General features: G+C 39.4%; 1 protein-coding gene across 1 annotated transcript; it reads right to left on the bottom strand.

Moving 5' to 3' along the window:
* Positions 1-17,999: 17,999 nt before the first annotated feature.
* Positions 18,000-71,276, bottom strand: LOC102236548 (B cell CLL/lymphoma 11A). Its single transcript, XM_014469741.2, has 3 exons — positions 70,924-71,276; positions 67,246-67,767; positions 18,000-24,145 (listed from the first exon to the last, which is right to left on the bottom strand). The coding sequence occupies exons 1-3, from the start codon at positions 70,976-70,978 to the stop codon at positions 21,909-21,911; spliced, it is 2,814 nt and encodes a 937-aa protein (XP_014325227.1). The 5' UTR covers positions 70,979-71,276; the 3' UTR covers positions 18,000-21,908.
* Positions 71,277-72,089: the final 813 nt, after the last annotated feature.

Genomic DNA, 72,089 nt, shown 5'->3' with positions numbered 1-72,089 from the left:
GCGGTAGAGGGTGAGTCAGGGTCACAATGTTGTGTGTCTGATGCGCAAGTGTGTATCTGAGTCCATTTGAAATAGTGCAGGACAAACTCGTGTTTTAAGCGTGCATCCCCGGAGGCAGATAACTCTGAGGCTTTAAGAAGGCAAATCAGGTCAGCTGTTTGACCAGAGGACAGGCAGAAGGCTGGTGTCTGATACACACACACACACACACACACACACACACACACACACACTCACATGCCTACTTACAGCCCAACGGCTTCCTGATACACTTCCTTATTTCCTTTTTTTAAGATCTACCAGGCCTTTGAAAAGGACATCATTATGCAGCAGTATCCATCTCCTCTGATGACAGGAACATGTAAAATACATGCCAATTGTCTTGGCCTAATGTATTGCTGTGGAAGCAGAGCAGACCAACTTAATAACCACATGGCTGTGGAATTTCAAATATTAATGCAATTTCCCTCCTTTAAATCTTCTGCACATTGTAGATCAAGCTTACCTGGTGTAAGAAGAACAAAACACTTATTTAGAAAGTGCTGATCCAAAGTACAGCCATAAAATACTTCAATTTGCATCTAAACTTTAAAAAAATAAAAACTTAACCAATAACTTTTTTTACCAAAATGTAGAAAAGGTAGCTAATTAATGTTTTGAAAAATGCAACAAAGGATATCTGATGCCTGGTTTTGATTGTAGAATAATACTCTAGGTTTATAGTTTCTCCTAGTAAAAAAAATAAATAAATAAAAATGATATGTTTCAAGTATTTTTCTACTCAGGCTTAAGTGGATTTTGCTGTTGAATTATATTCTGGTGGTGTCTACTACATATCTGGTCACATATTTAATGTTGTTTATTAGACATCACCAGGTGTTGTAAATTGTGAGAATTTTGCTTTTGGCTTTTCATATGTTCATCAGTAGCTTCTGTAGTATATTAGGAATCTGAAACCTTTTTATGCCTATTATAAAATAAATAACCATAAGGTCTTTAAGCTCCTTATGTTATCAATTCTTTTTGTGTCAAATTTGCACTGCTTTGGTGTGGATTTGTGGAAAGAGTGTCTCCATCTACTCATTTCTTGCTGTGGCGTTTACGTCAAAAAATAGTTACATGCATACCACCTTTTTATAAAACCAATGAGCAACTGTAAATATTGCATGTTTGTGACTTTATGCATCAGACTAATATATTGTGTTCACAGTCTGTCATGAAACGGTGTGGTGAAGGTGGTGACCCAGGTTGAAGTGAGAAATGGTAGATTTAATAATGAAATGATGCACACAAACAGTCCAAATCCCTGGCAGCACTGCTGAGCAACACGGGTAGCAACAGAGAGCCTGAATGGACTAACCCGACACACGGCAGAACAGAAGTCAAATGAGAGGAGGACCCGACAAAGACACACAGGTGACACTAAATACACAGGAGGTAATCAGGGAACGAGAAACACCTGGGAACTAATCAAAGGGCGACAGGACAACACGGAGACACAGATACACAGGAAACTCAAAATAAACACACAGAAAAACACAGATCACGACACAGTCCTTCTATTGCTCTTCATCTTCATGTTCATTTTTTCTCTTACTTCTTCCCATTTTTCACAATTTTTTGTCATTCTTTAGTGTTTCATTTTTCTTTTCTAGATTGATTCAAAGCCCTTCCTTTTTACCTTCATAAGTTCCTCACACCGCTTTCCCTCACTTGTTCCCCCTGCACCTCATCACACTTTTTAAGACATCACGTTCTCCTCTCTGTCCTCCCTCCTGCCCTCTTTCTCTTACTTCCTTTCCCTTTTCCTGCTCTTCTTGCTTTGTACAACCTTCTGCCATTTTTCTTTTTCTCCTCATTTCCTCCCCTTTGCAAGAGAATCAATTTCTGCCCTGGGCATGGTCCACGCCCCCTTTTAATATCACACACACACACTTACACGCAAACACACACTTTTTCTGAAGGCAAATACGAATATAAATCACACAAACACACACAAAGTCAAATACGCTACTAGCACACACACACACACAGATTGTCCCGTTGGTGTGGTCAGGCGACTCTGGATGACCTTTTCACCGATTCCCGTTATTAGAGAAACTGACATTCAAACCTCCCCAGCCCTCAGGACATTAAGACCAAACCTGAAATCCCCTCCACCTACCCACCAAATACACGCACACACATTTACACACCCGTTTGTGGTCTCAACATCTTACAGCTCATTCCCCCATCCGGTTTTTGGCGGCTGGATTGATTAACACTGCTAGGCATTGGTTCGTTGAATTTTGACATCAGTAAACTGATCGGCACATATTGCAAGTAGATCCCAATGTAAAAAAAGAGACTGGATTTTACACCATCTTAAGTCTCTTTTTTCTTTAATCAACACTTTAATCAGTCAGAGAATAAATTTCCTCTTCATGAGAATGCTATAAACAACAGTGTCTTCAGTCAGAAGCTTCTGCAGAGCTGCTGTGAGACAGATGGCTACAAGACCCTTCCTACCCACAGCCATCAACATCTACAATAACTCTTTGAAGGAAGTTGTGTGAGTTAATTCCCTTTGGGATTAACAATATTTTCCACTGAAATTGTAAAGAATGGAAGGATAGAAAAAAAAATAAAAAATCTGAAGTCTGAAAATTAAATGTGTTCTATAATCACTAAAATCCAAAGATTTGGTGATTATTAATGGAAGTTAGTGATAGAGTTGAAAGATTGAAATTAAGACCTACATTGTTGATACATTTGTAGACAAACGTTAATGGATTCGAAAGTTTATTCTAAGGGGATGGAAGGAAAGTTCAGTTGTCTGTTTGGCCAACCTATATAGATCTGAAAATAAGTTATGACCATTTGGCCAGAGGCATTTTGGGAAGTGTAGTACAATATTTCAGGTTTGTTACAGGACTGTCCAAGCAAGGACTATTTGTAAATACTTTGTGCTGCATCGTACCCTGAGCATCCTTTGTCCTCAACACTAACTGTGGTATTCGTGGTAATTCAGCTTATAATAAAGTGGCTTTCATGATAATTTGGGTGTTGCATAAAAAAGATATTTTATTTCATTACATACTGGCATTCTATAGTTCAGTTAGATCCGATGTCATGCATTCAAAATGTGAATGTAATTTTAGTCGTTAGAGATATATAGCAAAATGTTTTGAGACTTGACTTGGTCTTGGGCCAGAAAACATGAGTTGGCACTTGGATTTAACCTTCTTGAGACTTGAGAATTGACTGATTTTACCATTAAAAGTCTGGAGACTTCCACTGGATTGCCCATCAAAGATTCAGGAATTGATCTGGACCTGCCCCTTTAAAATTTGTAATTTGTCTTGGAATTTCCTTGTAAGGCTTGACGCTTAAGGAGTCAAGATTTCACTTGGAAAAAAAGTACTTGATAACATTTATGTTCACAAAGCAAATGAAGAAGACTGCGTGACAGAAACATTTACAATTTCCTCAGCTTTTGATAACGTTTGAGGTCACTTAAAAAGAAAAAGAAGTTATTCTTCCTTTTCTATTTCTGATAGAATATAAATACGTCATAATTTATCCAGCAAAGTTCTGCCTGTGAATTTGATGTCTATTTGACTTGGCAACTTCTCCACTAAATAGTTTTCATTCAGTCAAAATAGGGAACAACATTTAGGAATAATTGTGTTTTTTCAGAAAAAATTATGTTTTTATACAATTTCCCAGCAAGGAGGAATTTGTGGACTTTCAGTGTCAACATGTTTGATGTGTATTTGCTTGATGATTTTGAGGAAGGCATTTGACAAAATGTTATGTTTACTGCTTTTTCATAATTTACCACTGTGAGATGTTTTTATGGCATGAAGCACTTTGAATTGCCTTGTTGCTGAAATGTGCTACACAAATAAACTTGACTAAACACGCAGCCATGATCTCCGCTTTCTGATTTTGAATTAACACAGTAGAAAAGTTGAGTTCAGCTCATTTGAGGTTTCACACTTCCCGATTTAAATATCCACAATCTGCTCAGATTGTCATCAGTCTGCCAATGCGTTGCTAACTGTGTTTTAACCAGCTCAGCGCATGACTGACTGGAAGAGATGAAAGCAGAGAAAACGTTCACATATTTTCTGTGAATATGTGTCAGTGTGCACATGTCGGAGTTTGCTTTGGTAATCCTAAGAGGTTCCAGCATATGGGCCCCAAGCACCAAAATGGACTAGAGCTAAAATCATCAATCATCTAAAAATGTATGGTAGGTGCTAACTAAAGAAGTCTATACACGCTCTCAAAACAGTCATCCAATAGCAATAACGTGCAAAAGCTCTTGACTGACAGTTTGTTGATGAGGCGAACTGAGACATTTAGAAGTTTTTTTTTATTTTTTATTTTTTCAAGCCAACGGTGTGTGAAGAATGTTCATGTGCTTGTGTGTTTGCTTTGGTCAATAGTGATCAAGCAGCCCTCCAGTTTCACTCAACACGTCGCTCATCCCTGGGTGTGGTTTATAACAGCTATCTGTCTGTGTGATCTTATGAAAGTACAAAGGTGCAAAGGGACAAGCAGAACAGGTCGGACATATGACCAGTGCTTAGGGGCACTGTTGTGTTTGAGTGCCTTTGTGATAGCATCTGGGAACAGAAACAGAAAAGTGGCACAATGCCAGGTGGTTGTATGGGTATGGGTGCAGGTGTGTGTGTGTGTGTGTGTGTGTGTGTGTGTGTGTGTGTGTGTGTGTGTGTGTGTGTGTGTGTGTGTGTGTGTGTGTGTGTGTGTGTGTGTGTGTGTGTGTGTGTGTGTGTGAGCACTTGGATATGAAACTGCCAGAAGGAAGGGGACAGGTAGCATACTGCACATGGACGTCTTTTATTTCTTTGATGCTCTCTTTTGTTAAAATAAAGTAATGATTTCCAAACATCCTTTCTGACGAGAGGATGTTTGAGAGAACATGAGAAACAAGGCGTAATTTCTAACTTTGTTCCTAGACCATTTTTTCAAGATTCTGGAAATGCTTTTTACTTTCAGAAGCCATCCTTTCATCTATCAATTGTCTTTCACTCATCTGTGATTGGTTAATGAAGGTAACAGGTCCTCTGTGATCTGTCTCAGTTAACGAACTGATTCTCTGGGGGTCTCAAAGTATTGCCAGAAAAGGAGGGAATTTCTCCTGGCAGTGGGATAAGACCAGAAAACTCCAAACTTGAAAGTTAGCCCAGGAGGTATCCTGATCAGATGCCACCTTAACTGGCTCCATTTGATACAGAGAAGCAGCAGCTGTATTCTGTACTTAGCCCAGATAATGAAGCCCTTAAACCAGAGTTTAAGGGTTAGCCTTGTAGGAATTGACTTATAACAGGGATGTTTTTATTTCAGCAATGTTCCATACCTCATGGTTATAACTGGGAATTCTGATCAAAAATTTAAGACCAGTTGAAAAATGACAAGAATTTACATTTTGCACCGTTGGAAGAAATGGGAGTGAGATACATTTTTTTAATGAAATCTGAGTAAACATTTTATTGTAGAAACCATTAAACGTATTAAATATATTTGAGTAAAGCTATTTTTACATGCATTCCAAGTATGTTTTCTCTCCAATAACATCGCAACACCTTCAGGGCGTCTAAAATTAAATCCTAAAGAAAAGATATCACAACTGGTTCATCATACTGGTGAACTCCTAGCTGGTCAATCAGCTGTTTTTGACAGAGATATAACTGTGACTCATGTATGTGGAACCATGCATCTGAAGAAACTTCCCCAGCTTTGGGAAGAGAGGTACGCAGCGCCATGATACCTACTAAACGGTGCTGAAATCTCATCGACTCCCTCTAGCTGCTCAGTCAGCTTTAATAGTTATAATTTAGGCCATCCATATGGTTAACACTGGGAGTACCAGGGTTTTGACCTCTCCCCTGAAGTCCCGAAAGAGGGTCAAAAGGGTCAAAAGACCTGAGTCCAAACTGACGATTCTGATGGCTCAAATTAGCATCCCTTTTTCAATTGTAAACGTGGCCATTGACCGTCAGGCCAGAAAGGAGGAGTGGAAAATCATGCAAAACTGCTTATAGCTAAAATAACCAAATATAGCTAAAATCCTTCAGGTCAGTCGACCCGTCTCTGGGCTCCAAAGGTAGAAATGTTAACATAGGACCCTTCTCTGGTACTCAATTAAGAAATAATTTTAGACATGCATTTTACTCCTTAACATTTTATTTTTGACTTTTCTATGTTGACTTGAAGACATTGTCCTCCTGATAAATTATAGAAATATCTTTTGTGATTGTGAGTCCAGTGGAGAGCGAAAGAGTTTATTGTTCAATGGGTTTTCATAGCGACTGCATGACTGACTGACTTATTTAAATTCTTACTAATATAATCTGTCATGCCTTATTAATGGTACCCACTTTTCTTGTCCGTGTTAAGAAAAGGTATTTTTTGTATTCTTACATGTTGCCAAACTAAATTAAAGAGGCTATTGTCACTCACTTTGGAGGCTATAAACTGCACATGTAGGTCTTTAGCAACAATTTGACAGCTTGTGTCTGCAAAACACTGATCAAAACTCAAGCAGCTACTGTATTTAGTTTGATGCCAAGGCTTTTTAAGTCAAAACACTCAGAATAGATCACAACTTAGAACCTCTAAATGTTTTAATGAGATTGACCTTCTTTACACAGTGGATCCTCTTCTTCTATCCATTCTTCTTTCTTTTTTTTTTCTTACAGGTGACCCAGATAAGGAAAAAAGCCACCTCATCAGGTTCACCCTCCACCTGTAAGTCAAAAATAGAGCATGTTGAGAGGACAAATAATCATGCTGCTACAAGGCGAAGGAAGGGAAATAAGAATATACTGAAACTAACTTTAGTAAGTCTGTGGATTCAGAGTTTCAGAAGCTAGATTGACCTCATTTTTCAGAGCAGCATGTGCTGTAGAAAGGCCAAAAAATACTTCTGATGACAATTTGACAGAATTACTGACTATTTATGATGCCAAGAAAGACAGCAGTGAGATAAAAGGCAGAGCTTTTATATACGTAATCTACAGTCCTGCCGGTGGTCAGCAGCTACAGTGACAGCAACATTTTATTCCACACTTGGAAATTAATATTTTATTGCAGTTGCACAATCCTTCTCTTATATAACCATAGAACCATTCACCCTTCGCTTGGATGCATTTGTTCAATAAAAAAAGAAAAGCTCATGTTAAAAAAATGTATCCTCACTTTTATTATTGTGTACAAACTCTTTAAGAGTGTCAGGACTGATCATCTTTAGTTCATAAATCAAAACTATACTGATAGATCAGACCTGAACTGAATGTTTCTTCATCGAACTGAATTGAATTTTTATCTTTATTCTTTTATGACAACAAAAGTCATCAATTTTTAATGTATTTTGGCATCATCACTAACCTATAATTCAAAAGCATACAATTACAGACCGGTCCAGTTTTCTGCAACCTGTAACTCTTAATCAGTTTGCTCAGAAATAAGAGTTGAACTAAGTTGTGTTTTTTAATATAAAAACATTTGAATTAAATTTTTGAAGCACATAAAGAGAATGTCATTATGTAGCAAATTACATGTTTTTGCCTTTTATTTTAGATCTGTATGAAAGGTTTTATTCACAAAAATGCACTCTGTTATACTGTAAACATTTTCAACCTAAAACCTAGAAAATATTATTAAAATGTAGTTGTTTTTAACTATAAAACATTTTTTGAGACCTGAAAAACTATGTTTTCTATGCAACTTTAATTTTGTGTGACTGAAGTTCTGTGAAACCTTTTGCGTAGTACAAGTTGCTGGTTCATAGACTAGTCAACCCTGGACTGAAATATTCAGTGTTGATCACAGATGTTTGTTTTTTTACTTGTGAAAACAAAAAAAAAAATTTGTCTATAATTATTTTCTGTTTAATGGGCAGAAGTTATCTCACAGGCAACATTCTGTTGTTGTGTGAATACATTATGCACCTCATTGTTTTTTATAGTTCCTTTAATAATTTTAACATCACTGTAGTTGAGCAGTTAACTAAAACTAAAACACCCTGATTTGCCTGAAGTTGGACTTTGCTTTAAGTGTTTTGTCAAACAACGTCATGAAGCATTAAAAACCTGGAAGCGAGCTCAATCTTCCAGGTGATTTCCTGCAGGCAGGGTGAGGCTGGTTTCACTGCATGGTTTACCAACGGATTCCCCCTGCAGCTGTTGTTCAACAGTGAAAAGCATCAAACCAATATTAGTTCATTCTGTCTGCTCAACCACGTGTGTGTACGTGCGCGGGCATGTGTACAGTATGTGTGCATTAGAAACGTGTATTTATAAAATGTTCACATCACATGGCATTCAGAAGATATGGAGCCCTATGTGAGGCGGCTAGCCAGTGAGAAGTAGTGTTGTCTGTCCTCAAACTAGACACAACACCTAAGAAACACCCCCTCAGCCAAGCTGTGCACACAAAAACATTTAGTCTTCCCTCTGCAGGCTGCAACAAAGGTGCTTGGTCATGTGAAACCCAAGGCTCCAACCCACAAGTTGAACTCTGACCTTTCACACACACTCACATATGAAAGGACTGGGAGGAAAGGGGGTGGAAAAGATAAAAAGACAGGATGAGAGCATGTGTGTATCTGTTGTAACAAGATTATAGGCGTGCAGGAGGGTCACTAATACAGATAATATGCACACTAGCTCCAGACATAATAACCAAACACACATCTTCTTGTCCACACGTGTGTGTGAGGATATTCTTTTCCCACGCATATTGAGTTCATGTAGTGTCCCATCTTTTTTTTTCGCTCTTTTCTAGTCACACACATTTTCAAAAGGTGACCCAACCCCCTCATCTGTGTAGCTGCAATTAACCTCCCCAGCCTTTGGATGCATGCATGTGTTGGAGACTTAGTGTCCTGAACTCGGTTACAAAAGACGGCCAGGAGTCTCTGGGGCATATCTTCACACATACACATACTTTAGCTGCTGTGCCCTGATAATCCATGTGTCTTCTGGACTCCTGGACATCCTTTTATCCAGCTCAGGCCGCAGGGATTTTCCATGAGCTCGGCCAGCCAGTGGAGGCAGGGATCAGAGGGAGGCCCCTTCCTGACCCTGGAGAATGCGAGCCTGGTGTTGCGCTTCCAGCCATCAGCCATCACTGCATTCTGTGAGGTCAGAACAGAGTCAGAGAGGATGATGTGAGGGCAGAACAGCAGCTTATGCAGTCAATGAGAGAGTTTTATTCCATTCAGGCACTGTTTGAAAGGCCAGCATGGTTTGGTTCTTATTGGCTTTTCTATATGACTAACAACAACAAAAATCAAACAGACCAGATCAAAGTGCCTGGCTTTAAGAAATTAAATCAATTTAAAATGGGCGAATGAATGTGTTTTCCATGTGATTATGCTATTTTATAGCACAATCAAGTAACTACGTTACCTTCGGTAATGCTGTGTAGATAACATATGACTTAAAAGAAATGTAATGTATCTTAGCACCTTGAAATTGGGCTTCTATCTCTTTAAGAAAGTCATGTTTTTCTGAAACTCCATCTTCTGTACAACATGACAACATGACTCCTCTATTAACCCTTTAATAGCATTTTTACCAGCATTGCACTAAGAAGTAGCTCATATAATATATAATAGCTCAGCAGATGTGCAGCTCCACCAGGTGTTTGCTAATCGCTGCTGGCTAGTCTTAAGGAGCTCATTGAAAAAGTCACAGGGAAGGACTGTTCTGTGAGTTCAGAAGTTCAGAAGCTTGCAAACTTCAACTTCAAGGAGGAGAAACTTCGTCCTGGAAGGAGGAGCTAGGTCCAACCAGTTGTTTTGCACAGCTGAATCAAAGCAAAGTACAGTTTTGATGAGGAAATAACATAATAATATGATGTAAAGCCCAAAATAGTGGATTTTATATCATTTTGCTCCTTTAAATGAATGCATGAACATAAATTTTTTTGTCTTTTTTCAGAACATTCAATTGAACATGTAAAAGAAATGTTATTTACTGACATATTGAAAAGATAATAGGGTGTAATATTATAACACCATTTAATGTCAAGTGCTTTTGTTTTGAATGTCGTTCTTGTGAGGAGATAGTTAATACTTAATTTCTTTGTACTAATTGACTACTTCCTAATTATCTAACACTTTTTTCTTCTTTGTCTGTTGCCAGTTGTACTTTGTAAAGATGTCTGCAAATATATCATAAATTACAAAACAAAGACAGACAATCAATGTTGTCAAAGAATGGCAACAATGTGAAAATTCTGAATAAACATAACATGAGTTTCCATCATACTGACACCAAACAGCAATAACATGGCAGAGATAAGATAAATTTATTTTGAATTAAAGTGACACTTCATACACAGTGATGTGGAAAAAGTGTTTCTGACTTCCGTTTTTTTGGGGCATATTTGGCAATCACTTTTCACACACTTGTTTAAAAACAGCATTTTGTGTTTACTTGTATTGTCTGACTAATATTTAAATTGGTTTGATGTCCTAAAACCCTGAAATGTGACAAACATGCAAAGAAGCAAGGACATCAGGAAGAGAACAAACACGTTTTAGCAGCACTGCACAGGTCTGTGCAGATGAGAGACATCTGTGTGGTCATTAATATTAGGTTATAGCAAACATGAACAGGCTGTTATGGACAGTCCTCAAATGTCCCTGACTAATAAATCAGAAACACTCTTTAACAAGTGGGTTTACGTATCTCTCTTAAAGCTGCTGTTTTCACGGTTTTAAATACAAACAGACTAACTTAGAGAATTCCCACTTCTTTTAAAGGTGGATACTGTCAAGAAACATCACCTAATATCCATACCAACCCTATGCAACAGTACTGACAACCTGACCGAGACATTTGTCTACATTTGTAAGTCAAATAAAAAAAAACCATTAAACATGCTTCTATTTATCCACACTTACCAGCTAACTTTAACCTCTGATTATGAACTAAAGCTCATAATTTGTGAGTCTTTAAAGCACGAGTCCTGGTTGAGTTGGAGGTCTTCCTTTTACGACTTAAATGCAACTCTAGACTATGTTCCAGATTTGAATTCAAATCTGCTTTAAGCATCACTGTTGTCTGAATGTTGCTACAAGTTAAGCAAAAATGAAAAGGTTTGTTAAAAACTATCAATTCTTTATGCATCAGCTGCAAAGTTTTATGCATTTTAAGAGGTTTTGTTGGCAAAATATCATCAAAACAAGATGTCATGGCACAAATTGGTGTAGGTACTTAAAGAACCGGGTTAAAATGTACGGACAAGGAACATGCCCATTTGACACATGTTGCTTCACTCCCTCTCCAGCCCTCCCCCACCTCTCCTTTAGTTCTCCTTTCATTCATTCATTCCTCTTTGACAATGTATTTGAACTTCAGACTGGGTTCAGAGGTGCAGGGAATGAATGAAAGACTGAAAAGAGAGGAAAGGAAGGGAGGGCTCTTTCTTTGCTTCATCTAAGCCTACTCTCTGACCCTGTGACCTTTATAGGAGCAGACACAACCTCTCTCTTTTAACCCATCTCCTCCCCTCCTCCAGCTTCTTCAACTGCACAGCAAAGGCAGTCTTTCAAGTACATCTGGGTGAGCCAACGCCAAAACACAGACGCTAATCAGCCCACCTGCCTGGCCCACTGTGTTTGATTTGTCTTTCTATACACCTAGCATTCCAGCGTGGCTTATCAATAGACTTTAACCTCTTTTTCCTTGGGTTAGCTTTTGTGTGTAAGCATGTGTGCGCTTGTGTTGAATGTGAGTTGGATAAGTGCGTCTCTCATGACTAATTCAAGTAGAGCTTTGTTCTAAAAAACATATCTGTAAGAATGGGAATTGAGCAACTGCAGGCAGCAAACATTATTTTGAAAATGAAAATTTAAGACACTTTCTAAATTAAGTTGCATGTGAAGCATACTTGGAGTATTAGGGCCATACTAAGAAAAATAAGAATAAAAAAAACAATAAAATTACAAGTCATATAAGAATAAAGTCCTAATATGAGAATAAATTTAGAATATTTTGAGAACAAAATCATGATATTACAAGAATAAAGTTGTAATATTATGACTATTCTCATATCGTTTTTGACTTTATTTTTATAACACTATGAATCTATACTAATTCTATGCTTTATTCATGTAATTTTATTAGATTTATTTCTTTAGTGTGGTCCTAATACTCCGTCATAAATATTAGAAGCGCAGTGACTGTATTAGCAGAAGAAAAGGCAACAAACTAAACTAATGTTCATTTATTTTCCATTTGTCCTTTGGTTTGTCTAAACACGTCTTATGACTACCTCATAACTTAAACAGAGCATTAAACTCATCCGCCTGACCTCTCACCTCCTCAAGATTTATTCACTATGTTTCTTATGGGGTTGAGCGCATTTACAAGCACATAAAACACAAAGAACCACTTGTTACATCAATGCTTTCTTCAAAACAAATCCCGCAGTGTGTCTTAGCATGCCATTATTTGGTCATAGAGATGCAATCACAAGCTTAAGTTGTTCTCCGTGCTTGTGGCCTCGTTCTCTTTGTCACTGTGTTTGTGACAAACTGCAAGGGAATCAGGAAACTTTCTGTCATGGGTTTGCACTCTGCAGAACACTGAAATATTGTTGTTTTTTAAATTTTGGCCAGTGAAATTGATATGCCTAATATAATTGCTTTATTTATAAGTGTTTTCTCTGTTTGGACAAGGCTGAAAAGGAACATATTAACAATGTTTTAACTCTGATCACTTTTGAAGTGATCAGAACGCAGCAGCACGTACAACGACACCACAGTATGAAAAGCATTGAGAATTTCCCCATTTTTCTCACATCACAACCCTGAGCTTGATTTTTATGTTGTAGGGATTTTTTGTTACAAACTAACATAAAGTAGTGTACCGTTCAAAAAAACAATGATGCGTGACTTTTATAAGTTTTTATCTTGCAAATAAATAAGCAAAAGGTGTGGCTTGCATCAAAATTCAGCCCCTTTGAATGGCCATCCTGACATATTCTTTTTAGAGAAAACTTTGCAATGCTGTCAAAGTGCCAAAAAACTGGTTCAGTGTCTTTGTACCATTCAAGAAATTTAAACTTTAGAGTCTGAGATGAAGATCTTGAGTTGTTTGTCATTTTCTGATGTTTGCACAAGTCAGACTTTCATGGTGAATTTGTTGGAAATGATCTAGAGTTGTCTAAAACAGTTTCCATTTATGCGGTCTGTATAATGATGAACTGCCTTTTCTCTAAGGATCTTGCTGATGTCTTTCCATCCTGGCAATCTGTGGACAATCAATGTAGAAATGCTGCTTTTGTGGCACTAAAGCTGATGATCTTCTTTTTACCACGACTCTAGACAGTGTATGTTAGTGCAGTCATTACCTTCAGGCTCATAGAGCTACAATATCTCAACTTATTACCAAACATTAACATTTAACTTTGTGACAGAAAGCAAGGAAAATATATGAAACACAAGATTTCATTACAGCTACATCACATAACATTTAAAGCACTCAATATAATACTTCTTGACCTCATTAACCCCAAAGCATATAGTGAAGAGAAAAAATGAGATAAATGAGAAAAGAAGTTATCCTCCTCTGTCTTGTCTATGGTGAACTTCATATACAATGTAATCATGTTAAACATCCTCCATTTATTCCATTTGATCTAATAGGTTTACCAGCATGAAATAATAATAGGATGAAAAATAACTTTCCTCTCATATAAAAAGCGTCTGTAGTTTTTTGAGAAGTATCTTAACAAGATGTCCAACACACCGGCCTTATGAGCGCTATTGGCAAAAGCGGTCATTATTCCTCTGCTTCTTTTGATTGCGGTTCTTTTTACAAAGTCAACTGACCTTGTGGTCGTTGTACGTGCTGCTGCATTCAATCGTTGTCCATTACAGTAAAAGGCTTTTATTCTGCTGCACCTTCTTACAGACCTGTGTGGTCAGCATGGATAAAGCCATGCCATATGTATAGAAGCAGATTCAGGCTTGTATGGGAGGCACAGCCTGGCCTTGACAAAATGTACTTCTGTGATAGAGCACAGTATGTACAGGGAAACAAAGTTTGCTCCGTCTCAGGACAGACAAAACACACATATATTCCCTTTATCTGGATATTACTGGAACTGTGCTGTACCAAGGACACACTGTGACAAAAGCAATGTGAAAGCATGATTTTGAAAGTCTTTAGAGAATATCTTATTGTTCAACTCACTGGGGCTGAAGACAAATCCATGGTAGTTTATGGAGCACTGCAGGTCATGGTCATATAGATTTTATAGCAGCCACAAATGCTTAATGTTTTTAACATAAACTAGCTCAGAGGAATCTCTGTAAAACAGAGAAAGTGTTTTGTGGATGTTTTGTGGGTTTACAACTCAATGAATTTATCACAGAACAACGGGAGAGGCAGAGAGAGAAATATAGTGGGGATTGGGGTTTTTTTCCAAGGTGTTGACAGTTAGTTGTTTACCACCAAGAAAGGCTTATAGTGACAGTTTTTGGTTTGTTTTTTCCTAGTCACATCGAAACAGCAAACTCCAGCATTTGTCCACTCAAAAAGTTTTAACTAAGCAGCTTGGATTTTTTTTTTATTCCACCTTTTCCATTTATCATAGGATAGAAAAATGTGGGTTCTTGACAGGTGGGATCCTCTTTGAAAATACCTGATTTAAATGAGCTGGTCATTAACAGAATCCTGTCCTGCAGAACATGAGTGCAGGCTAAGAAAGTATATTACCTTGCAAAAGTATTTAAATGATGCCTCTTTACTGTCACAGTCTTCAATGTATTTAATATTAAAGGAAGGAAGATGACAAAGGGTTTTCCACATGTATTGTACAATTGAAAATCTGAAAAGTGTGGCATAATTTTGCTTGCCAATTTGCATCTGCTTTTCAAATGTGCTAAATTTGGACACAAAAATATGGACACAATCTGAATCAGGTTTAATAAATCGCATTATGGGTGGTAAGTAATTGCATTTGAACTTTCTGATGATCAGCATATGTTTTGCAAATTTCTGAAGGGAGGTGTGTTAAATATATTATGTCTGCTATTCTCCTCATTTTGCTGACACAATCCTGTTTGCATGTTTGTGGATCAAGTTTGCACCTGTTTTTGTACCTGAAAACCTTTTATGGATCAGGCCCACAGGTTTTAATGAATCTTTACTACAGATGAATTTCACTTTTCAACTTCCAATTAATTTAAATTATATATCTTTTCATGTCAAGATTCATTTTTTACTATAATTGCTGTGGACATTTAAAAAGGTTTTGATTAATGCTTATGTGACCTGTGTAAAATATGAAGTTGATTTGTCATGGTAGAGAACTGAGAGTAAACTGATCAGAAAATAGGACTGGACAAGTGGAAAGTAATCGGCCTAGTTAAAGACCAGATCTGATTAATTGGGGCTATACATTTCCAGTAACCCCTAAAACATCTCATAGATGAAATATGAAGAGATTTTCACAAATTGAGCTGAGATACTGACAAAAAAAGTTATTTCAACCAAAGGATATAGTAGTTTAGGGGCGATTGTAAGTACTTTTTTTTGTTTATCCAAAAATAATTAACTTTTTTTTTTTTAGAGAAAACAGAAGGAAAGAACAGAAACTAATATGAAAATTTCCTTTGGAAGAACTGAATATGTAACAGGGTGTCTTGATCCTTCACATGACTATGTGTGTTCAAACGAGCTGGACACTGACCAATCAGAACTGTCTGTCCTTCAGTCACAAAGCTGACTGATCCTGGAAGCTGTATGAGGCTTTGTGACTGTGGCTCAACAGAAGGACATAATGGTATTTACTCAGGTACATTCTGTGAAAGTACACGCCTGTATGAGCTCACACACTGCATACACCCTACACCCCACATAGGGGACAGTTACTATCAGCTACAGATAATGCACTATACTTTGAGGAGGGACACACACTTGGTATGCATGTGTTCTGAGATAATGTGTACACTCACACACACAGTTGCACTGAAAACAGCTGGTCTGTGTTCACTTTCAGATAGGATGTTGCATGCAGACACATGGGTGTCAGGAGTTCTCTAACCCCTCTGGGTAAGGTTGTGACATCGCACACACTCACCCCCAACCCCCCACACACACATAGGAAGCTATAAAGTTCATTGAGGACAAGGCCAAAGGCTAACTTAAGGGTGGAGGAGGAGTTTTCTGGGTCCAGAGCACATTGTGAGCTTTCATCAAAGACACAGTGTTTATGTGCACAGATCACCACTGATACCCATGACACACACCCGCAAAATGTTTAGAGGTAGTGAGGTGTCTCTTTCATCCCTCTCACACTTTGTGCTTCAGTGGAATATGAAGACATGTTCCAGGATCATCTTTCTATTCACCTGATGCTGTAAAATCTTAACAGATTTTGTAGAAATGTTAAAAAAAAACTTCTTTGAATGAGTGTCACAGTTTAAAGATGTCATACACTCTTATCAGACATGACCTCATGACCTCCTGCCTAATTATTTTTTGACCCCTTTTTTCCTCCCAAAACAACCTTGGCTGATGGATCCTGTTCTCCACAAAACCCCTGAAGCTGTGCTGTTATCTAGATGCTCATAGTTGATCATTCAAGTTACGAGATTTATTGGTCAAGCACATCACACAAATGCTGTCAACTTGATTAAATGGAAAACAAGGCGACATGGAGGTCAAATTTAAACCAATTCAGAACCATTATCACTATTTGACAGAGTTCATTACTCAGTTGAATTAGATGCACCTGGTCTACAACATTGATAGGTGGTATGAAACATCCACAGGGCTGACAGGATCCAGTGCTTCCTGAAACTTAACACTGCCTCCACCAGCTTCTCACAGTGCATCCTGGGGCTATATGTTCCTAAGTTCCCCAGGAAGGAGACCCACATGCGACTGGCCATCCATGTGATGCAAAGGAAAACATGCCTCATCGTCAGACCAAGCTACTTTCTCCCATTAGTGGTTCAGTGTCTATCCTTGTACTTCTGACCTTTGTCAATCACTTTGTGTTACACTTCACTCTATGAAAAGTGCTTTATAGGTACAATTTGACTGATTCATTGCTTTGTGTTCCAGTCCCATTATTGGCACTTTCAATGGTTTAACGGGGTTAATCTTGACTGGTCTGTGGCAATGCATCTCCAATTGCAACAAACTATAACCCAAAATGTATTCTGACACCTTTCTACCAGAACCAACTGGTAGAAAGGAAATGTGAACTACCTAGGTCAGTGCTTCTCAATTCCAGTCCTCAGGCCCCCCTGCTCTGCATGTTTTAGATGTGCCTCTATTCCAGAACAGCTGATTCAAATGATTGCATGACCATCAAGTGCTGCAGAAACCTGTTGATCACCCATAGATTCAATCCAGGTGTGTAGCAGAAGGGAAACACCTAAAACATGCAGGGCAGGGGGGCCTGAGGACTGGAATTGAGAAACACTGACCTAGGTGAACCTTTGTTAGCCTCATAAAGCCTCAGCAGGCTTTATATGAAGGAAAGAATACCCATGCTGTTCTTTCCTTTCTTCTTCATTTGATACCATGCAAAGCAGATGCTCCATCTGCACTGATGAAGATTCACTCATCTCACCATGCCAAATACCCCAATAAGAGGGCAGTGTGATCTATATTTTATTCATTAGCTAATGATTACCATTGTGAGGAGCTGAAAAACTCTGTAGCACATTGAACTTTCATCCCACTATGGTCAGACAATCAACAAATAGTAATAAGAAGAATTTTTATTTACATAGCCATTCTTTTAGCAATGAGGCAGCTCAAAAAACTACAAGCTGACAACAAAAAGTAACTCAGTCTTTGTGAAGTGGTACTGTAAATTTGGAAAATGTGAAAATGTTTTATATTTTCACACTGAAAGCTGTAGAGAATGTGTTTTAAGAGATCAGTTTGTATATATATATAAAAAAAAGAAACAGCCTTACTAAAAAATGTTAATGAAAACAAGGGATCCCATTACACTTTCATCTTTTTTTATTAATCATTTTTCAATAAAGGGACAAAATGGGCGTGTGAACAGGATTATGCAGACATCTGCCAGAAAACACAGACAGTGGTATTCCCAATACAACTGAACAGAGATCCCAAACAGGTACAACAGAAATCATAGAGCTTGTTTTGTCCAATGACCACTGGCCACCATTAGAAAAGAAAACATAATAAAATTATAGTATAACCAAAACAAAAGAATAAAATAAAAACAAACCAAAAATATATGACTCCATTCCATGTCTCTGTTCAGAACAGAGCATATAGGTAATAATAAATAGTAGCTCCCATTGTAAAAGATAAAGTTCATGTTCAAGTTACAACAAACAGCTCTCAGAACAGGAATAGAAAAGGCTGATAACAAAATATTCCGCATTGCCATTTACAAAAAAAGTCTCAACTCAAGCAGGCTTCTCCACATCCCCCTGGTCATTTTTAAATATGCTTTGCATATGAAAGTATATTCACCCAATCTAAATATAAAGCACCATTTAGTATTTGGCAATGGAAAAGAAAATGCAAAAACATTTTATTTCTTTTTAAATGTATTTATTCTAACTTTTTTTTTTAAGTAATCCATGTACTGCATATTAATTTTTTTTATCTTTAGATTTTTTTTCCTCCTCTCTTCTTGATGTTGGAATGTTGTCAGGTGGGAGAGGTGAGGGAGACAAAAGCACACAACAGAACAGGTCAACGTCAGCTTTCAGTACTGCATACAGGAATGGCAGCAGAGGGAGGAGAAAGAAGTGCGAATTAAAAAAAACAAAAACAAAGAAGATATGTACAAACACCTCTATGGACAGCAGGAACCAAAGCAGCAGCCATCTGATGGCCTGCGACGCCACACATTTTAGCTGCTTTTTTATGGGATGTTCTTTTTTTTATCGTTTTATTTTATTTCTTTAGACATACAAATAATTCGCACTATATTATCCTGCCAAATTAAAAAAATATACCGTGGCAGCTTGGGTTTTTTTCCACTACCAAAACAGGTATGGCAAATACCTTTAGAGAGAACAAGCAACAGTTAAAAATACGAGCCTCAATATAAATACTATAGTGCCTACTCTAAGTGAACATTGAATTCAAATACAATTCTAGAAATACAGAAAAAGTAGACCATAAATGTGTTTAAGTATAGGAACTGACATGACTGTGCATTTTCCTATATTTTAAGTTCTTTATTATATATTCATATATAATCTTAATCCTTTCCCCAATGCAAATTGTATTTCAACCTGAAGAGCCGTAAAGAACCAAGGCAAAAAAAAAAAAAAAAGCAAAATGAAACAAAAAAATCAGCAAAAAATCGTTTTGTTTTTTTTCTAACGTTTCTGAAATGTTTCACCTCATATATACTGTGACGGGAGTATTGGATGCCATTGAGATGCAGTAACAAAACGTAAAACATTTCCCACTAAAACATAGCATAGCTCTGTTTGTGAAAAAATGTTCTATTTATGCCCGTGTTTAAAGGAGAAGTTCTACAAAAACAGAGTCTGATGGTGTGAGCAACAAGATCGGAGTGTCTGTTTTCCAGGCAGCAACTTGCTCAGATGATGATAAATCACAACTTATTTTTAAAAAAAAGTGGTTGTTAATAAAGCCAGGAGAAGTGCATTTAGTTTGCTACTATGTGGGAGCAGTGGTTAGTTGGGAGGAGAGTGTGCTCTTGGGTTTCCAGGGTTAACAAACGGTCAAGGCGGGGATACAGAGGTCAGGGGTGATGAAGCTGCTTGCAAAAAGATTTTGTGCGCCTTTTTTTTTACTGCTCGCAACAAAGGGATCCTCATCATCTGACAGCATTACAAAGATTTTCCCCTTCAGCGTAAACTTGTAAACTGGGAAAACTAAAAACAGTGCACTTCATGTCAAACAAATCCAGCTTGTAGACTCAGTCCATGTACCATCTCTGCATGGATGTGGGACAATGCACACGTAGTGCTTTACATCGAACAGCATGAATGAAACTGAATAAACAAAAGCCTCTTTTGGGTTTAAAATCAATAGAAAGCGAACCAAAATGAAATATAACGCGCCCTGTGTTAACCTACAGTGACTCGCAAAAGTGTACACACCAATGTTAAAACAGCAGGTTTTTGTGATTACCGCCATTGTGAAATACAATTTTTCAAATATTTTTCCATCTTTAATGCAGAAATCTGCAAATATTGACAAGTCAGGATGTAGGACAACTTTTAGGCTCCAACCAAAGAGTGAATGTTGAAATTTAATCAAATTATGCTTCATTGAAGTATTAGTTCAGGGATGTATGTGTCCAGATTTAACTTTTTCCTTATTCTAGAAGATTTGTTTTTTGTTTTTTTTTAGTTGAATTGTGGAGGAATAATTTCATTTTGAGTGTGGAAAACATGTTAAATTGATTTGTAATATTATTTTTTAAATCACAAAAACCTGACATTTCCGCAAAGCTGTGGACAGTTTTAAGAGCCACTGTATGCATATTGGTTAGCATTAAAAGATTTTTCAAAAGCCCTAAAACACAGATATATGTTTTTGCAAGTGTCTCTTTCTCTGCTGATGGCCGTGTTTGGAGTTGTAAAGTGAAAAACATTGCCTTGTATACCATAAAGCATACGTTGTTTCCAGTTCTGTTTTGCTTTCTTTCTGTCTAGCTTGTATTTTTTTTCACTGCTCTTAAGTAAAGTTAGCTTAAATTTGAGCTCACATATTACTTTATGCATTGTTCCACACACTGACATGCTGAAGCAGCATTGTAGGTTTGTGCTAACGCAGACATGTGACACTCTGCGCCTCATCCCTCAAGTTCAGGATTGTACATTTCATCATAGATTACCTTTCTCTCAAAAGCTCCACCATACCAAAGACAAATCTACAAGTAATTCAGATATACACAATACTGCTTGTACCATGCTTGTCATAAAATTTCCAATTATAGATAGCCTATTAAACATGTTAAAGGTAGCTAAATGATGATTTTGATCTTTCATCATGAGTTGTCCATTTGAGTCTTCAGGTGCTTGATGCAAGGACCTTTTTCTGCGTGGTCTAACTCTTTCAGCTTCGTCTGTGTGACCCCAAACTTAAACCAGATAAAATTATGGCCAATGCAGTTTTGAAATATCAAAGGCACTCTTCCTTAATCCTCCAAATGATAGTACAAATTGAGTTCTTAACACACTTTTTTGTCTTTTTGAAAGAAATTTGAGGCCTGTCATCACTTTCAGTTTAGTAGTCAAGCCAAATAACATGATTTTCTTTTCTTCTTTTAAACCCTGTGTGAACATGGCATCTTTTAGAAAGATCAGGATAAGTGCATTTCCAGGGTAGTAAAAAGAGGGTCAAGTAAAAAGACTGTTCACTTTCCATGTTACAAAACAAAGCTGTACATGATATGTGTTACAGAATGTACGCAGCATGGATGTATCTTTCTTCTCTTTTTTTCTTTTTAAATAATAAAAAGAAAATAACTGAATGAGAGAAAAACAGCAACACATTTACTCAACAACTAACCAACCAGGGACAAATTCTTTTCTTTTTTTCTTTTCTTTTTTGATTAGCAAAAAACATACTATGCATGCTGACTAATTCTTAAAAATGGGGGAAAAAAAGAAAACTCAATAAAAGGAAATAGTACACAACATGTAAATTATTGCACAAGAGAAAGGCTCGAAGTTTTGCGTCAATGCAAGAGTATTGCCCCGATACAGATCATGCATTCGATGGGTAATGGAAACAAGGTGTGCTGGTGCAGAGCACATGGTCTTAGGCTTCCACCAGGTTGGTGAAAGGGGAGGTTTGGGATTGGGGCAAATCTACAAGGGGGCTAGGAATAAACACTTGACTGTTGGCGACCCAGTTGCAAAGGAAAAGGTCTTATTGTTCTGCCTTCTACTCTGACTTTATTTCGGTACTCAAGGGACGGTCACTGTGCCATTTTTTCATGTGTTTCTCCAAGGTGCTGTAAACACTGAAGGGCATTTGACAAATTTCACACTTGTACACATCTTTGCCCACCTGACCATGGGTCTTCATGTGGCGAGTAAGTTTGGAGCTCTGGGCACACGCGTAATTGCACAGCTCACACTTGTAGGGTCTCTCTCCTGTGTGGCTGCGCCGGTGTACTGTCAGGTTACTGCAGTTCTTGAAAACCTTTCCACAGTACTCACAAGTGTCACTCCTGCGTCCATCCTTGGAACTGGGTCTCCCAGGACCCCCAAGGTGGGGCGTACTGCCCCCGCTGCCTGTCCCACTGCGACCTGACATTCCCCCATCCAGTTCTCCTGGAGGGGTCGAGAAACGCAGGCTGCCATTCTCTGAAGAGTGCTCAGATGATGATGCAAAAGGCGATTGTCTGGAATCCCCAAAGTTGAGAAAGGGGTCCTTGAGTTGTCGAGAGGCAGCATAGCCAGCCAACCATTGGGAGTAGACGTTTTCTGTATTAGGGATTGTGGGGGTAGGCAGGTCAAATTCTTTCTCCAGTTTAATACGTTTTGAGAAGGGACTAAGTGGACTGGGGCTACCCAGAAGCAGTTTCTTTGAGAGGCCAATTGAAGAAGATTCATTAGGAGACACTCCTCGTCCATTTACTGCAGAAACAGTGCCTTCCTCTACGCGTTCTGTTTCCAAGATAGAGTCTCCATCGCACATGTCCCGACTGTGGTGATGGTCTCTGCTGAGATGGTGGTGCAGGTGGTTCTCCTGGGCCATGGCGTTGCGTTTGTGTGCGTTGAGGGCTTCACTGAAATGCTGCATGCTGGCGGCCAGACCCATTCCCTGCATGACCTCTGGCAGTGAGCGAGGGATAGACGTCTCATCAGCCACTCCGCCCAGTCGATTTCCAATACTGCTGCTGTTTTCATGCTGCCGTGCTGCTTCCAGGCTCAGTCCAAAGTGATAGCTGTTGTTTCGCTTGGGTGGTCTCTCCCCATTCTGTACTTCCTCCTCTTCCCCCTCCTCTTCCTCCTCCTCTTCTTCTTCCTCCTCCTCCTCTTCTTCTTCTTCCTCCTCTTCTTCCTCTTCTTCCTCCTCCCCATTTTCTCGTAACATGCGATTATTTTCACTTTTCAGCTTGGCCACCACTGATTTAAGTGCATTGCTTGCACTACCTATATGCTCACTAGTGCCAGGCTCTGGGGATGAGGCTATTGATAGACCATCTTCTGACTTGCCCGTGTTTGGCGAGGATGATTTGTGCATGTGCGTCTTCATATGTCGTTTCAGTTTGCTGGCTTGTGTGCATGCATGATCACACAAGTGACATTTGTACGGCTTCTCTCCTGTGTGGCTGCGCCGATGCACTATTAAATTACTCTGGAACTTAAAGGCTTTGCCACAAAACTCACAACACTTTGATTTCAACTGGGTGTTGGAGGAAGAGGGTGGTCCTGCTGTAGGGAGAGGGGTTGGAGGAGTGGTTTGTGAGCCCACAGGCGACTGCATTGAGCCTTGTAGTGGTGGTGGAGTAGCAAGATATGGAGGTTTGCTGCCCCCTGCACCCCCTGCACCTCCGTTTCCTCCTGTCTGGAATGGCTGCAGTAAGCGCTGCATGGGGCTTGGCCGGCTGGGTGATAGCGGGGGAGTAGACCCTGAGGTGTTGCCCGCCAGTTCCCGTAGACGCCTTGAGAAGTCCATTGTCGGAGGTGGGTCTAGAGGCAGAGGAGGATTAAGGCGCAGCACCCTGTCAAAGGCACTCGGGTGGTGGGCTGCCAGCGCCAGCTCCTCTGGGCTCAGGTGGTGGGGATCCAGATGGTTTCGCGGAGGGGGGCTGAAGAGAGGAGGTGTTGGGGGGAAACGCTGATGATGGCCTCCAGGAACACCAGAGCCAATGGCACCTCCTGCTCCAACGCTGTCCCTTCCCCCTGAGCCCGAGCCAGGGATGCGGAGGAGGTTGAAAGGGCTTGCATCAGGTGGCAAATGGAGGCCATGAAGGGGAGGCTGAGAAGGGCAGTCAGCACCACCACCAAGGGAAGAAGGTCCGCCCATGCGTGGGGTGAGAGGACTGCCATGTTCACTTTCCAGGTAAATTCGAAAGCCATGGGAGTTCTGAGCATGCTGCAGCAAGAACCAGGCACTGCCGTATGACTGCTTACACGTTGTGCAGGTATACGTGGTTGGCTCCTCCTTACCTGTGGGAACAGAGAGGAAATGAACTTACTAACATGTTGACTATTTGTTGAACACTGATTTGTGAAACAGACTTAAAGAGAAATGGTCTGAATTTCTTTTAACACTTTAATGTAGAAAAATGCAGGACCTAAGGCCTAAACGTTACAGCGTTTAAAAGGGGTTGGCACATGGTGTTGAGGGCTTTCCAAACACAACAGCAGCTCTTATTGAGGTCATGCCCCACATGAGTAGCATGTGAGAAGTACTGTGTGTATCTCTTTTTCTCCCAGACTGCTTTGGGACATAATTTCTCCCTTTAGACGGACTGAGAGTCCTCCATTGTCAGCAGGAGAACAAAGATGCAGGCTATCCCTGTGGACCGTTATACTTCTTACTGATCTACCAAAACAGACTCGTTGGTGAATTCACACACATAAAAAGATGCCCACACACACACACACACACACAGGAGACACAACGAAGAAAAATAACCCTCTTAAGTCCTTTAAGTCAGTGGGTTTTAGTATTTACTAACCATCTTTAGTAGTATAAAATCATAACATCTTCATGAAATGTGTACAATCTTTTACTGTTAATCTTGAAAGATGTTATTATATGCTCCAACTGAAATCCGTGATCCATATACCTTTAATCCAAAAAATACAGTACATGCTTATACTCAATGACTCATCCAAATAGGTAACCTTGGCTGCTAAAGGAAGCTAAAACTGTAGGAGTGTGAAACCTTTCAGGCTCCCGACTGAAGAGGAAATCTGACGCTCTCTGTCTGCCTCAGAGCTTTTTTTTCTCCCTCATCGAGCCATGCACAATCGCTTTGAGAAGATGATGAGAGGAACATTTAAAACAATAATTGCTTTTGTAGGGGCATCGGGAACGATGACCTGTGGTGTGACCCGCAACGAGTGTCTAATCTCATTAGTGGACGGAATGGACGGCCATCAGCTCGTTTACGAGATTAGATGACAAACGAACCCCCCGTCGCCGCTATTCAGAGGCGACTTTTGCTAACACGAAATGAAAAAGCACATCAAAAGCAAAAAGGAGACAATTTTACCAAAGTCTGGGAAATGATCTTATTAAAATACCAGTTCAGTTTGTTTCCACGAAGAAAAGAATCACTTTGGAATCATTGCTTTATCCATTGGCTCATTTTTGAAATGCATAACAAAGAAAATGAAAGTGATTCATAATAAAGCTTTTTTGTGTGAGTACAAACACTCAATATTTATAACACTTTGTAAATTTTTATAATTGTAAAATTATCAATAGATACTCACCAAATTCTGAAAGATGGATTCTGACCATGAATGGTGGTATACAGTAAAAAAAATAGTTTAAGTCCATGTGAAATATTTTACACTTAAAAATGAGTTGGAACCCAGGAGAGGAGAGGTTTTATTTCTCTCTGCTCTTATCACACTTCTCTCTTTCCACTGCTGCTACTTCAAGAGACCTTGATAATTGTGACACATAAGAATTTAAATTGACAAAACTGTTTATTTGGTCATGGATAGTGGTTGTAAATCTATAATTTGAGTTGAGTACAAAAAAACTAATTTGTTCATAGTCTAACATTAAAACCAACAAGTTAATGACAAAACACTCAGCATTTTTTTCTTTAGGCATTCTACCAAGAGAAACATTAATTGGAGGACCAGAATACAATTTTTTAAAAATTAAATTCAGTAATTTTACTACCTAAAATCACATATAAGCTAATGTAAACCCAAATTTCATTTCTCTTTAAAATGTAAATACTGCTAGGATTTTACTATGCTTTAAATTATGAAATGTTTATTACAAAAATGGCATCCTATTTAAAGTTTGCCAATAGTTTCTTGGTAAGGATTTGGTCAGAGCAAATCAGGTAAGATGCTTTGGACTTTATCTGCTTCATGAGTGGCTTAACCCAGGACTGCAACAGTTATAGCCCAGTCCCAGATACGCCTGCGTGGGGTCGCTCTGAAGCCTTCACAGAAGCTGCAGTCCATGCCTTATATGTAAATGTCCCTCAGACATTCAGAATTCAGAAATGATCACCTTTCATTTTGCACCACTTTTCTCCTTTCACTAAACTTTCATTTATATCTTTGAATACAACAGCTAGCTTCTTCAGTACTGTTCTGTTGGGTTGTGGTGTACTGTTCTTGCTCAGTTAAGTCCCCATGATTTTCTAGGCAATGGAATTAAATAATATTCATTGGTCTCATGTAATACAGTGAACCCTCGCTATAAGGAGCTTCACCTTTCGCGGCCTTGCTGTTTCACGGCTTTTTTAGTGCACCTTGTTTTTATAACATATGAACGTGCATTGTGTTCTGATTGGCTATCGATAAATCCATCCCGTTCCTCGTCTCTGTCCAGTACAGAATGTGTTTGGCTTGGGAAATTTACGTTTGTGAATTTCCTCCACGACAAAACCCACAATGTCGACAAAACGTTCTGCACCGACAAAGGCACCTGAAGACAAAAAGGCAGAGGAAGATGCTAACTATTGCAGAAAAAGCTAAACTTCTGGACATATATAGGAAAAAGAGCACCAACAACTAACAATAACTATGTCCTTCTCCCGGAAAAAGACACCTGCACCACGGCTGCTACAGCGGAGAGGCACAGTCAGAGGAAATGTGAAATATGCATGAGTCACAATGTGTCCGACCTCGTTGGTTGATTAAAATTATTATTTTGCAGTATTTCTAAAAACTATCAGTTATTTGTAAGAAAACATTTCTATTTTTATTTCTTAAACAAATGCTTGGACCTGAAAACAGGTTTTGATCTTTGGTTTCGTTCCATAGTTCTGTATAACAATACCTATATGGGTTCAGTAAATCTTTATAAACTGGGTTTCATCTTTCAAACTGGCCTGAAATAAATTTAGTTTTCAATTGTATTCTAGTTTATTGAATGACCAAAACTGATACCATTCGTGAGATATAAATCACGACTTCACATCTCAGTTTCTGAAACAAATGTTCGACCACGACCGTGCAACTCATGAGCTCAACTCAAAGCTCAGAACTGAATCTGTGCTGACTGAAGCTGTAAGGTTAATGGATGTTGGAGTAGGCGACCGCTCCACTCTATCTCCCTGTAATATACTCCCATCAGCCACTTCATTAGGCAAACTCTTCACCACTCCAAGGTAGAAAAAAATGAAGTGAGAACACAAAAGATGAAGACAGATGGAGTCAAAGAAAGGCAAAGACAGAAATGAGACAGTGGTAATTCCTCTGGATTAAGTTCAATAAAGGTGACAAATACCTCTAACAACTCTAAAGTTTGAGCCTGGCTGAATAGATGGAGATGGCAAAAAAAAGGAGGGGTATATAATAGCATCCGGTTCTTTACCTGGGGTAAATGTCAGAGCTTTGGAGGCACTAGTGAGACTCTAGAGAACACACGCAAGCACTGTTTCAGAAATGTCCTAACACTCAATACCTGCCATGCTACAGTGACAAGCACAGGCATTAAGCCCTATTAAGCCAAGGGCATTGCCTGGACACTTATGTGGTGCTAGATGGAGGAGGAAGCCAGTAAGGCAGCCTGGCTCAGGTTTCAGAGCTCCTCTGTGTGTGTGTATGCGGGGGTGTGTGTGCAGCAGGATCCCTTGGCTCCTTCAATCCCACTCTGAAGGAAATGTAGCACTTTGGCTGTCCGAATGGCGGAAATAAAGCTTGTGCACCACACTGAGGACACAGAGTACACACCTCGCAAAATAGATTTATTACGGCCATGCATCTTCACCAAGAAATTATAGCAAAATTATGGATTCATTCAATTATAGATTCAAATTACCTTTCAAATATGCCACCTTAGCAGGAGCAACAATAAAGTTAACAGAGCTAATAGAATTACACTATAAATAGTCAGTAAAATAAAAGTAGGCTCTTAAAGTATAATGTACATTTAGTTTTACTTGTTCAATTAGTGACTACACATGTCCCTGTAAATCCAAGAGTATCCTGTTTAGATATTTTATATGAAAACACATTTACATTGTATTTTTTTTTTCTTTTTAAATGAATTTACCTTGGAACGTCAGCCTGAATAACTGTCTGTTCCTCAGCCAGTCATTCTGTTCTATAAATTAGCTGGATTGCCACCATTATTCCTCTCCAACCAGCTGGGAGACAGAAACCACTGCCAGGTCTTGGCTACCACAGGACAGTCCTGCAACTATCGCATTGGCCTTTCCACCGTCTCAGTTCAGTTTCTTTCTCTGTAGAAATGTACTTTTCTCTCCTCTGTTTTAATATTCCTACTTATTGTCTTGTGTGGAATTGCACCATGCAGCAATGCAACATCTCTACCACGGGTTAAGATGAAAATATACTTTATTGCAATCTGAAATTTCCATCTAAGCTCCTGGTTTTCAGGAAAAACAGATATGAGCCGATTCCCGATATTAATATATGTCAAGATTTTTTAAAAAGCTACAAATCAAGACTGCTAACTTTTTCCATCGAATGTTCCTTGCAAAGTCCTAAAACAAAAATAAAAAGAAACTGCAACCAGGGTCTTCAGCTACAGTAGATGTACTATAAAGAAGTGCTGCCCTTCCCCGACTTGTTGCTGTGCGCTTCCATTCAGCTACAGTTTTTAGACTGCTAGTGTATACTGTAAATATTGTTCATTTACCAAGTTTTCACACCATGAAAATGAAACAAACAAAAGGCTAGTCGTAAAGCAGGAGAAATTGATTTCTTGCAGCTGCAAGTTTGGAAAGTTAAAAGTTAAAAAGTTTGGAAGCAATTCCAACACAGGCCAGACATTCCTGTTTCTGTTCAGAGTTTTATGGGATTTTTTGGAGCTACAGCATGTTCAGACTTTCCTCGTATTGGCATGACTTTTGTCCTCAGTTTGCCCTTAGGCATCATTCATGTTAGCAGACCATTTCTGAATGAACAAGTCACTGATAGAAAAGAAAGGCTTAGCTGAGATTTGTACAGTCAAAACGTGAGTACAAAAGCAGAAAATAACTCAAGGTTATTTTGTCTGAAATTATTCTTATTAAGATAATCACGTTTGTTTTGATGGCTTCTGATAGGAGTATAGTTAGGATTTTATTTAGCTCACATCTTAATGCGAAATGAAAACATTTTATTCAAAGAAACACTGTTATTGCTGACAACTTCTTTGTAATATTTATTTAAATTTATGTTGTATTCTTTGGTGCTTGACTGTAAATCAAAATGACTGACAATCAATTATTATAGCAAATGAAACAAATACTAAAATACAAAATGATAAAAAGTTTTAGTTCATATGATCCTACTAAAAAAACAAAACAAATGCTAGTACATGAATTTATCATACAAAAAGTGGAGAGTTAAAACTAATCTAGTGTGCAAGTGTAAACTATTCACTATTTGTATTATTAATAACCTATAATTTCCTATAACTTCAAACAGTTAATGAATGAAATAAACAAATAAATAAAAAAAAGTAATAAGTAAATACACATGCCTCTCCTTAAGGCCTTAACAATATTTTGTGTTATAAAACATTGGCCATAAGTTTATAGTTACAAACCTTCAGCATTGCTTTATATTTTAACCCAGCATTCATGAGTCCTCCTGCCATCATGAACCATTAAAGTGTAATGTTTACGGTCTTTACACAGTGTTATTGCTCTCCTAAAGCACACGATTGGTGCCAAGAGAACAGTTTCATCCCTAATCAAAACTTCTTTTATGTCTTGAGATATTTATTATTTCTCCTGGCTTTATCAATTAAACGCATGCATCTTTGTAGAAAATCACTTGAAATCAAAATAAAATAAAAATAAATAGCTATTATAAAATCTGGGATGAAAACTTGACTCTCCACAGTGATAAAAGAGAGTGTAGAGTTAAACCTCCCACTATGAAAAGTTGTTTTGCAGTCTAGAGGAAATTGATCGGCACAGTCCTCCTCATTCAATTATTTTCCCTCTATGTTCAAGCATTCCTCCTAACTGGACAGCAAACAATTGGAATGCAAACAGTGGCAGCTGGTGTGCTGTCCGCTCGCCGAGGAGAGAGACGCCATCAAATAACAACACGAGAGAAATTGCTAAAAAAGAAAAATAAAAGCCACCAGTGCTCCGCTTGGAGGGAAATCAGCCTCTATTACTGGCCAGATCAAAGCAACTTCCTCAAACACAGCCATTTTAAGGAAAAATATGACAGCGTTGGTGCAAAGAATACTAGAAAGCAGTAGACAATAACTACCAAACAACACTGAAAATGACTGAGGAGAAAAGTCTGAATTCCTCAGTTTGCAGTCAGAAGAATTGTGCTTCTTTGACGACTGAAGTGGCTTCTGTTCAGCAGCTTTTGCTTGAGCTGCACAACGATGAATTTGTTCTCACCTAAATGACATTCAGCCTAAGTCTATATCAAAATAATAACACACATATGGTCTGAATTTGACCACATTGGGCATTTTGTCACTAGATTTCACAACTGGGTTCTACTGAAAAGAGCTGGAGATTAAATTTGCAATAAATTAGGGTTATATTTATACATTAATTGAAGTGAGTCATTTCATGTACTTTTAAAAATGCCGTGAAATGTTTCAGAACTTTTTTCTGTCTCTTATCAGACATCATCTTAAACTTTCCGTTTAGTTTGTGGCTCTGCTGCTATTGTCCATCTGAGAACGATGCCTCTACACAGATAAGGTGTTTAAATGCCAGAGTGATATGTTTATCTCTTTTTTGCTGAATAGTTGCAGGAATTATTCCACAACAACAGCAAGGAATGTATATACGCCTCAAACCTTAAACCAGAAGTATAAAAATGAAAACCTGATTTAAACCAGGATACATCTGTGCAATCATAAAGAATTATGAAAACTGTCAAGAACATCTTGATGTAGTTTAAAAAAAACACAAGACCACTATTTTGTTTCTGCGATCGAAAGAAAAGAAATAAAATGTATTTTTATCTTCAAAAGAACGCGGTTCAGTCAGCGGTGGATTTGTCAGATTTATAGACTTTTAATCAACGAGAACATCAACAATACTGTCACCACAGAAAACCCCCAAGCAGAACTTAAATCGGCTTCAAAAAACTTTTGAAAAATGAGTGTCAAGGAAGAAAAGAACTTTGAGCGCATTCGGATTACCAAAGACAACAATGAATTATCGACCCGCTCTCTGATTACATGCTGTGTTCGAGCGCAGAGGTGCGTTTGGACGTGTGTGTCTGCGTGGTGCTGCTAAACAGCCATGCAGTCCAGGCTGATGAGCAAGAATATCAATACAGTCTGTCTCTGCATGTGTGTGTGTGTGTGTGAGATATCAATACCTTATGTGTCTGTGTTTTGAACCCCTGCTGCGTTACAGACTGTGCTATTTGCAACTCTCTTACCAATCTACTTATGAGCGTGTGCACGTCTGTTGGCCAAAAAATAATGTGACAATCTCTTCTTGTTCCATTTCTTTGTAGCTCTCATAAACACACAACCTCTCTCACACAAATAGTTCCGTCTTTTTTTTAAACTTTGTCCAAATGAAACAACTCGGCCCCTTAATCTATAGACGCAGTCAAATAGTGTAGTGTGTGTGTGCGTGTGAACATACACGTGTGTTCATTTGAGGGACTGGTAGTCATGATGGCAGGGACAGCATTCACTTAACCCCAAACCGCCATGGTGAAATTACAGAGCGTCCAAATTACAGCACTTATGTGAACATAGAAAGAGGGAGAGTAGACTTGGTCCTGACATGCATACACACACACACACACACACACACACACAATGCATGTGAGCCTGGTGACTCAGCTCGAGAACTGGCATTAAACCACAAATCGACAAACTTTATTTCACCTCATTTTTATTACTGATCTTAATCACTGTTTAAGCAGTCGGGTTGTTCTGTTGTAACTACTGCTGCAATACTCACAATGACATCTGTTCATCACACTGTGTGTCTGATTCAACTGTTCACTAGATCTGTACATTAAAACTCCTTCAGCCCATCCTGATCATCATATCAACAGCAGAAGAGTTTTATTGTGAATGTAATGGCATTTTGCTATTAATGAGGAAGTTATTATTGTAGCCCCTAAATATGCTTTCAGGACTGTTTGATGAGTTCTTTCAAACGCAGCATTTTGGGTGCCTGAAATGATAAACATCAACTACAGACAGACATCACTTTAATTAGAAATAAGTGCAGTTTTATAATTCAATAAGTTCTGCTTTGAGAGCTTGTGACTTATAGAAAATGGAAACGATAAGCTTTTGACAAGAATAACTTGCAAGAACTGTGAAGAGTTGTCCACAAACAATGCTAATGTTAGCATTTACTTCAGAGCTAAAAGACTATCCGGGTTTATTTTAGCAAGTTTACACTGGATTTAATCAACTCTAGTTTAAAATCTAAAGCATCTACACTGATCAAAGGTTTTTAAAACATAGCTTGAGATTGTTTTTGATATTGTGGCTCTGAATTAGCCAGGCCAGGCAAACAGTTTTATTTTATTGTCTTACATTGAGTAAATTCAGGTGTGACAGCAGCATTAAGTTCACATACCGCTCTGGAAAAAATCAAGAGACCACTTCACTGAACCCCATTGAAAATTTCATGGTTATTCCACCAAATATTAATTTCTGTACTCTTCCTGAGATAAAACATTACTATTGTTGTTTCTAAATGAATATAACTCGTTTTCTTTGCATCTTTTTGTTGTTTTTACCATTTCTCATTTTCTGCAAATAAATACTAAACTTTTGCTTGAAATTTTGGAGACATGTTGCCAGTTATTCATAGAAAGACTCCACCTTTTGTACGTAGATTTGTTTATTTCTTCTACTTATGGACTAGTTTCAATCTATAATCTGGAAAAAGAGGGAGCCAAAGCTCGACAAACAGACACACACTCATGCCTAATGGCAATTTAAGGTCTTAATTTTGAAATTTTTTTTGGTATATTCCAAAAGATTGCAGGTCCTTGGAGAAATGCTACAAATGCACAGGGAGAGCAGAAAACTCCAAATAAAAAGCCGTCCTGCATTCAGACAGAACTGCTAAATCAGGTTAGTGACGCATCACATTTGAGAGCCATCTGTTTTGAGCACTGAGTCATTGCAAGTTCAGAAGTCTGACTTGTGACGATAGAAAGCTCTCCAGCTCATCATTCCACAACAGCATGCCATCAATGTCAATTCAGCCAGACATCAAACAGAGATGTTTGAGTGTGTGCCTTTAATAAAGTCACACACTGCCTTTAATAAAGCACATATCCTTCTAAAGGATTCCAACTTTCACTTTATGAACAAGTTTGCCAACATTACAGAGAGCGAGTCAAGATGTCTCAGGCTTTACAATGGTAAATATCAGCAATGAAACACACAAAACTACAAAGTTTAAACAAACAAAACAAAACAGAGCATTCTGTAAAACCAAGAACTTGCAGAGGGTGTGTTTTCTTTTTATTTTCACTGTATTGTGTTTTTGTGAAAACAAAATTAATAAGAAAAGAAATGTAGGAGCTTTGCGTTAAAGCCACTAAAAGTGTGATGACACCCTCTGTTTGCCGTATTATTACATGTTTAAGTGGATTTTCTAAATATTTCAATATTGACATATTTTAGAAATAATAAGTAGAGACTTCCTGCATCCTCCATCTGTTTCAACACAGAGTATGAAATATCAAAGATATTGCAAAAAAATCACTGGAATCATGCAAAATTATGTTGCACCACTGATTTATATTATATTGAAACATTATTTTCTCATTTTATTAGGTAATGATTAAATATATTTTATCAAACGTTTCTTAACATTCATGCCTGGCCTGACCAAAGCGGATACCTCTGATAGAGGTAACAGCATTGAACCTAACAGAAGACAAAGGGTTAACAACAGCATAGTAAGTTTTGCATCCAACTAATGTGCATCAAAGTACACATTTTAAATTCAGATGTAACAGCAGAATTAAGTTCACATCAAAAGTTGTCAAATTATATATATAAACAGGACTAATAATAATAATAATATAAAAAACTACTGAGGAATCTCATACCTTAATGCAGTAAATTCACTTAGTGACACATTTTTGTGATTAATAAACTGAAAATCTTATGTTTCTTTCAGTTTTGACTAAAGTTACATTACTTGTATTTTCCTGATAATGATTACATGACAAAGGTGGACAAATATTTAAAGTAAAACAAGAACACATGCTGAGATTAAGTGCTACGGAAGTTTGAAGGCTGCTGATCACCACGAACACACACACATTCATATTTATTACTGATTCATTTATATTACATAGCTGTGATCTTTGACCTAAACGTGACCAGTACATGCCTAACCCTAACCTAAACTCAAATTCACACCTTTGTGCTAAACCTAACCCCTAACACTAAAGCAGTACTTTGACTCATCGGCCCGAGTTTTGGATCCCATAAGGAGCAGGGGGTCCTTGTAGTGTGGTACTTATTGGAGAAATGGGCCTTTTAAAGGTGAGAAATGCTAAAACACACACACACACTCCCGCGCACCCCCGCACACACCCACACGCATTTCCACCCCAAGCAGTGTGGTATTGAGTGATTTAGGGAACTGCAACAGCTGCCAAGCAGGACAATTCAGTCATCAGTGTTTGTGTGCGAGTGTGCGAGTCTCGCCGTGTCCACAGTGGGAGATCACTCTGAGCCAAGCAAACACCTCAGCTGGCCGGAGGCCCACACACACACACACGCACCCCCGCACACATACAACATAAACACAAGGCTTTGCTTCCTCTCTTCAGATAATCCCCACCCCACCCAGTCGGTTCCCTCCGTCTGTTCGTCCACACTGAGTACAGGTGGCTTGTCCTCACTCTGACTCCCGATTTCTCCCCGATCACCACATCCCTCCTTCTCTCAGTCTTTATTGTCAACGCTTATCTCTTTCACTTTTTGTCTTTACTTCCACAAAGATGAAAAAAGGAGCTTTCGACAAAGAGTATATCGAGATGGTCCGGATCACAACAGGGGAGGCTTGTGAGAAAACGAACAGCCCAATGAAGGCCTGAATCACTAAAGCCCCAAACCCAGCCGCCCACACACGCCCTCCTTTACGGCAACATGCGAACAAGCTGCGACTCGACCGAAGAAGCTGTGCTGTTGCCAAAAAACCCTTTATCTCGCCTGTTTTCCTGCTTTCATCTTCCCGTTGCTCTGGTCCTTCCCTCCTGAGCTCCCAGGAGGGCAGCGCTCAGCATTATCTCTTTAATTGTACTCATCCGACAAGGCCAATCAATAGAGGACACATTTAATACAAGTTTATGACTATAAGCAATCAGCAACAGCAATAGCTTTTGCCTGTGGTGAAAGAATAAAAAAAAGGAGGACGGGAAAGGAAAGGAAATATAAGCCATCCTGCTTTTAACACGAACAGCCTCCCACAATCTCCCAGTCAGACTTTGGAGAGAAACGCTATAAACTGCAATGAGAACACAGGAATTCAAGACTCCTCTCTCTCTGGTAAGAGAAGGCTTTAACTTCAAGGGGGTCTCGGGTGGATTTCGGTGGCTCTTTAAAGCGTTCGATTTTAGCACACAGTCCACAAGAGGATTGCAGGATGGACTACGGCACTGAAGCAACGTTTGGCAGACATAATAAATAATTATATCAAGTAGTTATTTTCAGATTTGAGTGTGATAAGTCGCTCGCAGAACGAGGGGAAGAGGAGAAATAGATGCTCTTTGTGCCAATAGTATAGCAACGTGACATACTTTATGTGTTCTCCGTTGAATCATTAGTATTTTTAAGAAAAGCCAAACTTAGTAATTTTCCACTAATTAACCTACTGCCAACCATAGTGAACATGTGTAAAATGCATTAACAGTAATTATTCTTTTACTTTAAGAACATAATGTCACACCTTGTATTTTAGAAAACTCATTTGATTTATATGCACAGTGGGGGATGTACTATGTTAGAAAAACAGTTTTTACAAATCAGCACCCTTTGAGTAACCTCTATAAAATAAATATTGCTTAGATACAGTATTTTGTTTACAAGTTTTTCCGATCGTCTAATTAGTAATCCATGAATTTAAGTTTCTCTGGGATATAAATCTGTTGGACCAGTCCTAATATTTATTTTTGCTGCATGGACAATCACAACAATGGCAAGCGAAGGGAAAACATCTCCAAACTCACTTTTACAGACCTGCAGCAAAGAGAAACTCCTGGAGTCTCCAAGTCTCCGTAACAAATAATAGACCCTATTTATGCTAACTTGTAATTCGGCAGAGATGAGATTAAAATCAAACACTTCACTTTGCACAATTTCATTAATACTCTGTTGGAAAACTTAGCATGCCCATGTTTAAAAATGGCGTAGGATCTTTACAGCTGTAGGCCTGTCATTGATTATAATTAGAAGTCTTTAAAAACTGTAAGGAAGGAGCAAAAATAAAGTAGAAATTTAAAGAGTTTGCTGGAAAATATGATGGATTCACAATGTCTTTTTTACACAATATTTGTGCTAGTAAATTTGTCCAGCACTGCATAAAGGTTCATTTTACTCTTTTGGTTTTTTTTGCTTACATTTTTCCGCTGATCTGCGCCTTACAGAATCAAAAAGCTACAGGACAAAGTCCCCTTCTTCACCCTTTCACAGCCTTGTCTGCTTAACAAAAAGTGTGGGCTTGATTCATTAGAGCTGCAGTCACTACACCCTGAGAGTTTTATTGATCACCCCCCGATGCTTTCTGCAGGCTGGAGGGAGGAAAAAAAATGAGCTGAGGAATGAGACACTCAGAAAAACAGAGGAAAGGTGGAGAAAAGAATAAGTCAGAGAGGCAGGCTGAATATATGGTTGAGTTAATGCAAAGCGAGCAGCTGTTTACCTGCCTCTTTAAATTCATTCGAGTGTGCAAGGTGAAGAAAAGACCCCCTATTTGTTAGAGGAGGAGACCCACAACCCTCAGATACCCAACAGAAATATCCCAGTAGTTTAAGCTATTTCTGTACTAACTCAAAACACTTCAAAGTGTGCTTCAAAGTTTTAAGAGCGGGATGGAAATTTGTTTTGGTCAGTTGAAAGGACTACTTTTTTAAAATCTTTTTGAAGAAACATGTTAAAGATTATGACTGTCAAGAGTTTCTTCTTGTCCTGTGATATAATACAGTTTCCTGAACTAACATTTCAGGAGGAACCCATCGACACAATCAGACAACAAACTGATAAAATAAAACCTATAAGAAGAGAAGTAACAAAATCGCTAAAGGGAGAAGATGTCCATTAAACATCTGTGCCAAAAGTGAAAGTGTTCCTTTAACATTACCTGTTCAGAGTATATGAATAAAATATACTTACACTGTATTTTCACCAACTGCTTCTATTTACTCTGTTTTCATGCCTGCTACTTACATTTACTTCAACCAGTGGAAAATAGAAAAAATGAAAGGTTACTTTATTGCTTTTGGTTATCCTTCACCCTTTTTGTTGCTGTATTTTTTTTTTAAAGTTGGTTGTTTTTTTTTCTTGTCCTTTTTTTTCAAAACAGAGAAAAAAGCAGGAACATAACTTTCCTAAAATTACACAGCTATTCAGAAAAATACATCCAGTATCATGTTTGGTTAGCCAAAGATCTGTGTCCTCACCATCTGAAGCTAGTTCTGGGTCTGCCTCAGGGTCTCCTTCCCTGTTTAACATTCCCGTAAAATCTGTGGACGTCTTTGCCAAAGACAGACCAGTAAACCGAGAACTTTGCTTTTTGGGTTAGCTCTTACTTCACCAGATATTTACCAGATATTCATCATCTGGGCCAAAATCCATCTACCTCTCCCTCTGCTCTACGCAATTATCATTCATTAACTGGAGACATTTGGTTCTACACTGCAAAAACACAAACAAAATCTTACCAAGTATTTTTAGTCTTAATACACTAGAAATAAGATAAAATTAACTTAAAATTAACTTTGTAGCTAGATATAAAGGCTTATTTTAAGTAAGTTATTCTTCCATTGGCAGATTATTGCATTTATCACAACACATTTTTCCCATTTTGTAAGTTAACTTATCAGTCAATGGAACTAGTTCTTTTTCATCAATATTAAGGAATTACTTACTTAAATCAAGCCTCTATCTTGCTAAAAATTTTACTTTTAAGTAAATTTTGACTTATTGCAATTCTAATACGATATTTGCACTAGAAAATAGACCAACAATACTTGGTCAGATTTTGTGTTTTTGCAGTCTAGTAACATAGAATGTTATTTAATCTAAAACATAAAAAAAGTGATTTGTACAGCAGAGCTTCATTCAAGTTTAAGCAATTTGTCTCTGTTTGTTGTAACAGCAGAGATTAAAAAGAGGAAAGGGATATTTTATCTAAAAATTGTGTTTACCAAAACAAATAAGACCACAAATCTTCCTTATTGTTACTCCACTGTCTCCACATGAAGCCCTGTAAAATATAGCATCAGTGAGCCTGTGAGCGGTCAGCGCCCGCCTGAGCATATGGTCCAGACAACGCTTGTGAATGATAAAAGGCCTCGCGTTTGTGTGTGAAGTGGTATTCATTTCTGCATACACAAACACACTGTGATACAAGCTTGGGGCCTGGCCAACAGCAGAAGACAAAAAAGCCAGTAAATAATTGAGAAGTGTGAAAAGCAATGAAAGGGGAGGGGATTAGGGGAAAAGGGACAATGGGCGGGGCTACAACTTGCCTGGATCTTTGCTAGGTTTTCTCATTCACAAACATCTGAACAAGTGTGTTTCTGCTGATCTTGACTGTCAGAGTGATAGCAGTGAATCATGTTTTCCTTGTGTCTGAGAATCGACAGTTCATACATGTTTTTTTCATGTGTGTGTGAGAGAGAGAGAGCTAGTTTTCATGTGTGTGAATCAGGGATAGAGAGCCCAAAGATGCTCCATTAGTGATTTGGTAAGTGGTGTGGGGGGTCTGGCATTCCCATCAGACTCAGTATGGCCTAAGTGCTGCACCTCACAGACTCCCAAACCCAAACCAAACCTCAGCCTGGATGCAACCCACACCCCCACCTCGCCCTCTTTCCCTCTCTCCACCAACTCTTATCCCACCTAGGACGACCTAAATGTGCCTCACAATCCAACACACAAGCGCACACACACAAACACTCATGGTCCACTAATGACCAAACCCAAACAGCTCCCAAACAACTCTGAAAAGCTATTAAGAGAGGGCATTTTGATGGGGGAAGTGATTTTTTTTTTATATGCCATTAAAAGCCATGGATAAAATGGGCATTCGCGTAAATACAGCCACAGGTCGGAAGGGGGATAGCCAAACAGCGATAATTGACAAACTATACTTTCCCCTGAGGTAAACCTTGAGGAGTGTCCACACTTTGCTCTCCGTTCAGTTCATCTGATGGGTTCTTTGGTTTCCTATAACTTTGTATATTATTTGTAAACTCTTTAGAAAATGTTGTTGTTTTTTTTTTACAAACATCTTGCTGAGAATTGCAAAATTATTTACAAATTTATTTATTTTATACTGAATCTTTTTGTTTTTGCCAGCTTTGTGAGAAGATAGAGAAAATGTTTCATATTTGCATTTTTGTGGTTCATTTAAAATAACATGTCGAACAAAAGGCAAATATTTAGTTTATCAAACTTTTTGTCTTTTAATTTTGAAGTTAAGTGCTGACTGGTCAAATTTGTACCATTCTTGCAAACACCCAGGGACCAAAATGGACCACGAACTCCACTTAGACGCCACTCCTGTTAAAGGTTTTTTCTTATCAAACTAAATCTATTCAGGGTGATATCCAGAGTTGGTTTATCTCCACATGCAGGGAAAAAAGTTTCATTTTGTTCTCATCCAAATTGACCACCCAGTTAATCGGAGGTTAAATTACGCAAATTTGAACTATATTTGTTAATTAGATCAGATTAAAAAACAAACAAACTGTGCTTTGAGAATTATATCAAGGAAATTTACTGTATTTAACTTTATCCTGATTTGACACATTTCCTGAAACTAATAACGATGTTCCCCCCAAAGCTAATTGAGTCCTAATAAACTCTATTTCTGTACAAGTTCAGATAAGAATCATGAAGTCCAGAGGAGATAGCAATCTGATGCAGAAGCTTCTGTAAAAAAAAAAAGTTCTGCTTCCAGCGTAAACAGGGAAAATTCCTGAAAAATGTCAAGCACTGGGAAACTCATCAGCTCAGGTTAGAACGCGATTTAGACCTGCATGCTAAGTGACGCCACTTTTTCCTAGAAGGAAATAACCGCCATATCTGTTCATTACTATAACCCTGCCTTCTCTTTGTCTTTTTCTTTTTTCCGCTTCCTTTTTTTTTTAGTTGTTTGTTTTTATTACTGTTGTCCCTCCCCTCCCCCCTTTGGAACAGAGGAGGGAGAGAGGGAAAGACAAAACATAAAGTCATCATGGAGGAAAAACACCTACATGCACACACACGCAGTGGCCTGCCTCGGTCTTATTCAGCTTTACCAGCCCGTCACTCAGCACTTCAGCTGGATTTCCAGAGCCTCGTGATGAAACAAAGAGAAAGAGCACGAGCAAAAAAAAAGCAGGAGAAATTCAGGTACCCTCGGGGCTTGACACACAACACACACACACACACCTCACATTTACTGCAGGGTATCTTTCCCCTCCTCATTAGCTTTTAATAACCCACAAGGCCATCATTTTCATAACAGCTGTTAGGCAATCTTTAGAGAAACACTTTCTGGTGAGAAGGTCAGTCTGCCATTAGAAAAACCTGCCGCCGTCTCCTGCTTCTAAGGCCGCTGGAATGTGGGAGACGGACCACACATATGGAGGAAAAAAGAGCCACCAGTAGCAGTTTGGGACCGGGTCGCTGCAGCACTGAGGTGAGATTTACAGCAACTTACAAAAGTATTCAAAATCCTTGAACTTTTACAAATTGCCACATTATAACCACAAACCCCAATGTGTTTTATTGGGATTTTTACATATTAGACATACAGTACAGACCAAAAGTTTGGACACAACTGTGTGTCCAAACTTTTGGTCTGTACTGTACATAAAGTGGCACAAAACCGTGAAGTAAAGGGAAATAGTACAGGGTTTTTAGTTGTTTTTACAAATAAAAATCTGAAAAGTGTGGTGTGTGTTTTCTAATCAGCCTCATTTCTGCTTTAATTGCCTCAAAAATAAACCAGTTGTCTCTAGAAGGTCCCTATTGGCAGCAGAGTTCACTTTTTGCACTTTAATCTATCTACCAAGACATGAACTTCTACCTAAAGTCAGTGGGTCGACCTCAAAGGTGGGTCAGGGAGGCCGTTGTCCCATCTTAAAAAATGCACCACACCTTATATTTGGTGTGGTGCATTAACAGGACACATAAGCTGTTCTCTCCACAAATCTGATCTTCTCAGATGAGTACCAGGAAGAAAACCATAAGAAGTCCCATTTGTGATTTTTAATAAGCTACATATGAAAAAAGGTTACTCTGGTCACGTTAGATTAAACTTTAACTTTTCAGACTTTGTCCAATTAAACAGCATCTCCATCTTAGTGGCAGCATTATGCTCTGGGGATGCTTTTCATCAGCAGAAAGGGAAGGTGAGCTGATTGGAAAAGAGATTAAGCAAAAAAAAAGAGAAAGAAAAACAGAAAAGAAAATATTATAGGTGCTCCAAAGGACTCTAAGCTGGAACAGATGTTCATTTTGACTAGGGTAAAAAAGATCTAGTCAAAGTCCAAACCATAATCACACTGAGAATCTGTGCCAACACTTGAGAGATGATCTCCATCCAGTCTGACTGAGCTTGAGCTCTTTGGCAAAGAATAATGAATAAAGATTTTCTATCTCAAGGGGAAGGGAAATCATATTTCCTTTTCACTTCACTCTACTTACTCTACTTCCTGTTGGTCCATCACATGTAAATCCAGTTGCATACTTTCCTAAAAGTATATCATTCATCATCTTTCATCCAGAGTTTTATATACTGGACGCAAAACAAGTGGAATAAATAAGCAAGATGTGTAAAACTGTGACGTTTGGCAAACATCCTAAACTTAGGTGTTTATCTTCTAACAGAAACAATCTTCCATGAGCTTATTTACTGCATCAGTACCACAATCATCTGATGTTAAATGACTTTGTGCCAAAAACACAACAACTACAACCTTTAAAGTTTTATCAGGAGTTAGTGATTAACTGCCTCTAATGTCTGCACCCCTACACATATCAGTTTATTATAGGAAGATTCAAACAGTCCTGCTTGTTCCATCAGTTTCTTGTGAAAGTTTGTTTTATTTCCTTATAATTGATTCAAAGTGTTTCTGTTCTAGCTACAAATGTAAAGCATGCCAGTTATTTCTAAGAAAACTCTCCAATTTGATTTATTTAGATTGCTTTCACAAAGACATTGTTTGCAGAAAGAGATGCTCTCTGTGGACTGTTATCTTTTAATGTCTCAAATGGAAATCTTTTTCTCCTCAGACTGAGATTCGAGACAAAATAAATCAAGTCTGTGCCCGCTTTTCCTTTCTTTTTTCTCTTTTTTTTAATTTTATGGAAACCACATCCCAGAGACCATGCAGCAGTCTGTCAGGTATTTAAATGAAAATTTCCTAACCACAAGCTACATTTTTACAACAGGGCAGCTGCTCCCTGACCCTGTAAAATCCTGCGCAACTTCTGTTTAAAAGCCTTCTACAATCACCAGACCTGCTACCTGTGAGTTATACTTCCTCATCCCTCTCTCCCTCTCGGTCCACAGCCCCCATATTCTCTGTCTCCCTCCCCACTCTCTCTCTCTCATTCCATGCCGCTGAGAGTTGTAAATCAAGTAGAAACACAGCTCTACATATGAGCATGTGTATGCGTATACTGTACGCTGCCTGCTCACCGCTGCCAAAAACCGTGTCCCAACCGCCCCTTTTTCACCTCCCTATACGTCTGCCTATAGGAGGCGGAAGAGCCAGAGGGGACGGAGGCGTTGCGTGTGCGCGTGGGGGTGGGTGGGCTTAAGTTCGGTGCTATCTGTCAGGGTCATGCGGGTTGAAGGAACACATCCTGGACACTTATCTCAAGTGGTGCAGGGAGAGAGTGAGCGCGCTTTCTGCAGGATTTTAAAAGAAAGAGAGAAAGAAGGAAGGAAAGAAAAAGAAATATTTAACTGTCACAAACCTGCCTAAAGAATGTTGAAGATTAGATGTTTAAACTTCAGCTTTCAACTGGCACAACTGTCAAAAATACTAACAATAATGCTGTTCTGCATCAGATCAGTGTAATTATGGCAGCATTAACAAAGCTACCCTTAAAAAGCAAATATCACATTTTCTGTGTACTGCCACTAACACCTTACAAGACACCCCTTCTTGTCCTTGCCTTATTTTTACGTTGAATGCAAGAGTAAACCGAATCATAAAGAAATACTTGGTATCTATATTTGCTTAAAGGCCAGGACAAATCAAACTACACTGTTAGTTTGAGGCCTCCAGGTCAAAACATATGATGCTTTTACACACAAGATGAACTACAATGAAAAATAAACTTATAAGAACTGGTTTTGATTACAGGTTTGAAAGAAAATTAGAAAGAGATCAAATTGAAACATGAAACAAGTTGCATTAAATCAATGGTGAGAAAATAAATATTAAAAGAGATGATGTAATGATGCACTGTCTGGTGTGATGTTTACCTGGAAGCATAACCAAAGTTATGCTCTTCCAAGGGCCACAAATGCAAATAAGTTTAATAGTATCATAATAATGGTGTTATTAAGCACTACTTACATATATTTTAATAAGACTGTGAGCAACACCCTGACTGTGTTTATGTGAAACGTTTCAGTAGTCATTCTGAAGCTAAGTGTGTTATTCTGTTTTGGTAATTAGTGCGGCTTTTATCACTGACGGGCAGCTCCCAACACTATCACTGGTCATCTTTCAAATGTCACACTGTCGCAGTAGCGTTAGCAAAGCGAGAAGGAGGGCTGTTGGTGTTTCTCCTCCATGAGAAGCAAGTGAACAGTTTGCTTTTAACCCGACATTTGCTCAAAGTAGATGAGCTGAAGACGTAGATCTATTTCTTTCTTTTTTTTCTGTTTTGTGCAGAAAGTGTCGTAAGAATCGGAGAGTGTGTGCGGGAGGGAAAAAAGTGTCAAAAGCATGCCATATTTAGGCCAGACTGACACACTGTGAAGACATGGGCTAACTGTTGCTTTTCACACGTCGCACCGTCTCTTCTTACCATCTGCCCTCCCTCTTTGTCTGAGTGTGTGTATATATATGTCGCTTCCTTCGCCTCTGCTGTTCCTTGCTGAACTGTTGTTCTCCGCCTGGCTGATACCATCTTGGCTCTTACACTCTCTCCACCTCCTTTCTTCCACTTCGCTCCATTAGGAGTGCCTGAAGGTCTCAACGAGACAGCAGGAATATTTTGGAAGGAGGGAAAAAATTTAAAACATTTTTAAAAGGCTGACGGCCATCATGGTCGTGTAAATGCAGTTTCTGGCCCTAAAATGGCTCCTATTTGAATCTGCTCTCCATAGAGATGGTGTAATATCAGGAGTGAAAGGCAGTGACTAAGTGGCACTATGTGTCAGAGGGCTTGTGGCCACAATAAAAATAGAAAACATGGAGAATATTTCTCATGGTCTGCTGGTATATTTAAACCAGACAACCAGAACATAAAGTACAAAACCGATATGACTCACAAATGCAGAGGAGATTACAGACACACATATGCAAAGACACAAATAGACTTCTTCACATACAAATCAAGCACACATCAATCCCACTGCAGACAGGCATGTTTCGCCTCAACGGCCATTCATGTTTCTCACTACCTGTTTCTGGCCATCCTGGAGCCAGATGTGTGCGCAAGGGTGTGAGAGAAGCGTAAAAGAGGAAGTGACCAGTGTGCATGGTGGGGCTCGGCATGCCAGGTGTGGGCAGTCAGGCCTATCAATGATTTTCTATATATATATATATGTATAAAAATAGGAAATAAGATTGTGGGACTTACAAACGCTTAATCCGTGCTGATTTAACAAAGGGATTAAATCTTAAAAAGTCCCACAATTTTAAATCTTTGAAATTTAGCTTAATAACAGACTAAATGAGCCTGAGTGAAAGATTAATGTGAAAATATAAATGCATTAAATATAGCTGTTACGCACAGAGATCTTTTTGACAACCATCTATCTATAAAATAAGTTGTTTTTTTTAAATCCCAAGACGATAAAAAAAATTTAATGTCATTTGAACCACAGACTGATAAATGTCAAAAGGCATTCATCCCCCTGCAGACATAATAACTCTCTATGGTTAGGGGTTTTCCACCAAACCTTTCCAGTGCTTGAGCCAGCTCTCAACTGTTTCTATTATAAAGCAGAAAGAAACCAGCTTGGTTGTCTACAACTAGCTTGGCGACACGTTATTACCTAAAATGTTACTTTCAGTGACTGTTTGACCTTTCATCGGTTGAATTTAAAGTCCTGTGAAGTAATTATTAATGTTAAAATCACAGCAATGTCCACACAAAGAACTCAATTAAAGATCCAGAATTTTCATATTAAAATCTAAACTTTAAAATCAAGTTTTAAACTCTCTATAGAAAGAAAAAGACTGTCTTGTCTAAATAAAATTCCCCACATGAAGTTTTATTATTCTCTTTTTTAAAATGCCATAAAGAGCTTCTTTTTTAACCTACAGTATTTTTCTTAACTCTACTTTTCTGTTTGGTTGTTTTTGCTGGGGAGAGACAGGGAAAATCTTTGTAGCTTAAAAATTGATCAAGAGTAATGCATTAAAAGATACAGTTTAAAAATGTTCAATAACAACCGATCTGGCTCCAGGTAAGACCTTAACTAGACCACAGTGCAGCATTAGAGGACCTCAAACGGTGCAAAGGACCCCAGAGGATGGGGGCCGTGCACAAAACTCACTAATGTAACAAACAATGTCTTCATATCACTGCATTTCTAACAGTTATATAAGAGCAGTGCTTCGTGTGGAAGTTACACACACATTTTTGTATGAACACAAATTATAAGACCTGACAGCATTTATGAACACTGCAATCAGCATTTATGGAAAACAGCAGTGGTGAGAGCAGCTCCCTGCACTAAGCTGACCCATATATGATACAGGAAGCAATAAAACAAAAATACTCCAGCTCCTGATGATCGCAGTTTTGCCCTTTTTACAAAAAAACATGGAGAACCTGTCATCTTAATATACTTATACCCCAGAAAGTAAGTTAATAAAGTCTTTTCATATCTTAAACTCAATTAAATAATGTATTTCTGTGACACTCCTTCATATTTACAACTTTTTGTCTTGAGATCTTTATCTCATTCCAATGAAAATGCCATGAAATGAAGCTCTAAAAAAACAAGTAAGAGCATGGTAATATGTTTACTTTGCCTTTTACAACTGCATATTGTTCAAGTCATGCCAAAAAAGTGGGACAAAATCAGCCAATCAAGACGTTATAGTCCATTTGTCCAGCTGACAGCATTCATGCATATTTAAATGAGTTGTTTTTTTTCAGCCAAGTGTGAACACATCTTTCGCGAGACTTAAGTATGATGTTTTTAATTTTGAAAGGGTATTGTCTTCCAATTCTCCCTTTTGTCCATGTGTTGAAATGCCCTTTGTCTTTATGTTGATGTGTGTTCATAAACTATTATTGCATAATAATTATCTGGAGTTAAGTCACCATTTAACATTAAAAATCTTTCACATTAGACTTTGTCTGATCCAGTTTCTCATTACTCATCAGCTGTTTGGTCATCTGCTGTCTTCACAGAGGTGAATATTCACAGATAAGTGTCCAGATGCTGAACACTTATCTCATTAGCAGCAGCAGAGTGCAGCACAGCAGCAGCTAAAAATATTAGCATTGCACACGCTAATAACCAGCCTCCCTGAAACCCTGGCTTGAGCCCAACGACCAGAGGATGGGGGCCGTGTCAAGCTAATAAACCCTCTTAATCTAAACAGGCACCGGGTCAGAATGCATGTGTGTTTTTTGAAGTGCATGTGTGGCTATAGCTGGCTAACCCCAGCAGATGAGCCTTCACCCCAATCACAGCCCCCTTTTTTGCTGGCAGTCTGCCGTCTGACTTGGCAGACACACACTAGTTAAGGGGGTCTGGTATGCATGTGTGCGTGTGCATGCATGTGCATTTGAGTCTGTGTGTGATTGCACCAGGGAGGGAGGATTATAGTTGTTGAACATACACACGCAAATGAGCGGCGGGCCCGACTGGTCTGCATGGTGTGTGTGTGTGTGTTTCAGTGTTGTAATAAAGCCAACAGTGTTTTACTAGCCCACTGACACAGAGCATAAAAAGATCAGTGGGCCAAATCCATTAGTAGCATAATTGCATTACATGGTAAATATTCCTAAAAGGTCAGTATCTCCATTTGAAACAGCATCATCACAGAGAGCTGCAGTACAATCAGGAATTCTGGTGTTTTACGTAAGTTAGATGAAATAATTGCCAGTTGTCTGCATCTGTTGTTGGGGGAGAGTTGGCCAGCAGGACTGATTTTCCACTTCAGGGTGATTCAGCATCAGCCTCTGGCAGTCTAACAGATGATCTTACACCGTGTGAGTGTCTGATGTTTTGTTTTAATGCCCCAAAAAATAAAATCTCCTGACCGGCGCTGCCTCTGCTACCCAAAGCTGAATGACTTAGATCCAGTTAAAACACATCTACCATGTGAAACTCTGTGTAGGCCCACAGTGAGGGAAACTTATCTCAAATAATTACCCAAAAATGATTCAAATTAATCTGGAGTTAATTCAACTTGAACATGTCTTTGAATTACTGAGGATAATAATTCATAGATACCATGTTAGTTAATTCATTTAAAAGGTCAGATGGCTGAGTGGAAATGAGAAGTTTCAGTGTGCAGCACATTGTGTGGGCAGTTGAGAGACAGTTGAAGAAAAGCAAATTTCAAGTTGCAACACATGTAAAGCAATCCTGGAATGCTTTAGTTTTTTATTATGTTAGTATATGGAGTTTCAGTTTTCACTTATGACAAGTTCTCAAACTAAAAGTTTCATTCAACTTCAGCCTTTACTCATAGAAAACTTAAACCTTGAAAGTATCCTGCCTGACTTGTCAAAAAACTGTAAACCAAACAAATGATCATTAAAAGTAATTAAAAATGGCTTCTGAGTGGCAGAGCGCTGAATGACAAAGCAATACTGAGGTGACGTTCATTGTAAAGTGAATAAACTATAAACATAACATTTTGCAGGCTATTAAACATAAGTCATTAAATTATTTACGTAAGTTCAATTTTAAAAGTAGAAGTTATAAAAAAACAGATTCTACTAAAATATTTAGACCAGCATTTAAATGAAAACGTCTCAGTTAACTTTAACTGTGATCTTTTTGTGCCTGTTGTCCTACAGATATGTTTAACAGGTTGTATTATGAATTACTTTATCAAACTTAAGAACTGTCAAAATGTTTCTGTCATGGAGCAAAACTTAAAGTTTGTGTCCAAATGTAATTATTTCAGAAAATAATATTTGTGTTATTTCTATTAATAATAATAATAATATTTAAACCTATATTCTAAAGCTTAAACAAACATTGTAGTAGCAATGGAGAAAAATGTGTATAATATTGTTTCTGAACTAAGTCAACCATCTCAAACTGATCTGAATCACGATTTTAGACCAATCAACACTGTCAAATCACTTGCCGCCACTTTCTGCACTGCTTTAAACTAACAAAGGGCTGATATCACACACAGACTGAAGTAAGTGGATGGTAGTCAGAAAAGTAAGCTTAAAAACAGGAATGCACAACAACACACAGAGGCAGCAAAGAGAACACACTGTACTGTCTACACACACAAAAAACACACGCACGTACAGCCTCCAGGCTATTGTCCTCCACATTTAGGTCACGGCGAAACTAACAGCTTCACACACACACACTTACACACATACTCTCCCCAGGAGGCTCTCCTCACCTGCAAAGAGGCCAGTTTGGACACAGTGTCAAAGATTAAACCTGTGTTTTATCTCTGTAAGGGGGGAATGCTTCAGGGAGTGTGTGCTAGCATGTGTGTGTGTGCTCACTCGGTCCCTTTAAACCAGAGGGCATGAAGGGGGGGTCACCAGAGAATACACCTTTCTCCGTTGCACGCACACATACAGCTGCCCTTCTCTGTGTGCTCGGTCAAGTAGAAAGGTGGATCTGTGTCAGGTAGCAAGGGTATTTACTGTTACTGAGACAAGCAGGCCCAGAAAACAGCAACACAGCCGAGGGAGGCAGGGACCGGGGCCCAGATGAAGGAGAGAAAAGAAAGAAAAGAGTTGACCGGGAAGGAAACTGAGAAGTGAAGGAGGAACTGGCCTTGGAAAGTAACAAAGTGCATGGGTGCATAGAGAAGCTGGAAATTTATTCAAAAATGCTCACCCTGTAAAACTCTCTGTACATTAAAGGAAAAAATGTAGTCACATTTTTATGTTTAAGCTGAACAACAGATGGCTAAAACATAAAAATGTCCCATTCAATATCACGTAAAGTCAACAAGCCAACCCTAAAATCATGGCTACAAAATATTTAACCTTAACCTAATACCTCTGATGATACTATGTAAAATACAGATACTAAAAAACTGCTGACACAAATGGAAACTGAAAAATGTTTCTTCATAAGAAGTTGAAAAAACAACTTTTTTGCAGTTGTAAATTTTTAATTTTTTTCACACCAATTTAAACTCTACGTACACCCCATATACTCAAGTTTATGTGCTCTTTACATTTCTTACATATTTTCTTTTGTATCAGATTAAATCAGATTTTGATTGTGATAAGATCAGTTAGATAAACTGATAGCTGGTGATGTAATGGCTAAAATAGTTAAAGCAAACAAATGTACCATTTTTTGTAATGTCTACATCTAATGTAATGGTAGTAAAATAATTTCTTAGTAACAAATGCAAAACTTTTTACTCTTATGATTATCCAGTAAAATTCTCAACATGTGCTCATTTACCGACAGTAAATGAGACATGCCTGTCTCATTTACATAAACTGTTTTATGATTTTAAGTATTATAGTATAAATAACTGAAATTCTGAAGGCTCAATCTGAATTAGCACACAATTTATTTGTGAGCTGTAGTACACAAATATATGCTAATAACAGAAGGATATTTTATATTCTAAAATCAAACTCGCTCTAGAAAAGACAGTACGCTTATAGCAGCAATTCTAGTTATAAATTAAATTCTCAATTGAAAGTATAAAAAGCTTTGCACATTATTATTATTTTTTATTTAATTAGAGCATTTTATTCTGCACATCATATGTTTCTGTAAAGACTTGACAGCATGATTTAAAAATGATCTGACAGAACTTGGTGTTTTTGCAGAAAACAGGACGTTAGTTCCCCTTACTAAGGGTGTTTCCCAAGGATGTATTCTGACATCCATTTTATTCTCTGTTTTTATCATGGTGTTGGAACTAAATGCAGCCAAAATAGATTTAGGCGTCAATGCCAGAGGCATTGATACTGGCTGTGATGCTTTTTCAGAAAGTTTTTCAGTCACTACAACAATCTCAGCAAAAGCTAAAAACTGTTTTGAACTTCAAGAAGACAATTTATGACTTTCATTTACTCTCAGCTCAAGTTAACAGATCCCAGCTGTTACAAAAAAAGTTGCTTCATACAAATATTTAGGAATTTAGCAAAATGGAAAAAGTATCTCTTGCTGTTAATGCTGGCCATCAACAAATCAAAGCTTAGATGTGAACTAATTTAATACAATATAAAAGGTATTTTCCCTTTTGCAAATTTATCTAAACTGAATTATTATTAGCATTATTAATATTATTAGTACCACTTTTTCTTTGAAACACATATATGATTGAAAATAAACAACAGCAAAAGTCCTAAACAAACCCTGAACATTGAAAAGAATATAAGCACCATGCATCTCAAATAAGTATTAATGTTCCTGTTTCTTTTTCTCTGTTGCTCTCTTTGTTTATTTTGTTTATTATTTCTGCTCAGTTATCACGTGGCCCGGTGAGCGAGGGACCACAGGTGCCTGGGTGAATCCGACGGACATCCATAATTTATCATTCATACGCCGGTGACGGCAGGCCAGGCCGAAATATGGCACGGTAAACACAAACCATATATCATTCACAGACACAGATACACACTGACAGCCGCAGACACACATAAACACACACACATACAATGCTTCTTTGAAGAGCGCTGCTTTTATGCGAACACGGAGCCGGACATGGGTCACGTCACAACATGTTTCTTATATCTTTTTCTGTTCATTCCACTTAATCTTCGTCTTTCTGTAGAGATATTCTTCTTCTGCCATATCTTTTTTTTTACCCTTGTTGATTTTTTTCTGGAAGACTAGACACTTGAAGGTATAACACTGTCACCTTTCCCTAACAGAGAAAAAATATTTTGCCATCTCATGTTGAGTGCAAGAATTTGCTTCCTCTGAACAGTTTTAGCCTTCTGTCTAGACTTCTTTTTATATTCACATAAAATACCCTTTTGACTAACATTTGGTTTTAATTTTTTTGCATCAACACATCGAAGAGATGTCAGCAGGTGCCCAAACTCCTGCATAATCTCTTCTCCCTTAAATGCCTCCTGCTGCAAAACTTTTAATCCAGGTTTTAAAAGGATATATCACAGTGGGACATCACTGCTGGCCTGCATCTGCCAGAGTGAGCTGAGAGCTGATTTCTGTGTTTACATAAGATTACAGCGCAGGGAGAAAAGAAAGTAGCCAATACAGTAGCTGCAAGCCAGTCAGCTCTCATTTTTAATGCAGCAAATGCTGCCACAAACAACCTGCAGGACAGGAGGGGGATGAGCAGACATAGCCAAAGGTTGGACCGTTAAGTAGCATCACTTACAAGCCTTTAGGGAGCGCCTCCATGTGTATGTTTAATTATGGTCTACCCATATATGATTTGAAGCGGTGGTCAATGATCCTAGCCTCGATGCCAGCACCATGATGCAAATCCCCATATGAGAAATCTCTAGAATATAAAATCTGTTGTAAGAACTGGATTTACAGCTTTCAGGCAGAGTTATTAGGTAGAATTTAAAGTACTGGGTTTTATTATGACATAAATTTGCAGATGAACTAAGCTGTAAGTTTAAAAAATGTATTTAAAAATGTTTTGAATGGCAGATATCACTAAAAAAATTAGTTCAAAAACCTTACTATCTGAAAACTTAAACTCTCTCCAAAAGGTAGTAACTGGAATTACCTGTGCTCCTGCCTCTGCAGGAATCTGGGGAAGATTCATTCTATTTTACTGTGGAGTCTAGTTTTTATGTCTTTGAAGCACTTTGACAATAAAGCCAGACTACAAGAGTAAATCTTTGCATTTAAAAATATATGTACACATATAAAACTATCACTCCACATCACCCTGAACACACCGTTCCCAACACGGAGGCTGCAGCATCATGCAACAAAGCTGGTTAGAGTTGATAGTACATTTTGGTTTGAACTCTATATTCAGATCTTGTCCAGCATGACCTTATGTCTTTTAATGCCCTTGGATCAATCTAACGCTTTCCTTTGGGATCAGTATACTGTAGTATTTTGAATTGAATGTGAATCAAACTACATTGTCAAAATATGGATGCTTAATAATTTACTAAAGCTATGAGCTAAATGTGGAATGTAATAAACATGTAAAAGTAATCAGCATAGGATATTTTAAGTTAGCAAAACAGGAAACAGGAAAATATTTAACCTACATCCATTTAGATGTATTTTAGAACTTAAAAAGATGAGAATATAGTATTTTCATGCCTTATGGAAGGACATAAATTAGTACAGCACAGCTAAAAAATATCAAAAATTTTAAAACCTGGCTCCCAAAGAGTCAGTTTTGGTTCTGAATGATATCTAAAAAAAACCTCACTCAGCTGAAAATGACTAAATAATTGGTCCTTTGGAGTGACTCCAAAACTCTTTCTTGCACAGACAGACTGTGTTTTGTTTATTGCACTTGTTTCAGTCTGTTTAGTTTATGGGATCCAGGTCACAGTGCAGGCTACATGTGCTGTGAAGCCCAACAGACCAAACATAAGGTCAGTGTTCCTACCTGACCTATCATCGACTGCTCTCACAATCATGTCAATGACTCATAGGGAATGACCTTGGGACATCTGTGCAAAATCGCTACACCTCTACAAAAATGTGACAAAATATACATTTTAATGCATTCAAATTGTTCTTCAATGCTTGGTTAATTCATTCTCTCAAATAATATTATGCCATCTATATAACTGGGACATTTTTAGACAACACTTTACTGTAAGTAAGCATGCAATGCAAAAGAAAGAGGTTGCAAATATACTAGAAAATTTAAATTATTCTTTTTGTGTATTAAGTGAGGACAATATGCATATGAAGGAACTTAAAGCGGAATAAAATAAATAACACTTTACTGTAAGTAAGCATGTAATGCAAAAGAAAGAGGTTGTATATATACTAAAAAAATAAAATTATCCTTTTTATGTTTTGAGTGAGTACAATATGCATATGAAGGAACTTAAAACAGAATAAAGATACATTGTGTGTGTTTAGAAAGAACGGTTCCCACAAAACATATTGTGTTAATGGATCCCTAAAATGCATGAAAACAAGAAAAAGTGTGTATGAACATCACAACACATCCTATGGTGAAAGCACATTCTAAAGCCTTTGTTTTAAATGAAACTCTACACCTGTCTCAAAATGAAGGCAGAGTGTGAAGACGCATGAAATCCATCAATAAGTACACTGAGTATTAAATGTAGTAATTATTACAGAGCCTGATCCGGTTCAAACATCAGCATGCTGATAGGAGATGGAGTTGGAGATTATGTTTATATGTAGTAATTTTTTATTAATGAGACTCTCACTGTCAACACTTTACATGTGAAGGTTTCAAGGAGGAGAAAATAAGGAAACTCCGAAACAGATACATTTTACTCTCATTCAGAGAAATTGTATACAGCACACCTGTACAAGATGAACATTTTTCACATTTTGTCACATTACAATCAAATATTTATATATATTTTATTGTGGTGCTGCGTGAAGGACCAACACAAAGCTGAATCTGATTGTGAAGTGAAAGAAACAATGTCCTGAAACTTCCACCCTTTTATATATATTAAATAGCTCAAGCTCAGTCACAGACAATAGAGAGTGGATGTGAACACCAACATTTAAGTCCTGCCACAAATTTAACAGTCTATCTTCTTATACAGGATTTAGACTATCCACTCCAGTCTAAATACTTTTGCTGTCCTAACAGATTTTCTTTTGTTATTGAAAGTTGAAAGAGGGGAAATAAATAAGTTGGCAAATGACTTTTACAACATCAAAACAATTCAAAAGATAAAACTGACCGTTCAACAAGAGGAAGTGAGAGAAAATCAGCTGTATCAACAAACTTTGCCATCTCAATCAACGTGAACGACATTTTGAAAACATCAGTCAGATGTTAACCAACGCTGTATCAGTTACAAACAAAACCTGTGCTAACTACTTTTCCATCAACTTTCAGCCAAAGAGCCAACTGACACGGATATGCCCTTTGGCAAGGAATGAAACCCACATAGCCTGCTGGATAGCAGCTGGGCTGTGAATGACCTTCCCTCCTGATACAGGTCCTGACCCAACTTGTTGCTGGCAATATTAGCAAACTCCTGCACTGTTAATTCACAGTTGGTTACAGGAGCAAAAAACTGAAAAGAAAGGTTGAAAATATGTTTATTTTATTTTCTCAAGTATTCTTTCTGCCTTGCTTTCACCTTCCTCAGTTGTCTCTTCCTCTCAGTGCACTTTTCTCTGTTTTTCTCACCCTGTGTGTTGAGGAGAAGGACTCAGCAGGTCAGGAGCTTTGGTGGAAATCAGCAGTGTTTTTGTCCATCTTTCTGTGTCTTTTTGAACCTTATAGTCCCCCTTCCATCTTACTATGCCGTTTTTAAAAAAGAAATCTGGATTTTTATGCCAGCAAACCAGTCAGAGCCTGTTCTATTGAACTCAATGTGTGTGTGTTTGGGGGGAAGGTGTGTGCAGGTGGACGAAATGGGAGTGAGAGCTTGTTTTTGGACGGCAGCAGGAACTTGAAATGTGGAGCTGGAGCGGGTGTACGTAATTGTGCATGCGTGACTGTGTGTGTAACCCCAACACCCACCCATTATACACGCAGCCCTGCGACACCCGTCTCATCAAACAGTTGGACGCCGGCCAAGTTCATCTGTTAATGGACAGAGAGTGCCGAGACCCAGCCATTCCTCCCTCTACCCCCTCTGTCTCTCTTTCTCTCCCTCTCTCTCTCCCTTATCCCCCAGGACACTCTACCCCCATGCCCTCTCTTCCTCATCTCTCCATATCTAGCTTTTTTTTATTGCCCCCCACCTCAGCTCCTCCCTCATTTCTCTCAACACCTCTTGGGGCGGTACAGATTGGGGCCTGAATTTCCCTCGTGCTGCAAAGATAAACACTGCGTGTGCGTCCTTTTGTCCTGTCAGTCCATAGGCAGGACGGTAGGGGTCTGCTGCACATGTACATCGACCTTTGGAGAGCACCTACAAACAAACACTCTGAAGCCAGCTTGAGACAACAAGAAAATAAAAACTAAACAAAAGCTAAAAAGCATGTTAAGTCCACAATCCTTCTGTGAGAGTGTATTCAGGAGAGAAAGAAAAGCAGTGACTGCAGTTCAGAGCGTGTTGAAACACATCTGGAGTTCAATGGAAAACTGTAGAGAAAAGGGGAGAAGGGAAAAAAAGTGGCATGTGGGATTTCATCCAGGCTTTCCCGTGGAATACTTCATGCTTTACTCTCAATTTAACACTAAAGCCCATGTCTTGATGCCCCAGCAATTAATTTTGGTTGTTGTTGTTTGGTAGGGACAGGATGTGCTCTTCATGTGATGGTTGGTTCAGTTTTTAATTATACTGCAGCTGTGGATGAATGATTGTGTGTCAGGAATTTTCAAATGAAAATAAACAATACAGATGATTTTCTTTTGACCTAAGCCTAGGATCTTGTAGTCTTTCATGAAAGCATGTCTGCTTTCATCATCATATTTTCTTTGTTTAATGCTACATGTCACTGGACCTGTTTGAGGTGCTAATTGTATGGATCTTAATATGCAATTGTGGAGAAGAGAGCAAGCATCAGTCACACATTTGCTTTTTTGATGACGTGGTTCTTTTGGCTCCTTCAGAGCATGACTTTCTGTACATGTTGGCTGGACTCAGACTTGGAGATGAGAAAATAGACTTTTCTTCAATGGTTAGGCCCAAAGTAGAGCTGCTGCTCCTCCTTACTGAAGGGAGTCAGTTAGGCTGGTTTAGGCATCTGATTAGGGAATCTCCTGGGTTGCATCTGAGCAGATGTCATTGGGAAGAGACTCAGAACTTGCTGAAGATATTTTTGTATTGGTTTATTTGTAAAAGATGTCTGGAGTTCCCTGTACTTCAGGGAAGTGGAAGAAGGTATGTAGATAAACGGCGTAATAAAAATCTGTTTCACAAAACAGGTCGGACATTATTCTGCAAAGACAAATTCATCTCTTAGCTGCTTCCGACCATTTATGAATCGTCTGTCACTACGCCTATCATAAAAAGCAATTAATCAATTAATCGCGCGATAAATTAAAATGAGATTGATCATTTCCATTTGAAGGACAATTTTCTTTAAAGAGAAATCATAATATTTATAGTTTCAGTTGTGTGTCGCTTTTAATTTCCATTTTATTAATTTTTTTCAGTTGTGTTTTATTTTTAATATTTAAAAAATCTTCCAGTTTCAGTGTTCAGTGTTCTTTACAAAATTAAAGCTTATTGATCTTTAGGAGAGCAAACTTGCACTATTATTCCATTATCAATATATACCTTGAAAATGGTCTCAAACAACATTATCATTTATCGCAATAATTAATTGTCCAGTAAAATTTGTAATCATGACAGGCCTACCTATCACTTTTAAAAATTTTAACTCTAAATTTTAATAAAAATTTAAATTAAACACATTTGTGGCATGCAGCTTTCCATTTGCAACATTATGTTAATTACACACTGCAAAGAGGTGATATCTGTGTATTTTTGCCTATCTTGCTGCACAGATACTCTGTCATCGCTATATGCCCTGCTTGAATAATGATCACGCAAGTGTGTTAACATGGCAACTTGACTAGCTTGCTTAGCAAATCAGATTGGGTTGATTTTCAGCTGCCTGCCTTGTCGCTTTGGTTTTTTCACAAACTTACAGAGAATCCGAATAAGCATTTTCAGTGCAGTTTTAGTTTGATTGAGCCACAGCCAATTCAACATCTGCATACTGTCACAGTTTTTCATAAAAAAAGAATGTTTATAGTTGTGTTTGTGGATGCTTTAGTATTTCTGTGCCAGCTAACACACCCACAGACTCAGACAGAAAAGCTTAAAAGGTACGTTTTAGCAGCTCTTTATCCATTTTAGGGGTGGGGGTCGGATAAGAGAGGAGGGGGTTGTTGAAGATGAATTATCCATTAGATTTCATCATATCTTACGCGGGCAATTACATCAAGAAAATGATCGTGGGCACGGGATCAATTATGCATGCCCTTGGCCAAAGACCAGGCACTAGGCAGAAGGAGAGGGCATGTGCACGCCCACATACACATGCACATGTGCAAAGACAAGGAGGATCTCATAGATGTGGCGCATCAGTTCATCTTACTGCCTAAAAAGTTCATACGCTTAATAATTTAGTTGTGTTCTGGATACAGTTTCCCAACTGAATATTAACAACTTTGAAGTGAGTAACAGCAGCCAGAGGTGTGTGTGTGGGGGGGTGTGTGTGTGTCTGTGTGTGTATGGATGTATTTGTAAGGGGGCTAAAAGAGACCTCAGGAAACAGGTCTTGTGAGTCCCACCGGAGACAGCACCTCGAAACACACACACACACACGCGCATTCACGCCTCCATTACAACACCCTTTTGCAACAGTGCTCATTCCTGAGCAATTAAGAATTCCTTTTCATCGGTACGTAGGTTCCCATATCTCGCTCACAGCGCTTGTACACAAACCAGGAGAATAGGAGGAAAAGCAGGAGTGTCTCTGTGAGAGTTAGAGGTTAGGAAGGGAGGTTTAGAGATGAGAGAGAAAAAACAATAAAGAGGAAAACAAAGAGATTAATACCTGTGTTCTGCTTCTTATTTGTTGTTTCTACTTTCTTAATTGTCAGGCTTTATTAGTGAAAGAAAATTGATTTACTTTATTGACTCTTCTTTTTGTCTTGCTCTCACAAAAAAGAAACATAGGTATCTGAGTACAAAAGGCAGAATAGAGTGTGTTTCTGCACACGCAGCTTGCAGAAACAGAAGCATTTTTCCTGCTAACGACAGAACAATAGGATGCATTTTCTTTGTCTCCTTCCTTTTTAAAGAGTTTTTGCCAATGGTTGAAGAGAAAGTCAATTAGAAAGACGAATCACTAGCTCCAAAATGGCAGCTGAAGATAGAGATGAGTAAGGATGGAGGAAAGAAAAAAAGAGATGTATCTGACACGAGTTTGTTCAAGGAGAAGCAGAAAGACTGAAAGAGATGTGGGCATCGAGAAATATTTTTCAACATGTCAGGACCTAAATGTACAGGGGAGAGCCAGATGGTTCACGCTGGGTGATCTTTGTCAGTGTGTTTGTGAAAAACAAGAAGTGTAATGGGGAAACAGAGAAGACATCATGCAAATTAAATGCATCCAATCTCTGGCTCACTCCTCAGTCACTGTTTCAATTAAAAAATGCTACTTTCATTTATATTAGTCTAGAAAAACACATACATATCTCTAACCTAAGGCGTGAATGAATAAAAACACACACATATCCACAAAGAGGCATTAAAACACACAAACACCTCCTGACATGCCGGCTCTGACAAGCGTGGCTGATGTGCGCCTCCAATGCGCATGGTAATAGCCCAATCAAAAATGCAAAACAATTGGCAATTACTGTGAGGACCTAATGGTCATTAGAATTTACAACAAGGTAATGAACTAAAGTCTGCCCATTGCATGCATATTCATAAAGCTATCTGAGCTTTGAAGATTAAAGTAGCGCTTAAAATTCAAATGAGCCACCACAAATTATCGGGAAAAAGTCAGGTCTTCTGCTGGTGACGATGATTTGGAGTCTGAGCTTATAATCAGTCCAGAAACCGATGTTGGTAGCCATAAAATGTGAGGCTGCCGACCGGCAAAGAAGCATCTACTTTGAAAACAACGCCTATTTGTCCTCATGGACATGTTAAATGCCTTTTAAAGAAAAGGTCTTATGGTCAGATGAGGCATTACTGAGCAGTTTGGTCACAAGAAGAATGAGTTGATGTGAGGTTATCAAATCTAACAACGCAACTTTAATTATCAAACATTGTGGCGACAGCGTTTTCATTGGTTCTGCTACTGGAAGTGGATGTAATAATAAAAATCAGAGAATTACATCAATATTCTGCATCTTCATGCAGGCAAATATAAAATTTCTTCAATGGCACAGAGCTCAACCATGTTAAAAATTTGTGAATAAAAGTCGCTTCCAACCAGTTTAGAAAAGCTCCAAGTATTTAGAGCAGTGATCGAATATCCATCCATCCATTGTTGATAGCTTCAAATACTGAGTGGGTGAGAAAGAAATTTACTTAAGGGCATGCAACTAAATGAACTAGTAAAGGTGTATTCATATGTTTGAGCTTATGTGTATAGTTGTTGACCATGTGTGGACTAGAGAAAAGCCCCAGTAAAGGAAAATATAGGCATGTAATTCTTATTTTGAATTACATGGTTCATCTATATCAATGAAATATTATTGCAACTGCCTATATATTTGAAGTTTATCAAATTACAACAAAGGGAAAAAAAACAAATTAGAAAATTAGGTTTGTGGTAGAAGGAAGTTTTTGCCGCAGAACATTTTGGAGCAAGCCAATGTGTAATTTAATTTGTCAATTCATATTAATGTCAATATGTGGTTTGTAATTTGTCACCTGGTTCTGAAATGAGGAAAAGTATGAAACTGCTGCCAGAGTTGGACGATCAGTTTGTATTGCCTGGACAAGATTTTATAACCGGGGTTGTTTTTCTGTGAGTGTTCAGGTAAAAAGCTTCAGATGCAACTGCAGTGATATGTTTGAAGCTAAAAACTCCATCTGTTTACAACATGCTGAGAAGAAGGATGTGAAACGAAGGAGGAGATGGTCGCCGTGACAGGAGGAAGTCGACTGAATCTCAGGATGCAAAACTCAACAATTAGACTAACTCATATAGAGTGGCGTGTGCACAGTCTGTGTTCTGCTTACACAAGCAGCTACATATAGGGTGGTCATACGCGGAAGTAGCAGTTCAGCCAAACTGGAAGCAAGAAATCAGAGTTGAGACACATACACTGCCAGCTCAGCTCTGGCTGCCTTTAACAGGGACTATCCTGCATGAACTCACACTGAAACACACAACTGATGTAAGTAATGACAGGTAACACTGACGAATGGACACATAAGTAGTCTATGTGTGTGTGTATGCATGTGTATGTCTCTGTGTGTGTGGTATATAAAACCAGTCTGTAATCCAGTGGCCTATATAAATAAGCTTTGTAGTGTATAAACAGTTTTATGTACAAGCCTTCAACATAATAAGAGAGCTGAGCTACATGTGCAGCCCCTGTGCGTGTGCATGCCTTGGAACAGACACTCACACAAAGTGAGCGGCCAAAAACAGCAGCTTTCCCTCTCACCACCAAGAAGTAAATGTAGCGTGGATGTCGAGGCACTTGCATAAACACAAAGAGCCGGATCAATAAACAATCCCCCATCACAGAGAGCGGGTCGACCTGACGTCACCGACACGCCGCCACCACCGCGGGGAAATAATCCTCCTCCTTCCAACGTCTCATCCCGCCCTGTCACTGTTTTGGGAAAGTTTGCCAGAGAGCCAAAAAAAGCGTGGAGATCTTTCCCTTTTTTTGTTATTGTTGTTTTGTTTTCTTTTTTAACACGTCTGTCATCATCGCTGACCGTTGTTGCTGTTTTGGTGCGTCAGTGTCGCGCTTCTCAAAGAACAGCCGTCAGTCAGAACGTGTGGGCAGTCTGACGTCTTTTCCTTGGGATTTTTTATATTTTTGTCGTTTCTTCATCATTGTGGTGGTGCTGTCCTTTTCCTGTTCTGCTTCTATTTATTCCAAACCCAGAAAAGAGGCATGACTTCCAGCATGGCATGGGCTGGTACGAGATCTCATGGAATATTAATCTGATATGATAAGATTTTATAGCATAAATACATAATTTAATAACTTATGCACAAGTTTTTCCTGCTGCTAAAAGATTGATACATTTACAATTTTATGATCGATTTCATTTATTCGTAGATTATTAATAGAAAAATACATTCATAAGACGACTATCCTATTTACCATTCAGCTTTTCATAGAGTAACACATTAACAAAGATTTTAGCTGTTAGCTACTGAAGTCGGCTGCTGAACATCTCGCACCTTAATAAGACTGATAGTGATTATTTAGCTTCCCCAACATGACTGTCTTTTTCATGACCCAAAATATTCCTCCACATTTAAATTTGTGTTTTTGTAAGTAACATGGAACAGTTTCAGAGGCGGCTTTCAGCCTCCTGTCCACTAGTGTGCAGCAGCAGCAGCATTGCTCTATGCTCCATACAGCCAAAGAAAACTCTGCTGATTTCTCTGGCATCTCATTCAAAGGTTTTAAACCGCATGAACAGAATCGCGGAACATTTTAGCAGTTTTGCAACGTGGCTTTATGACAGTATTACATTACACATCTGTACTTTTCACACGACGTTTTGTAAATTTTCCAAGCAAAAATAGAAAATCGCAACATACTTTTAGCCATCTGACTAGCAATGCACCGAAACATGGTGTAATGTTAGAGCTTGATTTCTCAGCCAGAGAACATTTCACTCTGTCTTCTTCTCTTGCATCTCATTGGAAGGCCCTATAAAACTTACAATTGAAAATTCATATGACTTTTTTTTAAACTACATTTTCTAAACACTTGATATACCTCAATACCAGCAATCGGTCCTGGTTTAGTTCACCACACATGGAGCACTTTGCCGTCAGCATCTGCACTGACAAATCTGATTTTCAATAGCACTATCGGCTGCTATTTAATACTAATACATTATTAATGACTGTTGATCATCAATTTATCTTCTTTTGCCACGTTATTTGCCTTGTATCACATTCTCTGCAGGAGCATGATTTGTTGGAGGAAAATAAATACCAATCAACGCCATAAGCACAAAAAAACACCAAAAAAACAAGGATCAAAGCAACCTGCTGTACATATGTGCAGGAATCTGATGATCACCGCAGGGAATCTCTCAGCTACTCCACAAAGAAGTCAAAGGTCGTGGTCAGGATCACATTCAGCCTTAGCTTTAATCTCAATCCTTTGTTTTGACCACTATTTCTTTTTTTTTTTCAAACTGCAAAGCCTAAGAAACTGCTTGCATGATCCCCCTCTGCGCCTCCGGAGGAGTCACAAGTAACACTGGTGATGTTGTCGGGATGTCATCAGGGTTACCTCAGCTCGGGCCTCAAGCTTCACAAGTCTGGGAGAGAAAGGAGAGCTGCAGACAGAGGAGGACGGAGGTGCTCGCTAAGCGGACAGGGTTCAAAACCAGGAGCTTAACGAAATCTTCTCGGCAGTTGCTGAAAGCCAGGATACCTCGGCTTTATAAATATTCAAGCAGAAAACCTGCCAAACGAGGATGCAGGACGAGGTTTATAGTAGTTAACACTTTAATGCTGTCTTATATAACAGTGTGGGTGTGTGTGCTGTGGAATTACCAAGCAGGATAACGCTCGAGTCAACTGACTCGTCTTTGTTTTATTACTGCTCTTAATACCATAAGCAGCAAAATGTTGTTTTTTAGCACCATCACCATGCTGCCCATACTCACTGTTTTTCTTCTTTTTGCTGAGCACTAAATAATTCATTCCAGTTTAGTTTATTTATAAAATGACAATTTACAGCAAAAATCATCTCAACTTGCTTTACAACACAACTGATTCAAATCATATCAAATACAGTTCAATCAAAACAATTCAATCCACTCATACAAACAGATTCAGATGATTCACTTACTAACATCCTAGTTCAGATTTAACTGTAACACAGATTCAGCTTAAAATGCCATTTGGTAAAAACTGGTAGATCTGCATAAACCCTCCCGATTTAATTGAGTCGTTCACTTTTCATCTATCCATCCTCCTGAGCAGCCATGGTGGTGTTCATGTCAAAGTTTAGGGTTAGGTTAACTTAGTGACACAGGATCTGGACAATGAGAAAATGTCTGACCCAAAGTTCGTGACCTTAAGCTGAAGCAACTTGGATTATGTAGCAGGACAATGTTCCAAAGCACGATTGAATTGTTCAAAAACAAACAAAAAAACAACGATAACAATGTGAGAGTTCAGGAATGCCCTAATTAAGGCCTGAAAATAAATACGATTGAGATCTAGACATGTTAGACACGTCAGTCAAGCGTCAAAATCCTCAAATGTGGCTGAATTAAAACAATTCTGCAACAAAGAGTGGGCCAGAAAGTTTGATGGCCTTTGTTGCCACCAGGACTGGCAATGTTGGCCTGGATAGATTTTTTTAACCTCAATAAATGAAATCATTGTTTTAACACATCAGGTTACTTTGTCTGATTTTCTTTTTTAAAAAACTGTAAGATAAAAAACAGAAGAAATCGGAAAGGGGGAAAATACTTTCTCCTAGTGATGTTTATATCAATATACAGATATATAACACAAAACAGACCACTGGCCTTTGCAGAAGATTATTAGCTTTTCCAGTCGTCCCAGTAACCTGTACTGCATGTGTTATCCTACCGCTGATGATTTCCACACACACACACACACACACACAGCAGCGTGTTTATATTCGGAGAGGCCATTCACCGTGCCGACGCTGTTCAAACGCAGCGCAGCACTTGAGTCCACTAAATAAAATCTTATGTGGAGAAATAAAGAAAGGCGGACAAAAAGGGAGAGCGACAATAGATTAGTGATGGCAGCCAGCGTGTGAAATCTCTTTGTTGGGCTCGCTGGGATGTTCCACAGCATGAAACACACACTCACACACACATACCCACCAAACATACTGTAATTGATTCAGTATCAATTGGCTGTCCTGGATTTGCATTGACTGCTAATGCATCAGGGTGAGACTCAAAGAGAGACAGAGAGAGAGAGAAACGAGCCAAACGAGAAAAAGGGAAAAGAAAAAGCAGAGGAAGGATACGAGATGGAGGGAGAGCGTTCTGAAACAGAGCCAGACTGTGATTGGGTGTTAAAAATACACTAATGTGCACTGAGATGGGCAGCATTAGCCACTGATGATAAGCTAATTGCTAATCAGTAGATCATAGACTAACAACGCTCGTGGTGCGAGGCTCCAAGCCAGGACGGCACTTCAGCGGGGCCAGAGCGGAATGGCGGACCGGATATTTTGGGTTCAGAAATGTGAGAAATTTTGGGGGGATTCATCATCCTGCTCTTGTAGCGATAAAATCCGTGCTAATGAGCTAATACAGATAGCTTATCAGCCAATGTTTCACTGAAACGCAGATCGCTGGCCTCATCTCGACTCGACATCCAAACCACGTGAGTTAAATTCTTGAACCTCATTACCAGGAAATCAATTTGGAAAAACCAAACAAGAGGAGGTGCGTCTACAGCTGAAATAATCCATAAAGAATTCCTTCTAAATTTCAATCTTCAAACCAAAGAATATTTTACATGAATATCCATTGTTGATGGGAAAAAAGAAATAGGACAAGACATAGCTGTTCACACTTCACACACACACGCAGACCCCTCTCTCTTTCGAGACATTAGCGATGCTGTTTCTGAGCGAGGGACCGCCTCAGGGATTATAATCAGAATTTTCATCTCAGTTAGGGATTAATAGAATAAATGGGCAAGCAAGAGAGCGCTGAGCATTTATGTGTGTGTGACTTTAATGGTCAGGTACCCAGCCTTTTTTTTTGCAGCAATGATTTGCCTTTTCATTTATCACACACACACACACACAAAAAACATCTAGGCCAGAACTGTTTGTTGGTTGCAGAAAAAAAGCAAAAGTAAGTGCAGTGCTTTTCCCAGATGTTTTTTTATTATTATTTCAAAATGCACATGATCTTAGCTTGCAGGATGCATGCAGATGTAAAGATGTGGGTGCATAAACTCAAAAATATGTCCAGTCAGCGTTATTATGTTGGAATATATTCAGTCCGTACAGTAAAAACAAAAGTTGCATCTTGATTCCTTTTGTTCCTCTTGTTCAGAGGCTCTATAAAGTTTATAAAACAGAACATTCACAAATAGGAAACACACACAAGACATCTTTCTTCTTTTCAGTGTCACTGTGAATATATTTGGATTGCCACAGTCGCAGCTTCAGCAGATTATATATATATATATATATATATATTTTTTTTTTTTTTTTTTTTTTTTTTTTGCATCTCCTGCCAGTTTGGGGTCAATTAGGATGAAAGCTGGGGTTGGGTAGGGGAGGAGGAGGGGGACGGCTGGAGGGTGCTGGCTTTAATTATCAGCTATCAGGATGAATGTGTTGCAGAGATTGGCCGCTGTGGAGAGAGGGAAGCTCCCCAGAAAGAATGGCAAATTAAAGGGGAAAGACGTAAATTTAAACAGACCGTTTAGAGATGTGTTTTCCCCCTTTTCATGAAGCGGCAAACTTTTAATAATGCTTGGCCTGTCCACCGCTCAGTGTGGTGTCAAGTCTGGAGAAGATATATGCTGCTGCTGTCCTGTTTTCCTGTCCTGTCTGAGCGTACAGCTGTTCCCACCAAGACGTTCCCACACGCAGCACTATTCAAGCAACCAGACGCCCTTATTATGATGTAAATCGCTCTAATAACCCAGTTTAGCTGGTGAGTGTCTGCGAGAGTGAGAGTGTGTAAGGAAGCGTGTGTGTGTGCGGGGGCGTGTGTGTGTGTTTTATATACGTGCAGACACCAGAGAAGCATATAAGCTAAAAGACGAGCTCGTGTTCCTGCCGTTGTGGAGAGAAAAGGTCAAGGCTCGCGCAGATTTTCAAAAATAATCTCCGTTCCCGTAGCTGCAACGTTTCTTCAATCATGGGAACTGAGTTCAGCTCCAAATGTGGAATATGAGGCTCATTTTCTCAAATTCCTGAGCTGTGTTAGGCAAACGGAGTGATGATGGGTGTTTTTCATCTCTCCCTCTCCGTGCAACAGCTAATTTAGTACACGGCTAAAAACTGCCGCTAATTAAAATGCACATGGAACCGAGGTGGGGTGGGGGGTGAATACCACTGTAACAAATAATTAGTGGTGTTAGAACATTTCCGTGAGCGTGAGGCTATCGTTTGACTCAAAATGGAAAGTGGAAGGATTCTCCAGCGTGAAGGTAAACTCCGAGAGGGTAGCGGACACGGGCCAAATTTATTCGGGTAAAATACTGCGCCCTGGGAAGGAGGGCGGGAGCACCAAAAGCAGGAGACACAAACAGAGTACCCGTGAGACGCCTCAGCTGCTCCCAAGACTAAAACTCACACACACTGATCAGAAAATGATCCTGCATCAACACACACACATGCCTTGACCAAAGGGAAAACAAATTCAAGGGCACTCTTGTCTCCTTTCCCCTGGCCAGTGGGAATAGGCCACACTGGGTAAGCACACACACTCTGCACCAAATACAGCTGATTAATAAAGCCCTGCCTCACACAAACAGATACACACTACATCCTGACCAGTTGGTGCAGCACACACTTCACTGGTCCACTGTCCAACCCGTGAAGTTCAAGCAGACCTGAGTTGGTTTTACTGGGACAAATGTTTTCATTCGGAAGCTACAAAACATGCCGGCTTGTTGTACTACAGTAAAAACATGATGACTTAAAAAAACCCTCTGTCCTTTCAAAAGGCCAAGAAATCTGTGTCTGAGCTCCTCCAAACTTCTACTAACGCTGTTTCTGAGGGCAGTGAAAGGAAAAGGCGAAGTACAGCTGAACATCCAGCCATGATCACACACAAGCCCATGCTCTGAACGTTCAGTCACCTGTTTTTCTGCAGCCTGCCGCGCCTGTGTTCATGTAGAGCTGAAGGTGATGCATGTTGCTCTGTTTACCTGGGAGGGGCTCCTGCTTTGGGCAAATCCCCCGAGGCGACAAGAACCTCTCATCGTCTTCGTCTGCTAGCGTGGCCTGAACCCCAACTTCAACCGGCCTGCGGCCACGCAGAGAGTTCAGAGCGGGTGAAGGGGTGAGGGCCAAACCGGGGGAGGGCGAAGGGGGTTTGTCCAGCCCCCTGCCTATGGCGAGGCAGGAAGGCCCGTGGCATCGCTTCCTCTTGTGCTCGATGAAGAGCAAGATGTCTGCCAGGGGGAAGGTGGCCTGGCACTGACCGCAGGTCAGGAGGTCCTGCTCCGGCGAGGGATGAGAGTCCGGACCCAGCCGGGCCAACCGGCCCGCGGTGGGGACCGGATGGTGGCCGTTGAGGCTGCCGCTGTCCTCCGAGTGCTCCGAGCAGCGTTCCGACAGCTCCTCCGACGAGACGACGGCCGTGGAGAGGGGCTCGGCTGCTGCAGAGACAGAGGGGAGAGAAATTAGATACTCATGTTTAAATTTCCAACCTATTGATGCGACTCCTGGTGGGATGTGATGAGAGGGACCCAACGGTCACACACAGGATCAGAGTCATGGAGACGGAGCTTCACATGTGGTTCACACAATAAGGGGCTGAGAACGAGGGCCTTGTAATAATAGAAATGCACAAACTGTAGCAAAAGTGATTACAATGCAAGATGGATCTGGATCACAGATCACAGCAATAAACGGTGGGAAATAATATCCCGAATGGATGCAAAGCTCCAATCACATGGCTTTAAAGATAACAATTTCATAGCCAATGACAGGGGGAGCTTAGAAAATGATGCGTTGAAAAACCTAAATATGTGGATGAGTTTGACTTGCCGGTCCGTGTTTGTACACGGGCTGAGCCTTTAATCAGCGCGGAGGATTGTCACAAACACATCCAGCATATGTGCTGCGAAAGGAGAAGGGGGGACAGGAGGGACAATGGGATGACTTGTCCCTCTGCTTTTGCCTTACTTGGTATCTGAACCCCAAAAGAGTCCATTTTTTTCCCTCTTAAGGTAAGGAAAAAGTGGACATGACTGCTTTTTAAGGAATCTTCTTGTAGAGCTCAGGAAGCTGGAACTGGAAGGACTAAAACTCAGTGTCCCTCTTTTAAAAGAAAATCTTCCAGTCCAAGGTGAAGAGTCTGACTCTGAGCTAGTAGCCTAATGTGCGCTGACCTTCTTTACTCATCTGCCAATTTCACATTTTAATGAACTTAAGACCACTGAGAATCAAAAAATAGATTTTAATTTTCACCATCTGGGTGATTGGATACAGATTTTGGTCTGATAACAGGAAGGGGGGCAGGGAGATGGGACGGAGCGCCGTGCGCACACACGTGTGGCCGAGTGTCTGCGGGAAAGTGTGTATCTACAAGCGAGGGAGAGAGGCTGGGTTGGTGGGAATGTGGACTGCACCCCTCCTCAAGGAAATATCTGGACGTCACAGTCCTGAACGACATCAAACTGGGACGTGGATTCTCCAGGCCCAGCAGCTCCCTGAACACCGCTTCCAAAATATTACCTGTCTTTGATTAAACTTCAGGTCTACGCAAGTTAGACAAAACCTGCTGAGGAGGGGTAGCATTAAATCCACTTATTTATTTAAAAATGTTCTATCTGCAAAAAGCTCCTGACACATGAAGATGAAATTGAGAGACAACTTGTAAACTCAAAAGGAGGTAAATTCCTAAAAAAAAAGAAACAAACAAAAAAAATCTCAGCAAAACAGAAACATGCAGAAGCCACTCATCTGTGTCTAATTTTAGAGCAGAGCAAACAAGTAAAGGAGCAGAGGGGATATGTCTGCTGCTCACTAAATTCGCATGCCACAACAGGATTTACAGCCATCAATTTACAGAGACATGCCTTTTCAGTTAGATTGTTCTTTTAAAAAGACAGAAAATATCTGTTGACACAAAGTATATCCAACATTTTCTGGAGGATAAAAGACTCCTTTAGTGGAAATGCAACGTGTTTTTAAAAACAGAAAATATAGAAACTATGTCAAATTATAAGAAGGGAAACAGGAATGAAAATAAATAGTCCAAGCTTTTTATTATTATTTATTATTATTGTTGTTGTTGTTGTTATTATTGTTACTGTTATTGTTGTTTTGCTCCAGTGGCTGAATTTTGAGCCCCGTTTGCTATATTTGGAAACCTCTCTGTGTGTCTGTGTGCTGAAGAAAATTTGCGTGGCGGACAGAATGGGTGCAAAGGCTACATGTATGTAAAAAAGTGATGCACAGACAAAACGGGGGAGGTGGGGAGTTCCGGAGAGAGGACGTAGGTTTGGGGTGATGAAGACGAACTGGGGAGGGGGAGATGTTGTTGGGGGGGCGGGGAGGGCTCCCTCCTTCCCTCTCTGTTTGTTCCCTCCACCCGTCCTTACGTCTTGTACGCTTTTCCTTTATTCTAAAGAGCTCGCAAGACATCAGCCCGTATAGACAGGGAAGGGGGGAAGGAGGGGGTTGGAGGTAAAACTCCTCTGGTTCAAGTTTGGAGCTGGATTTTCTAATCGCGCTCTGCCTCCTAGCGACGGGACAGGGTCACTGTCACTGCGCTGTCCCCCCTCTGAAGGAAACACACACATACATACACACACACACCACACACTCTTTTTTCTGTCTCTAGCTCCAAACCAAACACATCGTTCGTTGACGATTACCCGTCAACGAACTCTAATGTTAATTAAGCAGCGACACGTAAAGATGCGCTAAATAACCGCTTGTTTTCTTGCGCGTGGTCCGCAAAGAGAGGCGCACACTTTGCCAACTGCCTCGCAGTTTTCCAAAGCACCCGCACCGGCTTTCTATTGAGAAATAAAGCTTTTGCGCGCAAATAAATTAAATCTAAATACACAAATGAGAGGAGTTTTTTTGAGAAATGGACGTTGTGCGTAAAAGTCAAACGCTGTTGGATTAAATTGTTTTTCTCTCAAACACCAAACATCTGATAATTAAGTTTTTATTAATTTACCTGAAGCTTTAAAGTGAAGTTATTCCGTCAAGTTGTTCATGTTTAAATTGCTTTGTATATAACATTTCTAGTTCAGAAACACAGAACGTGGCTTCAACTTTACGGACATCTAAGCAGCATTTACCGTTAAAAAAGAGCTAAATATACATCACTAAATCGATCATTTTGATTGGCTCGGATAAACAGTTTTCCGCTCGATCCAAAAACGTCCACTTTACATTCTGACCTTCTTTTTATTCCAAAACAGAGTAGACGGGCTCGCACTGCAGGAAGCGAAATTCTAGAGGGTGATCTGTCCACAGAGCTCCGCGGAGAAGACGCGCTCTGACCGGAGCGACCGTCGAGATCCAAAGCGGGTGCGTTTACCAGCCTGTCAAAGCTGCGCAACTTAAAACTGGTCCATCAAAACTTTTTTTTATTCTCCCACTCTTCCTTTTCATGTTTCGGGAAGGCAGCTTTTTACGCACGGAAGGTGTCGGACTTTGTCGCCGCGCCGCAAAGTCCAGATAGAGTGTCCGGTGTCCACGAACACCCCCCTTTTTCTGTCCCCCTTTTGCTCCCAGATGGGTGAACTGAAACAAAAGTGTTTCTAACTCTCCCTTTAGAGGCTTTTACTTACGCGAGAAATCCCGTTTGCTCAGGTGCTGCGGTTTGCCTTGCTTGCGGCGAGACATGGTGGCTGTTCAGCGGCTGCGTTCAGCGCGGATCACATCGGGGAGATGCCGGGGTGACAGAGGAGAGGAGGAGGGGGAAAAAAGAGAGAAAAGATCTTCATCCAACGCCTTGGACATCTACCAGAGGAGGTGGAGGAGACGGAGTAAAAAAAAAACCCAAAATAATAAAATAAATTAGAAATAATAGAAAGATAGCGCGGAGGCGAGGATGGATCGCGGGATCGCCGTCATGGCTTTTTTGAGAAAGGAGAGCAGAGAAAAAAGAGAGAGAGAGTGAGGTGGATGGAGAGAGAGAAGGGGAGAGAGATTGAAAAAAATGGCAAAATCCCCTCTCCACCCCCCCACCCCACACCCCCCAACACACACACACACATACACGCCCGCACGCACACACACACATACACACACCACCCCTCCCCTCTTAGCTGTGCAAGTTCAAGTGCACGGACGTGACGTTCCCGGCGAACTTGAACGTCAGGCGGCGGACGGACACCCGACATACAAAAACATGGGCCGGGCCGAGGCACCCGAGTGGGAGTGGGGAGTGGGAGGAGGGACAGACAACACCATTGGACGATCATTAGAGAGAGAGGGAGAGAGAGTGAAGGAGAGGAGGGGGCTGGACATGAGAAATAGACCCAGCGCAAGCCAATGGACACAGAGATCAGGGGGGCCGGACAAGAGGCACTGCGAGGGAGGGAGGAGTGTGTGTGAGTGTGCGGGTGTGTGAGGCAGAAAGATGTATAATGAAAGCAATATGCAGAGAGAAAGAGGAAGGTGCATGCAGAACAGGGCACTCTGCTGCATGCAGTGTGCCCTGAATGTGTGTGTGTGAGAGAAAGAGAGAGAGAGAGAGAGAGAGAGAGAGAGAGAGAGAGAGAGAGAGAGAAAGATTACCTGGACCCACGCGTGTCCCCAGAGCGTGTACACAACATTAGGAAGAGCAAAAGAAACGGGAAGGAATAAATGTGTGTGGCTGCAGTGAACACGAACGACAGGTTGAACAACCAAACAGCAGCATGTTCTGATCCAGGCCGCAGGTTCCGGATATCAGGAAACATCCAGAGCCGGACCAACGTCGTTTGGGGTCAAAAGCACAACCAGGCTTGTA

Source organism: Xiphophorus maculatus, chromosome 22 (genome assembly GCF_002775205.1).
Source record: "Xiphophorus maculatus strain JP 163 A chromosome 22, X_maculatus-5.0-male, whole genome shotgun sequence".
NCBI classification, from domain to species: Eukaryota; Metazoa; Chordata; class Actinopteri; order Cyprinodontiformes; family Poeciliidae; genus Xiphophorus; species Xiphophorus maculatus.
This window is presented reverse-complemented; position numbering and strand designations above follow the sequence as displayed.

What these genes read in the sequence shown, in the direction of transcription:
- LOC102236548 (XM_014469741.2), bottom strand. Translation starts at nt 70,978, where the DNA reads ATGTCTCGCCGCAAGCAAGGCAAACCGCAGCACCTGAGCAAACGGGAT. An exon ending in GAGCAAACGGGATTTCTCGC is followed by an intron (nt 67,768 to 70,923) that starts GTAAGTAAAAGC and finishes CTGTCTCTGCAG; the next exon opens with CAGCCGAGCCCCTCTCCACG. An exon ending in GGCAGGCTGCAGAAAAACAG is followed by an intron (nt 24,146 to 67,245) that starts GTGACTGAACGT and finishes CTGTTCCCACAG; the next exon opens with GTAAGGAGGAGCCAACCACG.